We start from the raw sequence: 60,948 nt of genomic DNA, 5'->3' as shown, positions 1-60,948 counted from the left end.
TGGAAATAGCAGCCTGTTCCTGGTCAGGGCAGCTCTGGAGTGGACACCTTTTTATTTTTGGTGCCTGTTCTGGGCCTTGAACTTGGAGCTTGGGGGCTGTCCCTGACTTTTTGCTGCAGGATAGCGCTCTATCACTTTGAGCCACAGCCCCACTTCTGGCTTTTGGTGGTTAATTGGAGAAAAAGTTTCATAGGCTTTCTTGCCTAGGCTGGCTTTGAACCACGAGCCTCAGATCTCAGCCTGAGTAGCTAGGATTACAAGCGTGAGCCACATTTTCAATGCTCTCTTTCCTTTTATTGAGATAAGCACGGGTAGAAGCCATGCTCAGGAAAAAATGTCAGCTCAACCTAATTTGCTGACAGCCACAGGTCTGTGATCAAGAATAAAATGCACAACCAAAATGAAGAGGGACAAGTGCCCAGGCCCTGAGTGGAAGTCTGATGACTGACAAAAAAAAGGCAACCTCAAGGCCGGGCGCTGGTGGCTCACGCCTGTAATCCTAGCTACTCAGGAGGCTGAGATCTGAGGATCGTGGTTCAAAGCCAGCCCGGGCAGGAGAGACCGTGAGACTCCTATCTCCAATAAACCACCAGAAAACCGGAAGTGGCGCTGTAGCTCAAGTGGTAGAGCGCTCGCCTTGAGCTGAAGAGCTGAGGGACAGCGCCCAGGCCCAGAGTTCAAGCCCCACGACCGACAAAAAAAAAAAAAAAAAAAAGGCAACCTCATATTTATTACATTGTCCTGAACTGCCACTTCAGGGACCTCTCTACACCTGCCCATCTTGGAGCAGTGAAGAGGAAACGACTCCACCTTTCACACTAGGTAGAGCAACTGAGGTTTCAAGAACATTCTGGGCAGAGCAGCACTATAGTAATGGCCAAGCAGAGCTCACCTCTAGGTATCAACTTGATACAACAGAAAGCAACTCTCTGAAAACCTGCAAATAAGTGACTGTATCTCTTAACTCAGTAATTTCTTAATTCATGGTAACGTTAAGTATTTGATTTCCCAAATTAATGCAAGTGTAATGTATTGAGATGTACACTATGACTTTTGACCTGTTTTATCATTTTTCATGTTTGTAAATACCAGTGATTTTATCACACACATGCAGCGACAGCAGCAGCAGCCTTGGGTGGAACATTTGCCACACGTCTGAGAGATCTAATGAATCTAGACTTACCCACATTTACAAACCAATAAGCATGTCACTAACAAGCTAAAAAGAAAAAAATCTGGATCCAACAAGGAAGCAGCAGACAGGGATTTTTTTGTTGTTGTTGGTCGTGGGGCTTGAACTCTGGGCCTGGATGCTGTCCCTGCGCTCTTCAGCTCAAGGCGAGTGCGCTACTGCTTCTGGTTTTCTGGTGGTTTATTGGAGATAAGAGTCTCATGGACTTTCCTGCCCGGGCTGGCTTTGAACCGTGATCCTCAGATCTCAGCCTCCTCAGTAGCTACGGTTATAGGCGTGAGCCACCGGCGCCTGGCCTCCACAGGGATTTTTGTTTAAAGGCGTCCATTCCCATTGCCATGCCCTCCCCCAGTAATCATCTTCATGCAATACCTTGACGTATTCTAAAAAAGGAAGAAAAAGTCCTTTCATATTTCATGATCGGTTTAATCAGGTAATTCCAGGGCAGTAAAATCATTAAAACAAATTCTTATGATACCATCTGATATGTCCAATTACATGGATATGGTGTAACAAAAACAGTTACAAATTTCTATATGCGTATTTACATTATATACTCAGTACTATCAAGCTGGTTAACTATAGGATACATGACATGAGTTAAACAATTTCTCACTGCTCATTAGAAAGCAAGCATCAGGTTTTTCACAGAGTAATGTACAAACGAGGCACTTTCGAGTGGAGGGAACAGAAAGCGGACGCCACCACACACGTTTCCACGTGCACATCTGTAATACAAAGGCTTTCCAAGTTCTTGAAAAACCTCCAAACTCACAACTTATGCAATGTAAGCTCCCAGGAACATGGCTAATATTTTCAGTGTACCAAAGCATATGCGAGTTTTTATAACCACTTGGCTGCTAGGCAAACTATGTTAAAGCACTTGCTGTTCCTTTTGGTTTATATAAATCACTTCCCATAGTGTCTCTTAAAAAAAAGGAAGACAGCTCTTAAAAATGGTTCACCATAAAACACCTTAAGGTGATTGACAGACTTAAAGTACAGCAATAATGCAAATTTCTAGTGCTTTCCCCTTATACTTAGAAGAGTAGAGAAGTAAGAATCTGTTCTTTTCAGGTAACTAAAGTGTTCACAATTTTTATGTAGAAACTGTTGCATCATGTGCAGGACGTACCTTTGCAACAATGAAAAACTAATCTTAAACACACATTTTTCAAAGTGTAACCAGAAAACTTAAATTTCAGCATGAGAAACACATCCTTAAAGTTCTTTATCTGTCCAGAGGAGAGTGTGTGCTTTCCTGCACTCTGGAGACTGGATACACTCATCAGGGAGGAAGAAGAGAATACAGGACTTACCCAAGATGGCACTGAACACGCGAGGTCAAAGTGCATTTGCATTACTGTAAAAGCTCATTTTAGGCACTGCTGAACAACCAATGAAAATAGGTAGTTTCAAGTTTTACCCTTTAAATCCCAGGTCCCACCCCACCATCTCAGAAACATACACAACTCTTAAAAGTTTTCGTGATAAGACACGAGTGTCTGTGTGTTGTTGTTTTTTTATTTTAAATCTCCCTGACTGGCAATGGGAAGAAAAGTAAGTATATACCATTTTGGTAATGGCTTTTGCTCTATAAAAAATGCCTCAATATACTCATTAGGTTTGATTGCCAGTTCCAAGTATCAATAAATGTTCTAGAACAGGATGTATAAGAAAAAAGTGCTTAAAATTTTTCAGCCACCAACAAGACGCCAAAGAGGAAAGCATCCTTTTCCACTTGCTTTAAGCCTTCCTGGGAGGAGGGACCCCACCCTCCCGGAACTCTGGGCCCCGTGGGGGAACACCCTCACCCCCACCCCACCCATGCCAGGCCACCTCCCTGTCCTGCTCCCCAAGCTGACCAGTAGGGGGTGCTGGGGCCCCATGTGCGTTTCCTCCCCAAGACAAACAATGCCCCTGGACAGCAGGAGCAGGGGAAAACCTCCCGGAAAGATCAATTCTCAGCGACACCCCTGTGGCACTCTTCTTGGTCGTGCCAGTCAGATGACTTCATTTTCAATTTTCACTTGTACTTTCACTGTTTTATTTTTTGATCCCTTTGCTTACAAAAGATTCAGACAGAAAAGTCTTGAGGAAACGCCAAATGGCAGCGCCAAATCTGTACAAAGGAGAAAATGTTCCTGAATCTAGTATACACACATCCAAGACGCAGAGAGCTCAGCTTTCCATTTGTTTTCCCTTAGGATTTCTCATTTACTCAAGAGAAAAGTTCCATGGGCAGATTCATACATTATATCATCAGTTAGTTTTCTAGGCTGATGTGAAAATCGGGTATGTTAAAGATCAAGATCCAAGGTGAAATAAAAACAATTTTTATCACCGTAGTTTTTAATGAAGAAAGTCATTTTAAATTGTAAAGGAAAAAAAATGGGAATGGGACAGCAGAAATCTTAGCAGCACAGTGGTTAAACAAATTGAAAATATTAATGCACAAACATTAAAATATTAAAGCATATATGTTTTATATAAAGTACAGTACAGAACCAGGAGTGCACTATATTGATTAGTGCTTGATAGAAGAAACGATTAGCTTTGTTCTCCTCAAAGTGTCTACACAGCTCCTCCTGCAGGATTTCCCCACACGGCCAGCAAGCTTTTCTCTTAGTTATTCACAACTTGTTCCAATCTGAATCATAAACTTCCACTTATAACTATGGATATTCATTCACAAGGAAAACCGGTATTTCCGTCTCACCAATGAAGAGGAATTTTGAAAGTTTACAGTCTATTCTAGGACACCAACTTTTAGTTGAAAACTTCAGGAATGAAGATCACTGGGTGTAGCAGCGTTCAAATATATAAACAGTAAAAATAAGACATAAAACTGCTGCTACGATGTGTCCTGTTTGAGATTTAGTTCATCCAATTGATTTTTAGTACAAAACTAGAAATAACCTCTTCTTCATAACATCTATAGTTATCAATATATTTTTCTTCTTTTCAATGTGAAATAATACTCCAAGATGATCTATATACACAATGTTGTCAGTTCAAGCTGTCATATAAATATAAACGCTTTCTTAAAAAAAAGTATTTTACAGACAGATAGTGTTATATACATTGTTCTTGATCAGGGCAAAAGGAGGAAGCAAACACAAGCTTAAGTGTGGTATGGACACTGAATGGTATCTAAATGACATTTAAAAAGCTGCATAGAAAATGAGCTTCCAATTGGTAGTGTGATTTTCATTTCTATCACCTCTGAAACTTTAAGCCATTAAAAAAAAGGCACACCTCTCAACTTGATCTCTCTAAGGCGATATTCTGAAAGAATCCCTTACTTGGGACTTGGGTAGAGTTTTAATGTAACAGTTTGAAGAAGGAGAAAAAAACACAACACAACAGGCAATTTGACCTCAGGGTATTTGAAATGGTTTGTTGAACTACGTATTCTATCTACTTGCAAATTAAATGTCCAGTAACACAAATGTTTTGCCAAAGAAATAAAATTTGTATGTATCGGCGATTCCATTCACAACACTGGATTAAATACTTTCTTGGGATAGTTTAGCACACATCTTAACACAAATTAAATTTGCCTTTGGCCAGTTTAAATAAAACGAAAATGCCATTTATATCAATGAGCATACTTCTTACGGTAGGCTGTGAGGACTGAGTTGAGTGGAGCAGCCGCTGGAGGCCACAGAGAGAAAGCGGTCCCACAGGCGACCACTGCTGGTCCACGCGCTACCTTGTCTAACACAGCATCTCCTGAAGGAGGAAACTGAGAAAACAACTTGCTGGTTGAAAACCACAAAAAACCCAAACAACTAAAAACAAAAAAACCCTCACCTTTTCCTGTTTATTCAGTCTCTTTATATAAAAATAAGTGTTACGTCCCATCAGAACATTAGACAATTGCATCTGTGCTTTAAAAAAAAGTTGGTCACTCAAGGCGATGAGAATATTTTTAAGGATTTTAGATTACCAGAATGTACAGATATAACTCAATATAAATTGTAGCCAAAGAGAAATGATGAAAATATCCAATCCTTTATATGGAATAAAAATGTTATTAACTAAATGAGTTAAATATTCAAAATATATGGAATGTGACAGTAGATATGTATCTACTCCAGAACTAGGAAGGGCAAGAAAAGTTTAATATGTAATAATTCGTACCTTACATTTAGTTAAATATAAACATTTGTTATTTTATACATAAAACTGCTCTCAAAAAACAACGAATGATTTAGTTGCACTTGTTTAACTTCCTGTAATTTCCAAGTGTTAACTTTTCTTAGATGAAATCAACTGTCTCTAGCACTGTTTAGTTTGTGTCCTAATGAATTCGAACCTTTACAAGTTCTGTCACCTAATGCATAAATACACAAAAATGCCAAAAAGCAATCCCTTTTAGTCGGATCATATTTTATGCTGACTTTTTAGTAGCCAATAACCAGAAATGTTTTCCTTCAGCAAATACTCTGCACCTGTAACAAAACAAGCCATGCGCCCAAGGGGAAAGTTAGGCACGGCCAGTGTCTGTAAAATACCTAGAACCGACGAGTTCCGCTTCCCCGCGAGCGGCCCACGGACGCCAGGCAAGTGTGTATGGTGCTTGCCGAAAGCTTCCCAAATCCAAGTAAGCTAATTCCTGGAAACAAAGATTTTAAGCTCAGCCGGGCCCAGGCTCGCTTCATCCAGCAGCCTTGTGCTTCCCACCACAGCAGCCACACGCCTCACCACAGCGATGGCACATTCTCAAAGGGACATAGCAGCACATACACGGGACAAGGAAAGACAGCGCTACCAGGGCTAACCATCGCAAGCAGAACTTGTCATCGCTCATGTCACACGAGCAGGGGTCAGAAAAATCTCCCTCCGAGTCTGACATACAGTGGTATAGCATGCTCTCTGCACAGAGCATGCAACTAACTTGATAGATGCATCTCTTTACGGGATCCGGAGCATCCTGGCACCCCCCCCTGCCGTTCTCTTCATGATTAAACCTTTCCTGGCAGTAGACGCAGCGAGAACGCTCACCGTCCTCTTTCCTTCGCTTTGACTTCTTAAATTTTAATGAGGAAGGCTGTGTCTTAAATACCACAGAGTCTTTGAGTGAATTTAACTTAGTCTCATCCCCACAAGAGTAGAGATAGTCTGTTTTTTTACTGTCTGGCTTAGAAAACTGCACATTGGCCTCAGCATCGTCTCTCTCCAGGTCACTTTTCCACATGTCAGGGTGCCTGTAGTCCGCATACCGACGGATTAAGATATCTCGAGGGTTTATTCTCACAATCTCATCCTCATCTTGAAAGCTGACATGTCTGATTGATTTCAAAGGAACCTAAAAAGCAAAGTGATGGAACTCCAGTAAACACCCACACAGTACAATTATGACGGTGAGTTCTACGTGTCAATCTGGCAGAGGGACACTGCTCAGGTTATTTTTTCAGAGTCTTCGGGATGATTTTGTATTTGGGGGTGGGACTAACATGTTAGCTCAGGGGCTATGAGAAGAAGCACAGAACCTTCCATGGTGGACCTGATCCAAGTGATCTCCCCAGAACAAGACAGAGCTCTGCCCGCGGGCATGAGTCTGGAGGCCCAGGCTCAAGGCTTACCCTGCAGATTCTGGATTTACACTCTGCTATGGCACGGCCAACTCCTGAGAAGAACACTTTTGCTTCACATGGCTCGGGTCCAGGTGGAAGAGAGCTACTTTCTTCTGGAGGCCGTGTGCAGGGAGCACTCCTTTCCCCTGCCTTGTCCCGTCTCGGGACAGGACTGCACGTGTTGGGTCCTGTTTCCTTCCTTGCAGAAACCGACCCCTTGTTTCTGTAGTCACATCTCCTAACACCAACACCCTGCTTCCCTCTCACCAGAGTGATTACACATTTTGCACACCTGAATAGTCCAAAGTAATTCTACCTAAAGATCCTTACTTCTGTCACCAGTCTTTTTTTACTTCATTAGCACATTTATGGACTTCAAGGATTCCTCCAACCTAAATACTTCCGGAGGATCATCAGATTTATTTTTAGTCTACTACACTTTTTGGTCCATAAATTCTGCTCCTAAGAATTAAAATAAGCCAGGCGCGAGTGGCTCACACCTGTAATCCTAGCTATTCAGGAGGCTAGGAGCTGAGGATGATGGTTCAAAGCCAGCCATGGCAGTAAATTCAGTGAAACTCTTATCTCCAATTAACCATTAGAAAACTGGTAGTGGTGCTATGTCTCAAAGTGATAGAGTGCTTCCCTTGAGCTTGAAGAGCTCAGGGACAGCACCACCCAGGACTTAGAGTTCACGCCCCACGACCAGCAAACAAACAACAAAAACATTAAAATAGAAGAACTCTTTTCTATGCAACTTATAGGTTCTGTTTCTCCAGAGAATTAGGACAAATACACAGTTTGGTGCCAAGAAGAAGAATGCCACTATAATTGCCGCCTTAATACATGAATGTGGCACTGGAATGGGGCTTAGAGGCCAGGTCTGAGGCAGGGGCAAATGGATGGAGTCCAGGAATGAATAACAATAGACATTCCCTTCGATTATATCTAGTGATAAATATAGACTTCAAAAAGAAGTTAAATGGCGCCAGGCACCAGTAGCTCACACCTGTAATCCTGGCTCACACAGTAATCACAGCTACTCAGGAGGCTAAGACTGGAGGAGTGCAGGTCAAAGCTGGCCTGAGCAGGAAAGTCTGTGAGATGCTTATCTCTAAGCACAGAAAACAGAAAAAGCTGGAAGTGGTGCTGTGGCTCAAGAGGCAGAACGCTAGCCTAGAGTAAAAGGAGCTCAGGAGTAAAAACAGCACCCAGGCCCAGAGTTCAAGCCCAGGACTGGCCAAAAAACAAAACAAAGCCCACAAAAGAAGTTAGATGGAGTTTAAGTAACATGGTTTAAAAGTACTAGTATTGTTCAACTATATAGACAATTACATGTTTGGAAATCTTCACCTTTGTGTTGATGAGCTACATTCCGTATCAGAAGACAAATCAGTATTACTTACCCTGTTCTGGGACTTAAGGCTTCCACATTCCTTAGATATTTGCCGTTGTACATATTCCATACTTCTGCTCTGAATATCTAGTCCTGGTTGGCCAAATGTTATCTAAAATATAAACAATGTCTACATTAAGTGACATATACTGAGTTTCTTACTTTTAATCATACGAGGTGCACATTCCAAAACTTCACTATCTACTGATTGTGAAGGTTTTTCAAAAATGGTTTTTATAAGCAGTCTGGAGGGTCCTTAGAAAGCTAAAGATTGACCTCCCTTACGACCCAGTCATACCACTTCTAGGCATCTACCCTGAACAACAGGAACCAATATACAAGGACACGTGCACCTCCATGTTTATTGCAGCACTGTTCACAATAGCTAGGATATGGAAACAACCCAGATGCCCCACCACAGATGAATGGATCCAAAAATTGTGGTATCTATACACAATGGAATATTATGCAGCCATTAGAAATGACAAAATAATGGCATTTGCAGGGAAATGGATGGAGCTAGAAGGAACCATGTTGAGCGAGGTAAGCCAAGAGCAAAGAGACAAACGTACATGGTCTCCCTGATTAAGTGGATGATAAATCCAAAATGTTAGGTGATACGACAAAACTAACAGGACTTAAGAAACAAAGAACTCCCACTCATCTGGTCGAACCACTACTAAATATTCCCATGCTGCTGATCACATGTATGGTGTATAACATGTGAACACCGTTACGTGTTATAGACTATGATAGACAATTTGCTCCAGGAAAGTTAGAATGAACTTGTGACTTTAAATGAGCGTCATTATTCCACAATACTGTGAAATTCGGGAAATTATGTAATCACTTAATCACAATCAAAAAAAAAAAAAGAACCTCGGGGAAAGTAGGGAGGGAAGGGATGGTAGGGGGAAAACATTGGGGGGGGGTAACAATGCTCAATAGGAAGTGTACTCATTACCTCACTCATGTAATTGTAACCCTTGGTATAGTATCTTTACAATAAAAAAAAGTTAAAAAAAATGGTTTTTATAAAAAGCATGGAGCAGGGCGCTGGTGGCTCAAGCCTGTAATCCTAGCTACTCAGGAGGCTGAGATCTGAGGATCACGGTTCAAAGCCAGCCAGGGCAGGAAAGTCTGTGAGACTCTCATCTCCAATTAACCACCAGAAAACCAAAAGTGGTACAGTGGCTCAAGTGGTAGAGTGCTTATTTTGAGCTGAAGAGCTGAGGGACAGTGCCCAGGCCCAGAGTTCAAGCCCCATGACCGGACCCAAAAAAGAAAAAAGCATGGAGTCATTTCCTCCCTCATTTTATTTTTCGGGGAAAGAAATAATTTAGATAGATCTTAAACACTTAAGATTTACCAAGTATTATGCAGCCAAGACAGTAGAAGCAATCCAAGTACCTATGATTTTATAAATGAAATGTAGTAATCAGGAAGAAAAACCTTCCACACAGGGCTAACAGAAGATTCTTCAACCACAAAGAGGAGGGAGCACGGACCGGGTGGGTCAGTGGCCGCGGGCGGGCGTGAGGCCACTGACCCTCGCAGCACACAGGGAGTGATGAAATGCTCTGGAATGCAATAGCGAGGACAGCTGCAAGGTCCCCAAGTCAGTTCTAAGAAGGTGATCCTGGAGCTGTGCGGTGGCCTCCAGGATTTGAGACCAGAGGCTCACAGAGCTAACACAGCCGGGGCTACACAGTATACGTGTGTGTGGATATGAGAACTACACCTTTTAAAAACCCTAAGGAAGCAGCTGCTGGTGGCGCTCGCCTGTCATCCTACCTACTCAGGAGGCTGAGATCGTCTGAGGATCGTGGTTCAAAGCCAGCCGGGCAGGAAAGGCCTCAAGACTCTTATCTCCAATAAACCACCAGAAAACTGGAAGTGGTGCTCAAAAGGTAGAATGCTAGCCTTGATCTGATGAGCTAAGAGTCAGCATCCAGGCCCAGAGTTCAAGCCCCACAACGGAAAATACAAAAAACAAACCATAATGACATCTACTACTTTGACCAGATAACTAAAATGTGGAATATTACCTATATTCTTTGTGTGGCATGAAGGTTTAGCATCTGTACCTAAATGATTCAATTTGGTAATGACATGTGTTTTTCTAAAAAAAAAAAGTCTAGCTTTCCCTGATACACCCTTAAATGAAGAAAATGTTGCCAAGTGCATTTCCCATTTATGGCTTTGCCACCATAAAATTTCAAGTCAAATTTAAGGTCTACGTGGTGCGGCCACACAGGCGTTCATGGTCCTCCTCTGTTGCCACACTCTGGATTGGACCCCCTGACAATCATTTTCTTCCAGCGTCCTTGCCATCTGTGGCCGTTTATTTGATTTGGCAAAGGGGAGAGGGTGCAATGCCTTCCTCTAATGTATGCAGTCCCACATGTGGCCACTGGTGAAAACACCTTCTCACCTGACTGCCTTGGCTTTGCAAGTACGCCCTCCTGGCGCTCAGGTCTTCAAGGGGAGACGGTCTCACACTGGAGCTTCTGTAGGGGTCACTGGTGACAACCGTCTCTTGTGGAAAAAGGTGATCTTTCACCAGAGAACTACAAGTGTCTTCTTCAGTTGCCTAATGGAAACAACCATCAACTTTAATTACTTATCAGACAAAAAGTCCAACAAAATAAGGTACTTAAGGGGGCATCAATGTCTATAACCTAGGCAGCAAAGTCTGTGAGACTCTTAGTTCAAAAAAACTGGAAGTGGAGCTGCAACTCAAGTGGTAGAGCACTAGCCTTGAGCAAAAGGCTGGGAAACAGTGTCCTGGCCCTGAGTTCATGTTCGTTCATACACACACACACACACACACGCACACACGCACACACGCACACACACGCACACTCTCCTACCTGAATGTTTAGCAAGTATACATCACCACCAGTGACACCATAAATAACAATCCCTAAGCTCAAGTGTACGTGACTAGGGAACCATGCCAACAGAAAACAGCAGGGAAGACAGAAAACCAACTTTATAAGCAGAATTGACTTCCATGTTGAAAATAACTTAGGAAGAAATGGAAGGCCACTATGCCACATAGCTATCTCAACAAATAATTTCAGGAGTGTTGATATGTACCTGTAATCCTAGCAACAAGGACTTGGAGAAAGGAAGATCTCAGTACAAGGCCAGCCCGATAACAACAACAAAACAAGACCCTAAGAGATAACTAAGATGGAAAGAGATAGGGCATGGCTCAAGTAATGTAGCACCTACCGAGGGTATGAGAGCCCTCATTCAAACCCCAGTGACAGCTCCCCGAAAAACACTGCTTTTAGATGCTTAAAATGGTTAGCAACAAAGTAAATGTTTTCAAAAGTTCTCATGCATTTTACTAAGATTGCTTTTAGCACTATTCTTTTTTTTTGGTGGGTCATGGTGCTTGAACTCTGGGCCTGGGCGCTGTCCCTCAGCTCTTCAGCTCAAGGCGAGCACTCTACTGCTTGAGCCACAGCATCACTTCCGGTTTTCTAGTGGTTTATTGGAGATAAGAGTCTCATGGACTTTCCTGCCCGGGATGGTTTTGAACCTCGATCCTCAGATCTCAGCCTCCTGAGTAGCTAGGATTACAGGCATGAGCCACCGACACCCGGCTTGATTCTTAAAGTGTTACTGCTGAATTTACCTACTATAACTAGAATAACCCAAGTCACCACAATCAAACACTGGGTTACATCACTGTACTGGGTTTGCTTAGATTTTTCTTCCTTCCTATTTTGTTCTTTGGAGACGGAGTCTAGCTAATGCATTCCAGGTTGTATGTAGCTCAGGACCTTGAACTCAAGATCCTTCTACTGGGCTGGGAAGGTAGCTCAGTGGTAGAGTGCTTGCCTTGCATGCATGAGGCCCTGGGTTCGATTCCTCAGCACCACATAAGCAAAAAAAGCCAAAAGTGGCACTGTGGCTCATATGGTAGAGCGCTAGCCTTGAGCTGAAGAGTTGAGGGACAGCGCCCAGGCCCAGAGTTCAGGCCCCATGACTGGCCAAAAAAAAAAAAAAAGATCCTTCTACTAAATTAGAAGAATGGTTGTAAGCCACTAAATCTGGCCTCTGTCTTCTTTCTTCTCTTCCCTTCCCTGTCTGATATTACAAGGTCAGCTGACTATTCCATGAAAAGTCTTGCAAGCAATTATATCCTGTATCTTTGTCCTGCTGTTATTTATGAAAATTAAGTAAAATCAAACCAGAAGACTAGCAAAATGAAACACTACCAAATAAGGAGTGACTATTCACAGTATACAAAACTCTGTACAAACTGAATTTTAACCAAAGAACAACTGAAAGAACTGTCAATGTGATCCAGCACGGTGGCTCACACCTGTAATCCTAGCTACTCAAAAGGCTGAGACCTGCAGGACTGTGATGTAAGGTCAGTCTAGACAGAAGTTCTTTAGACTTATCTCCAAATAACTAGAGCAAGAAGCAGGGCTGGAGGGCTGGTCCAAGTAGTAGAATACCAGCCTACCTAGAAACCGAGAAGTACTGAATTCAAACCCCAGTACTACAAAAACAAAACAAAAACAATTTTAAAAAGTGCAAAGAGGGGCTGGGAAGATGGCTCAGTGGTAGAGTGCTTGCCTTGATGCATGAGGCCCTGGGTTCAACTCCTCAGCACCACATAAGCAGAAAAACCCAGAAGTGGCACTGTGGTTCTAGTGGTAGAGCACTATGCCTTGAGCTGAAGAGCTGAGGGACAGTGCCCAGGCCCAGCACGCAGGCCCCATGACCGACCAAAAAAAAAAAAAAAAAAAAAAGTGCAAAGATATGAGTATTTAAGGATATAGAAAATATAGCTATATATTTACGTTTGTGTATAGGGGGAAACAGATTATGAGGAAACCACCAAACCATTTGTTTTACAAGTACTGCTCAGTATATGACAAGCACATTTGTAAACAATGCATTTTTCAATGGTTGCCTAACAGGGGTATGTTTTAAAACTATCCCTGTTATCCTGCTCTTAGCTAGTTTATGAAGTTCCTTATCTTTAATCCAATAATATATACACACATAAATATACACCAAATCCACACATAAATATTTTCAAATATCTCTGTCTCTGATATATACCACTACAAATTCACTAGTTCAACAGGCAGTGAATGTTTCCATATGGTTTTTTTTTTTTTTTTGGGTCCGGTTATGGGGCCTGAACTCTGGGCCTGGGCGCTGTCCCTCAGCTCTTCAGCTCAAGGCTAGCACTCTACCACTTGAGCCATAGTGCCATTTCCGGCTTTTTTCTTATGTGGTGCTGAGGAATTGAACCCAGGGCCTCAGGCATGCAAGGGAAGCGTTCTACCACTGAGCCACCTTCCCAGCCCCCTCCATATGTTTTTTTTTAAAAAAAAAATACATGGTGACAACTGCTTTGTAGACAAATATATACTAATTTGCATTTTCTCAGCAGGGCATCAACCTGTCATTTTCAGATAGACATAGCACGGACAAGAAGCATTTTAAAAATCTTTGATCATGTGGTAACTAAAACTACTAGTTTACCTTGATTTATACAGCCTGTGGGTCACCAGTGAACTAAATGCAAAGGTGTCCACATGCGTATCAGCATGCTGCCTTCCTCTTCTGTGACCTTCCCTTTTATTCCCCCCTGGGGAAGGGTGTTCCTGGGGTTAACTTCATTCTGCCTTGGAAGTGTGGTGCCCCGCACCATCAAGTGCCCCAGAGGTAGCTGGAGCTGTGTTCCAGATGTGTCGCTCCTTTACCACAGCACATGTGGAGTGAGGGAGGAGGCTGAGGGCTGCTGGAATGGCACTGCCGCGGTCCCCTCGGCCTGCCCCGCAGAGTGCAGCTCCACAGCCTGTAATCTAATTCCTCAGTTTACAAGTTGTTTATTTATGAAGCCTAATGACTTCCCGAGATTCGTCCTGTTTAGAAATTCCTTTCAAGCCACACTACTTACTTGTAAGTCATCTTCTGTCCCTTCAGTTTCGTTTTTCGATGGTGGGCACCCTAGGAAACAGATCAAAGTTAAGCACACAAATTTTAGGCCTTAGATTTTAATATTCCTCACCATCTTGTGAAAGTGAGGCACAGGGCATCAGACAAGGTTCCTATACCAGAACCACAGCTCAAGAATCTTAGGATTCAAGCCAGGCGCTAGTAGCTTACATCTGTAATTCTACTCAACAGGCTGAGATCTGAGGATCAAGGTTCAAAGTAGACAATTCAAGAGACTTTATCTCCAGTTAACCAGCAAAAAGGCTAAAGTGTAGCTGTGGTAAGTGGTACCAGTTTTGGGGTTTTTTTGTCGGTGTGAGGCCTGAACTCTGGGCCTGGGTACTGTCCCTCAGCTCTTCAGCTCAAGGCTAACATTCTACCACTTGAGCCACAGCGCCACTTTGGTTTTTTCCAGCTTATGTGGTGCTGAGGAATGGAACCCAGGGCCTCATGCTTGCAAGGCAAGCGCTCTACCACTGAGCCACCTTCCCAGCCCCGTGGTACCAGTCTTAAGTGAAAAAGTCAAGCAAGAGTACAAGGCCCTGACTTCAAGCGCCGGTAGTATAGTATGCACACATACACATTAACCCCTAGGATTCATGCCCATTTGTCTATCTTTTTTTTTTTTCAAATTCAAGTTAATTTAATCGTTTGAGCATACTACAATTCTCTACCGCTTCTGGACTTCCTTGGAGCTTTTGGAAGGTGTGGATGCCTGGTGTGGGGCGGGGCAGGGCAGTCCCTCCACCTCCACAGTCTCCGGCCAGACACCCCCACAGGAGCCTCACTAAAGAGACTGTTCCTCCTCCTGACATTTTGTGAAAAATCTCCCAAGTTAAAAACCAAAGACCACTTGTTTACCAAGTATCACGCTTACAAAGTAGCTAAAAGCCCCACAACCACCAAAAACAAAAACAAAAAAACAAAGTAGCTAAAAGAAATTATTCAGCAGTTTCATGTACTATCAAAACATTTGTACTAAGCATTTCCACATTTTTAACTATGATTTATTTTACAAGTTGTTCATTTCTTAATTTTCCTATAAAATGCGATCTGGAAAAATAAAGCATAATGCATCCCACTCAACTTTGCTGCCTTCCTCCTTCCCTTCTTTCTTCACAGGGTCTCATATGGAGCCTGGGTGGACCTCAAATTCACAATCTATCTGCCTTAATCTCCCAAATACTGGGATTACAGATAAGCACCACCATGCCTGGCTAAAAAACTTTGACTCGTTACTTTATATATAAAGTTAGTGCTACTTATATAAACATACTTTCTTCATTAGAAAGAAATCAAAGCTCAGCTGTTTCTCCCTTTATAGAAATAGTGATTTCTGGGATGGGAAGGTGGCTCAGTGGTAGAGCGCTTGCCTTGCATGCCTGAGGCCCTGAGTTCGATTCCTCAGCACCACATAAGCAAAAAGCAAAAAGCCGGAAGTGGTGCTGTGGCTCAAGTGGTAGAGCGCTAGCCTTGAGCTGAAGAGCTGAGGGACAGCGCCCGGGCCCAGAGTTCAGGCCCCACGACCGGACACCGTCCCCCCCAAAAAAAGAAATTGGTTATTTCTTTTTGCCTAAATAAGCATTAGGCCAGTCTTATCTGAAAATAAACTTCCTCCATCTAGACTCTAGATGCCTTAGGATTGGTCAGATTTATAAAGGAACAGGTGAGCAAGTAGTTTTGTCAGTGAATAGGTAGTGTCCACACAATTTGCACATTCTAAGTTTCTGTCTAATCCTGGAGGAGGAAGTGGAGGAGGCAGCGGCGTGACTGATGTAACAGCACACACCTCACTGGGACTTGATGACGCTACCTTCATGTCTCCTCTGCTTCAGACTCTGAGCTACTCAGTTGCAGGTTCCTGGCAGATGCTTCATGATGACACATGCAAGCGGTGTAGACTGACTGTGATTTGAGAAATACAAAGTGGGCTAAGAGCTCACAACTTAGCTTTACTCACTGTGAGCTTTCGAAGTCTGGCCACTAACACGAAAGCTGACTTTTTAAAATTGCTGTGGGTCAACATTTAAGAAAGGTAGCTTTTAATTAATATACATATATATTAATGTATCTATATATGTAAGACTATTCAAACATTTTATTTATTTATTTATTTATTTATTTTCGGCAGTCCTGGGGCTTGAACTTGGGGCCTGGACGCTGTTCCTAAGCCTCTTTTGCTCAAAGCTGGCACTCTACCACTTCAGCCAAAGTGCCACTTCCAGCCTTTTCTGTTTATGTGGTACTGAGGAATTGAACCCAGGGCTTTGTGCAGGCTAGGCAAACACTCTACCACTAAACCACATTCCTAGCCCTTCAAAAAGTATTTTTGAAAACTCCTACCTTGAGAAATATCCTCTATAGCTCTCCGAATGCCTCTATCAAAAGCTCTAGCATCAGCAGGACTTTGAAAGGTGAGGCCGAACTTCTTGTCATCGATCTTCCAGTGGTGAAATGTGGGAGTGACCTTATTATAAATGAGGTCTTTTTTAAGCATACATTCCAAAACCACCTGCCAAAAGTCAAATGCTGAAGTTAATATACATAAATCAAAATCATCTCATAAAAATAGTCATGAGTATCTAAAAAATAAATTTATTAATACAAAAGTCTTAATCTACTTCACAATGCCACACATTAAAATGATTTAAGATGTGGTCACATGCAAGTTGTGAACATAATGTTTATCACATTGTCATTTCAAAAATGCACACTTCTACTGCACACAATATTTCTAAGAAAAATAGAGGGGGGAGGGGAATCTGGTAATAAACATTTTATTTCCTCACTCCCTGCTTCCCCAAAACCCTTCCACCTTGTAATCCTAGCTACTCAGGAGGCTGAGATTTGAGGATCATGGTTTTAAGCCATCCTAGACAGCAAATTCTGTGAGACTCTTATCTCCAATTAACCACCAAAAAGCCAAAATAGAGCTGTGGCTCAAGTGGCAGACCATTGGCCTTGAACAACAACTACAAAAAGCTATAAAAGACAGTGTTCAGGCCCTGAGTTCAAGCCCTAGGATTGGCATGCATGTGCACATGTGCATGTATACACATGTATACCATACATACACATACATACATAATCAAGCTAAAGATAAACCATCAATGAACACCACAAGCGATGGCAATGCCAGTGGCTGGTGCCACATCGTCACCCGTCAGGAGGTGGGCAGCCATTATGTATGGAGAGATTCTCTGCACAGGCAGGAAGAGGAGGAGCTTGGATGATAAATTCAGACACCCAAGACTCAAAGGTTTATTGTGAAGACTCTCATTTGATTTAAAAAAAAAAACAAAAAACCCACCAAGGCCAGGCACTGGTGGCTCATGCACACCTGTAAATCCTAGCTACTCAGGAGGCTCAAATATGAGGATCAAGGTTCAAAGCCAGATCTAACTACCAGAAAACCAGAAGTGGCTCTGTGGCTCAAGTGGTAGAGCACTCACCTGGAGTTGAAGAGCTTGGACAGCACCCACGCCCAGAGTTCAAGACCCACAACCGACAAAAAAAAAAAAAAAGCTTCAACTCCAGCATTTTTCCTTTATCTAAAACTAATTTTGGAGTAATAATTTAGAGGGAGAAAAAAAAAGCAAGAAAACTATGATCATTAAACAACTAAATCTTAAAATATGTTCTAATTATCTTGAGAATTACAGAGCAAAATTCTCATCATAAAATTACCATAATGTTTGCCCAAAGCCTTTAAAACAGACCAAACAAGTCGTGTAAGTACATTATTGTTCTGTTGTTTTACTAATAATTTGAGGGAATAAAATTAAATATACAATTTTAACCTAATAGGTATCTTATTATAGTTCCCTTTACATGTAGTTAATAATTAAACATTTGCAAATGGTGCTAAAAAGTAGTATGGTTGGTAACTAAAAATAAACTGAAAAATTTTTTACTGATATCTTTCTGAATATGAGTGTGTGAGTGTATGTGCGTGTGCGCATGCGCGTGTGTGTGTATGAGCGTGTGCACACGTGCGTGTGTGTGTGTGCATGTGTGCGCACCTGCACAGGCTACTCAGAGCCTTAAGCTCTCCCCCTAGCCTTTTCCACTCAAGGCTGGCACTTTGCCATCAAGAAACTCCTCCACTTTTGGCTTTTTTCTGGTTAAATGGAGATAAGGGTCTCATCACAGATGCTTCTGCCTGGCTGGTATAATAACCCATGGCACAAGCAGGAAATGCTGAGATAACCAAACCATGCTCACACAAAGGAATGCAACAAATGAGAAACTTCCTTCACTTAACAAAGGTTAAGAACTTTATGTTCATAAATTTAAAAATTTCAAAGAAATGAAGCAACAATTTGAAATCATAGATTACTCAAACTCAGCTAAGATGAAAGAGATCATTTGAATAGTTTTATAAAAATCAAAGAAACTGCTGGGCACTAGTGACTGGTGCCTTTAATCATAGCTACTCATGAGGTTGAGATCGGAGAGGAGGGGAGGGGAAGAGAGAGAGAGACAGAGAGGAGAGGGAGAGAGGGAGACGGAGACAGAGACAGAGACAGATGGACTAAATCTGATCACAGACTAGTCTGACAACCTCTGATCCTTTAGGAAAATTGGGAGAAAGGGAAGCAGGGTGCAACTGGTCATACACATTTCTTCATTTGCCCTAAACCGAAAAGCAGCACTCGGCACAAGTGTACATTAACATCAGATCCAGAAAAACTGTCTTTAACAGCTGCCAAAAGGTAACTAGAGAGTCATCGGCAAAAGTAATTCTCAGCGATAACTCAGTCAACATAACTTTCAACTTTCAGCACTTAGTCGTTCATTACCATTTTGTCCCTGAGTCGCTCTCCCCGGATGAAGAGGCCGGCGCAGCCGTTCTCCTCGGGACGGGGGGCTCTGAAGACAGTGACGCTGCTCAGCCCGCTCCCTCCGAGTGGCAGCCACCCGCCGCTTGAGTCATCCCGGGTCATCACCACGGCTCGCACACGTGCGTAACTATTGCTGGAAAGACGCAGAGACTCCAGTCAGCTCTTCCACAGACACAAACCAGACGCGTGGCCAATCCCCCTTGAGAAAACAAAGGCCGTGGAGACTGGTGCCTCCACGCCCTCCCTCCACAACAGTCCTCACCCGGGCCTTACTTCATTAGCCGTTCAAGATGACCTAGTAACAGAAGATGTCAGAACCTAGCTTCAGCTCATCACCTCCACAGGCAACACACATCCGATCTGAACAAGGACCTAGGGGAGCAGCACCAGAACGATGTAGGTCCCCATCAAACTTGTCCATATGTCCATCTGTTGCAGCATAACAACCAGACAAATCACAGCTGTATTTCAGCATGTAATTGTCTCTAAATTTACAAAGCTATGGAGTATATTATAAACAAAATGCGCTTAAGCTCATAGTCCACATTTTTTATTTCTTGTAGCAACTGGAAGCCTAAATTATTTACATAAAATATATGAAAACAAATGTTTATCAATCACAAATGGACCTGCAGGATCTTTTCATACCTTCTTTTGGCAGACTTCTTTTGGTGCCGAACCTGAGACTTGAACTCGGGTCCTGTGGCACTGCCGCTAAGCTTTTGTGCTCAAGAGCTTTTGTGCTCTAATACTTGAGACACTGCTCCACTTCAGCCCTTTTCTGGGTAGTTAACTGAAGATAGGAATCTCACACTTTCCTAGCTGGGCTGGGTTTGAACTGCAATCCTCACATCTCCATCTTCTGAGTAGCTAGGATTATAGGTATGAGCCACCAGCACCCAGTCTTAGACAATATTCAAATTCAAAAGTGGTACTCACTAGACATTATGTTGAAAATGAACTATATAACTTGTGGGTGGGGACAAGAGGGAAAAACTGGGAGACAGTGAGGGAAGGGGTAACACTGTCCAAAAAGAAATGTACTTTTTATCTGACTTAGGTAACTATAACCCCCCCCATATCACTTTTATTATAATAAAAATATTTACAAAAGCCAATTTCTCACTTTGTTTGTAAATCACTTCCCAGTATTGACAATGATTCTTAACATAGAACCTAAGCTATGTGTTTAATGTTTTAAATGTTCTACATGTCTGACACCTAAGCACTTTAAACAATTTGTAATAAGGCCCTAAGAGTAGTACACTGTGCTGCCCTCTTAGGAAATTGTGCTGAATATAACTTAAACTCCTCAGGGTACGAGTATCACCTGAGGCCCTACATAACAGTTCGGGGCCTCCTGATGTCTTTTAACTTGTTTAACATCTTTTAACTTGGTTCTTGTCACCATGCTTGTCTGAGAGGCTTCCTAGTGGTTTAAAATTTTTGTATGTGTAATTTACTGAGGTATACTTTACATGCAATAACAGGAATTGATCTTAAATTCAAAAAAAAAAAATTTTTTTTTTGGTCACGGGGCTTGAACTCAAGGCTGGGGCACTATCCCTGGGCTCTTTGGCTCAAGTCTAGTGCTCTATCACTTTGAGCCACAGCTCCATTCCTTAAAAAAAAAATTCTAGAATACATACATCTATTGTTACAGTCCAAGTGTTTGTGTCAAAAGTTACTGAAATCCTAACTGCCCAAGTAAGAGTCTTTAGGAAATATGGCTTTTCTTATGGCTTCATAAGAAAAATCACATGGTTGGGTTAGTGACCTTGGAAGCGAGCCCAAAAGGCCACCTTGTCCTCCACCATGTGGTGGCACAGCAGCAGGACACCATGCATGGACCAGAACGTGGGCCTTAGCCACACAAGCAAGCCTGCGTACTTGACAGACACCATGCATGGCCTAGAACGTGGGTCTTCACCACACAAGCAAACCTGCTTACTTCACAGACACCATGCATGGACTAGAATGTGGGCCTTAGCCACACAAGCAAGCCTGCGTACTTCACAGACACCATGCATGGACCAGAACGTGGGCCTTAGCCACACAAGCAAACCTGCTTACTTCACAGACACCATGCATGGCCTAGAACGTGGGCCTTCACCACACAAGCAAACCTGCTTACTTCACAGACACCATGCATGGCCTAGAACGTGGGCCTTAACCACACAAGCAAGCCTGTGTACTTCACAGACACCATGCATGGACTAGAACGTGGGCCTTAGCCACACAAGCAAGCCTGCGTACTTCACAGACACCATGCATGGACTAGAACGTGGGCCTTAGCCACACAAGCATACCTGCTTACTTCACAGATTTTTGCTCTCTTAATAATATAATTTTATGATTACTTTGTAGGATACTGTTATTATACTGAACTACAAAGAAAATGTTACCTGGACAAATCTAATAATAGAACTATCTACACATGATTACAGAGCAAACTGTTCTCAAGACTAAAAATTCTTAATCTCAAGTGGAAGGGGTGTGAATCCCCAAAGCTATACTCAAACGTGAGTTTTAAGGCTATGTATGTACTATGTTTGGAGAGGATGGAGCACACCTTCAATCACAATTTAATGTCACCAATGATTTATTTCCCTGAACCACCAACTTACAGGAAACAGACAAGCTGACTTTCATTGGTTGACTCTTCCTCAGATGGGTTTCCTAGATCTGGGTATATTTCCAATTCATTGCTAGTCATCTACAACACCCTGGCTAAATTGTTAATAAATTTCTTAATAAATTATTTCCTTCATCTTTTCTCCTTTCTGTAATATATCTAGCCAACACTTTGATTTTACGCAAAACTATCATAACACAAATTTCTATCATTTTAAAGCACTAAGTTGGTAGTGATATATCCCACCAGTGACAGAAAACTAATAGAAAACACAACAGAAAACCTCCAAGCTAGGGGCTGGGAAGGTGGCTCAGTGATAGAGCACTTGCCTTGCATGCATGAGGCCCTGAGTTCGATTCCTCAGCACCACATAAGCAAAAAGAAAAAAGCCGGAAGTGGCGCTGTGGCTCAAGTGGTAGAGTGCTAGTCTTGAGCCGAAGAGCTGAGGGACAGTGTCCGGGCCCAGAGTTCAGCCCCCACGACCGGATCCAAAAGAACAAAAACAAAAACAAAAAAAGAAAACCTCCAGGCTACGAAAGCCATCTACAAAACAGGTGACAAAGGTAACACTACCTGCTCTCTAGTTCTAGCTACAACAGACAAAACACCTCCCTCACACATAAAACATCCTTAAATCCTGTAAATATCTTTCCTAGCCACAAGATATTTGAAGCAAACAATGACCATCCAAATGCTAATACAGTTATTCAGAAGGTAACCATATGACAACTTATTATCCAGTCACTCAACTTTCAGACATTAATATGCCACATATATAAACAAAATGGAAAGTAGAGACCAAAGGTGTAAGTAACACCTAATGGGAATATAGAAGATGACTAACGTTCACTTTTGTTTTGAGACAGTCTTGTTATGCAGCCCAGGTTGACCTGGAAGTTGGGATCCTCCTGTTTCAGCTTCCTGAGTGCTGGGATTGCAAGCAGGAGCTGGCACGCTTGGCTTAGTATTCTTTTTCTTTTCTTTCTTTCTTTTTTTTTTTTTTTTGCTGGTCATGGAGCTTGAACTCTGGGCTGGGCACTGTCCTGAGCTCTTCAGCTCAAGGCTAGCACTCTACCATTTGAGCTATAGCACCCACTTCCAGCTTTTTCTGTGTATGTGGTGCTGAGGAATCAAACCCAGGGCCTCATGCATGCAAGGCAAGCACTCTACCCTTGAGCCACCTTCCCAGCCTGGCTTAGTATTCTTACTTGATGTAAGTTTTAACAGAATACACCCCATGGAGGAAGCATGACCCACAAATACTGTACTTAGGGTACCAGGTTTCAAAGGTGATGGAGCATCAGCAGAAGAGAGGAAGGAACGCAGCCTGAACACCAGTATTCTACTTCAATAGATGAGGGAACAGGCAACGCTTTTCTCAGGAAGAACACTTTGCTGGACTGGCCCCAGCAAAGCAGGCATTTCTTTATCTGACTGGTGAGGAAATGAAGGACTGAGTCTGATTACAAAGACATAAGTCTAGCCAGAGCCAGTGGTTCATGCCTATAATAGCAGCCCATGTCTGTAATCATAGCTGAGAGAGACTGAGATCTGAGGATCAAGGTTAGAAACCAGCAAGCAGAGATCAATCTGAGATTCTTACCTGCAATTAACCAGCAAGGAGCTAGAAGTAGAGAGTGGCTCAAGTGGTAGAGCACCAGGTCTTGAGGGAGTAAAAAGCTAATAAATGGCATAAAGCCAAGTTCAAGCCCCAGTATGTGTACAGACACACACAGGCACACGCACACACACACAGATAAAAGTCTAAATCGTTTTGCTATTAGTAACTTCAGACACGGGTATAAATATTTTCCACACAGTCATCAATGCAAACCAATACACAATATTCTGCGTATTACAAGCTACATCTCCAAGATTCCTAAGGTAATCCCTCTAATTAAGAGTTATGATTAAACTCCCCCACCTCATTTTGCTGGCCTACAAAATGGGCAAAATACCTATGCATCACAGTTCATGAGAAGTACGTGTGGATACACATGTAAAGTGGTTAGCATTGTGACTGACTCAGTTAGGTGCCCAATAAATGTTATGACTTTGAAGCTAAATCATTTGTGTAATAAACTCAGGAGACAGCCACCATCCCAGAACTTAGAAATTATTAACAAACACTAAGAATCAAGTTGTCAGCTAAGTCTCCCACAAACTGCTCACATGGTGACAGCACTCACTCAAATCCAACCAAGACACAGCATCTGCATGGTCTCACAAGAGGAGGAGGAGGACCAGACCTAAAGGATGAATGAGCATCTATGGTCTCCCAAAAGGAAGAGGAAGGGGAGGGGAGGGGAGGAGGAGCAGGAGGAGCAGAAGGGGAAGGAGAAGGAGGAGGGAGAGGAGGAAGAAGAGAAGAATTATGAGGAGGAGGAGGAGCAGGAGCAAGAGGAGGAGCAGGAGGAGAGGGGAGGGGAGGGGAGGGGAGGGGGATGACAATGACTACGATGACTACTAAACTTAAAGGATAAATGAGGTGTTTGCAAACCACCCTTTTCCAAATGTCATTCGAACGGACAGTATCATCAGCCTGTCAAAAGCTGGGTTTGGACCCTGGCTTTCCAATGCCAGGACTGTTTCTTCCTCGTGACCCCTATCGGCAGTGACACTAGTTTCATAGTGAAGCTCTCTGAATCTAGGTCAGAAAACCAGCTTATAAGAGAGAATCCAAGGAGGAGGCAACAATGCTTGATAAGAAATGTACTCATTACCTTGCTCATGTAATTGTAACCCCTCTGTCAGCCTGGTGCCTGTGACTCACCCTTGTAATACTGCTACTTAGGAGGCTAAGACCTGGAGAATTACAGTTCAAAGTCAGCCCAAGCATAAAGTCAGTGAGACTCTATCTCCAATGAAGCAGTAAAAAAGCCAGACTGGAAGAGTGGCTCAAGTGGTAGAGTGACAGCCGTGAGCCCTGAGCAGGGCGGGAGGCCTGAGAGCTCAAGCTGTAGCACAGGGAGGGGCAAGCAAAGGACATTTACTGTCAACAAAACAGCCACATACAAAAGAAAGCGATAAAAACCAACAGGACCAAATAGGAAAGCTTAAAAAACAACCTTACAGAAGGCAATCCCTAAGATCTAGAGGACCCAAGAGCTAAGTTCAACTACACACTAAATACCTTTACAAGCAAAACACCATGAAAAACCAAGTACAGACATGCAGCAAATAGGGTAAGAGTTGAGCACACCTTGGTTTTCTATTATTGCTAAAACAAATACTAACTTAGTAGCTTCAGATACAAAAGCTCGGTGAATGGAGGTCCGAAGAATTCCACTGGCCTAGTAATCAAAAGCGGCAGCGTCGATGCTGCTCTCTTTTCGAGGAGCTCTGAAGAGGCACCACGGCCTCCTCCTTCCTTCACACCCAGGATCCCTGCCTCCTCTGAGCCTCTGGAGTCACGTCTCTGGGCCCACAGTTCCATGGTCAGGAAAGGTTCACTCAACCTCCTTGAAATACTCCTGCATTTTGGTACGGACCACTTCTCCACATCAAAGCCCTCCAATATGTACAAGTTCTAAGACTGGGGCCTGGGCATCTTTGGGACGAATAGAAAATGAGGGCACATTATTCTAATACACACACACCTTTACACACACACACACACACACACACACACACACACACACTCACAAAGCAACAACAAAAATTAATAGTCTCTTGCCAGGCGCCGGTGGCTCACACCTGTAATCCTAGCTACTTAGGAGGCTGAGATCTGAGGATCATGGTTCAAAGCCAGACTGGGCAGGAAAGGCCATGAGACTCTTATGTCCAATAAACCACTCCTAAACCAGAAGTGGCGCTGTGGCTCAAATGGTAGAATACTCACCTTGAGCTGAAGAACTGAGGGACAGCACCCAGGCCCAGAGTTCAAGCCCCATGACCAACCAAAAAAGAAAAGAAAAAAATTGATATTCTCTTAATTCCAAAATCAGTAAAGGGGGTGGGGGGTGGGTTAGTGAGATAAAGAACCCAGAGCAAACACTGGCAAAGTTTATGCACAAAATTCAAAGAAAATATAAATGATATAGTTCCTCTATGATCACAGCTTAAAGGGAAGCACTATTTAAGCGGTATATAGAGTGAAAGTAGCCTAAATAAGAAAAGGACACTAGTTAAAATCATGAACCACCTACACAGCAAGATAGGATGGAGTCAGGACAGAAACAAGAAAGTCCGGGGCTGGGAAGGTGGCTCAGTGGTAGAGCGCTTGCCTTGCATGCCTGAGGCCCTGGGTTCAATTCCTCAGCACCACATAAGCAAAAAGAAAAAAAGCCGGAAGTGGCGCTGTGGCTCCAAGTGGTAAGCGCTAGCCTTGAGCTGAAGAGCTGAGGGACAGCGCCCAGGCCCAGAGTTCAGGCCCCACAACCGGACCAAAAAAAAAAAAAAAAAGAAACAAGAAAGCCCTTCTTCCACTGTTGAATGAACAGATCTCCAAGATGTAGTCATTCTTCTCACAAGGTCACAGAATGTTCAGAATGTCCCTGTGCTGGGGAGAGCAGACACAAACGCTTGCCTACGAACACAGTTTTTACACAATCAAACTGACAACGGGACTGTCAGTGAGAGGAAATGGAATAGGAGTATAAGTAAATCTGTTCAACATTCTTTTATGTTTTTAAATTCTGTGCAACATGTGTGCATTATCCGCTCAAACATCTATTCCCTGACATACAGAGTCTCTAAGGGCTATGTATTCAAAATAGCACTTGCCTTTGTGACCGTTAAGTATATATGCCATTGTACAGCACAAGACACTCTCCAGTGGCATATAGCCAGCCAGTCTCCTTCCCCTGATATGAACACCGTACTCCTCTTCAACTTGAAAGAACCAACTATACTCCTGCCCCTGCCTACTGCTTTATAGTAAGTATCCAAAGTAGCACCAACTAGCTCAAATGTAGCTTGGAAGCCCAATCCTTTCCACGTTCTTCTACAGATTAGCCCACAGCTCACATCAATATGCATTTAAAGCTGCTGAGCACTGTGGAAATTAGAGCACAGAGCAAACCAGGTTTCGCCTGAAGAAAGGCAGGATACTGTCTGCTGGATAAGTAAAAAGCAGACAAACCCTTAAGAGAGGAGATGTGAACTCAGGAAGTGGGCAGCAAGAGAAGGCGCTGCAGGGTGTTCTGTGCTGGACCTTGGTTTCGAGGATGTCCTTGAGGAGGTCCCATGGTGACACAAGAAGCCTAACTGTCACCCTTTCACAGGAGCCCCAGCTTACCAGATTCCCACAGACTCCAGAGTGAAAACAAATAATCTGTATTTGAAATTCATTATACAATTTTATTTTTTTACTCTTTAGGAAGTCCTGTGACTAGACTGGGTAATTTAGAAATGTTTCCCCTGCGTAAGGTATGAGTGGAAGGCTCAGGTAATTGATACGTTATGGCTAGCTATGATTAGTAATTCTGATTTAAGGCAAGAGGTAGACAGCTATTTTTCTGATTTAGGTGAAATATATGCTATCTTCATGTGTGTTGATATTTAATTACATTGGAAAGTCCTATGAACCAGCTGGAAAGAAGGCACAGGAACCCACTAATCCTTATTTCTGTGTCTTTAGCAAAATTCTACAGCCATGGTCTTTTCTTCACTACCACTGAATGACAGCTGTGGGTTTATGGATTGGATGAAGTAAAGTCTAGCTGCATGGGACACACAGAGCCTCTCCATTCTGGAGGAAGCAGGTGGCTCTCCTGAGAGGGTAATACAGTATGAACATTTGGAATGGCTTTCACTAAAGAAGCCAGCACTTCAGTACAAGTATTTGGCCTAACTTGTGTTATATACTTGTGTGTATATAACATCCTGGCCACACTGGCAGGACAGTGAGAACAGGGGGAGGATGTCAGTTCCTTGAGGATTTATGCAGCACCTGAGGCAGCAGTGAAGGTATGAAGAGAGTGGAAGGGACCTGGTGAACTGGCAGACTAACTCCCCAACAGACCAACTCTACAGAGCGTCCACACAAGAAGCTTGACTTCTACAAGTAAAACCCACCAACAGGTCGGTACTCTGATATGGCCAGCTCTTGGGTGTCTCAGCAGTGCCTCCACAACACAGGCATTCAGTAGCCACTTGACACAGTGAATCAAAAATAACCAGGTAAATCAGCCTGACGATGTTTAGTGCCCGTAGAAATGCCATCACCAGGTGGCTCTGAAGAGAGTCAACAACGAAGAATACTTCAGGAGTCAACATTTAGAATTCTTTAGGCGGCTACACAACAGTTACACAGTTAACAATTGTGCATTCTGGAGAAGACAGTTTACAGCCATCCTCTGAAAGGGCCACACTAGTTTAGAAGAGTGTAGGCAACTGAATAGCTAATCTTTGCAATTTCAACATAAACTGGTTCCATTTTCATTGAAAACTGAATGCTCTACCTTAGTACTGTCAAACAGAAACACAATACAAGCCACATGTTAGTTTAAAATGTTTTAGTTATTACATTGAGGTAAAAAGAACAAGTATGAAGCACAGCTCTGAGGGCCTATTCCCTTCAAAGTATCATGGAAGACTGAGTAGCCAGAATCCACTTCCTTAGAACTCAGAAAGCAGGAAAGGTCTACAGAGAGCAAGCAAATGCTGAATGACGAAGAGGCACCTTGTCCATCGCCTGAATGCACACTCTCTCCTGGGTCTTCTGTCTTTAAGATGGGCTCCACGTGTGCAAGCAAGGGTCTTACTCTTGGGTCCATGGAAGCAGAATACACTCAAACACCTTGTCTGATCTGTTCTAACTTGTCCAGAAGGAATGATAAGGACTAATATGCGGTACTTATATTTCTCAAACACACTACAAGGCAAGCAAGATGCTGTGCAGTGACTGGAGTAGGGGCTGACATGTAAACACAGAAGGCCTGGGAGGAAAGCTGGCAGAAAGGGTTCTTCAGGACTCAGGAAGATCAAACCAACTGCACAGACCCGGGGGGGGGGGGGGGGCTGGAGGACCACATACATTCCTGCACAGAACACATGTTCCTTCACAGAGACCCCAGACCCCACGCCCTCCCTGTGTCATCTCTGCCTGCTCTCAACCCAGTAGAAGTTGGATACAAAGGGTGGAAGGCAGAACTGTAAATGGCCCAGCCACAAACGGAAGAAGTGCCACTGTAGTCCAGACAATTTGAAAAAGCTGTGACAGTTTTTCTTTCTTTTCTGTTTTTAAGTTCCTGGTATTCAAAGAAACAACTATAAAATCACAGAATGATCACATGCGAAAAGACAGAGAGCTTCAAGACTCACACTTCTGGATTTCAAAACTACTACAAAGTTTCAACAGCCAAACACTGAGGTAGGTAAGAATAGTGTGTGAAAAATTATCCCTTGGATTTTTGTTTTGGAGGAGGTCCTCTCTCCCTTCCTCTCCTCCCTCCCTCCCTTCCTCCCTCCCTCCCTCCTTCCTTCCTTCTTTCCTTCCTTCCTTTTCTTCCTTCCTGAACTCTGGGCCTGGGCACTGTCCCTCAGCTCTTCAGCTCAAGACTAGCGCTCTGCCACTTGAGCCACAGTGTCGCTTCCAGTTTTCTGAGTCCTTTACTGGAGATAAGATTCTCAAGAGCTTTCCTGTTCAGGCTGGCTTTGAACCTGTGATCCTCAGATCTCAGCCTCCTGATTACTAGGATTACAGATGTGAGCCACCAGTGCCCAGCTTGTTTTTTCTTTCTTTTTGACAGCTATTGCTCTGCACAGCCCAGGCTGACCCTGAACAATGCTCTCCCACGTAGAGAACCCCACTCCGCACCGGTCTACTTATTTCATTTTTTGACAAGGCATTGCTGCTCTTTTGTATGTGCCTGTATGCATGCACGTGTGAGTGTGAGCACACAGGTCTTAGGGCTTGAATTCAGGACTTAGGTATTATCCTAGAGCTTTTTTACTCAAGGCTTGAGCCACAGTACCACTTCTGGGTTTCTGGTGGTTAAATGGAGATAAAAGTCTCATGAGCTGTCTGCCTGGGCTGGCTTCAAATCATCCTCAGATCTCAGCCTGCTGAGAAGTGCGAGCAACCAGCACCCAGCTAAGCACCCTGTTCTTAATATGCTGACAATGAACTATACAATTTGTGGGTAGGGACAAGAGGAAAAAACCGGTAGAGTGAGGGAAGGGGTGACACTGTCCAAAAAGAAATGTGGAATGTACTCATTACTTTTGTAACTGTAACTACTCTATACATCACCTTTATAATAATAAAAAAAAAATAAAGAGTATTGCTGACAGGCAGAAAAAAAATCTATTAGCAAGTTACCTTTAAAATAAAACGGATTGTAGTAGAATGTTCTGAAACAGTTTAGAGACAAAAAGCTGACAGAATACCAGATCTGGCAGCCAATGTGTGATAGTGCAGAGCAGGTTTTAAGAATGGGAACTCTGAATTAAACCTTGCACAGGACAGTCTAGCATTGGCTAATGAGCCAAAAAACATAGCAATTCGGGGCTGGGAAGGTGGCTCAGTGATAGAGTGCTTGCCTTGCATGCATGAGGCCCTGGGTTCGATTCCTCAGCACCACATATACAAAAAGAAAAAAGCCGGAAGTGGCGCTGTAGCTCAAGTGGTAGAGCGCTAGCCTTGAGCTGAAGAGCTGAAGGACAGTGCCCAGGCCCAGAGTTCAGGCCTCACGACTGGACCCCCCCAAAAAAAAAAAAAAAAAACATAGCAATTCCTCTGGGAATGCAAACAAAGACACTCCATCCTGGTAACATCCTTCCAGTTAGCCTAAAATAACAGAGTACGATTTAGTTTTGTAGCTAATTTTTCTTAGAGCAAGATATCCTTAACCTCTCAATTTTTCCATACCCAATTACACCAATACTAAGTCACAGGTAAGGATTCAAATAAAATTCTGAGGTTGAAAGTCTCATTCCAGGGCTGGGTACAGCATAAGGCCCCAGATTCTGTCCTCAGCACCACATGAAAACGAACAACCAAAAAAAGGCATGCTCTTTTTTTTTTTTTTGGTCAGTCATGGGGCTTGAACTCTGGGCCTGGGTGCTGTCCCTCAGCTCTTCAGCTCAAGGCAAGCGCTCCACCACTTGAGCCACAGCGCCACTTCTGGTTTTCTGGTGGTTTACTGGAGATAAGAGTTTCACGGACTTTCCTGCCCGGGCTGGCTTTGAACCATAATCCTCAGATCTCAGCCTCCTGAGTAGCCAGGATTACAGGTGTGAGCCACCAGAGCCCGGCTAGCCCAGGTTCTTTGAACTTTATCACTGACATAATCAAAACAAATGCATTGATAATAAATTATATAAAAATAGCGTCTACCTCCAAGTATTCAGTCAGAAATAAATTATTTTATCTCATGCTTCAGGATTCCAAGCTGCAGGATTTCTCTAGTGTAAGCTGTGAAGGAAGTTCTCGGGCTCTCCATGACTCTTGCATGTGTGCACAAACACATGCCCGCCCGCCCGCCCACAGGTGGACAAGTTTGCATGTGCCGTGTGGCAAGCAGTGACCTCTTCTATCAACCGGCCTTAAGTGTGCTCTCAGACTACAACCAAAATGGCCTGCTAAACAAAACCAACCTCATTCTAAAACTGACCCTGTTTAAGGGCTCCTCATGGCTCAGAAACCCCCAGAACTTGTAGGTTCATGAGTTATCTGCAAACCTAAAAGAGTTTTAGTCACCCAATGAAAAGGCCTGAAAGGGAAGAAGGGATGATTCCCCAAAGAAGCGTAGGCTGACCTTCACAAAGAGTCCTAGTTTGTTTGATAGAGTCAAGCTAACAGATGGTCATTACTTTAATTACTGTAAACATACACTTCCTTTTAAGCGCATGGCACATCGTGAAGATGGAAAATACACATATGGTATTCTTGCATAAGCTGGAAGATCGCTCATGACAAGAAAAAATGAGTTAAGAATAAGGAGCAATGTACAACTTCTGTGCAGGGGACACAACCAAGTTGGTACCTAAAAACAATTACATTGAAAAACAAGATCTTGGACTCTGCAGAGGCAAACAGAAAGGCAGCTGGGGAGAGGCTATCTGAATGCACATCCTATGCTAATAATGAAGCCCAAGAATGCAGCAGCGTCTTCACAGACAAGAGCGATAACACAGAATCCTGGATCTATTCTTCTGAACAGAACTCAGGCAGAACAAATAATACAAAAGGTAAAGGTGTACAGAAAAAGGCAGGAGTTAACGATACCCACACTAAGATTATAATGCTGAAAACAAGTCAGGCAGACCTGCAGGATACTGAAAAGTAGCAGCTCTCCACAGGTGTGTGCTTAGATCTTAATTCTCCAAAAGCTATGTAATTCAAGGCATGGTGGCAAGCTTATGACATCACTGGGAGATAGTGGGCGTTCAGGAAGTGGGGCCTAATGGCCAGTTAGGTCACTGCAGATGTGCCCTTGAAGGGGGCATGGAGACCACAGTCCCTTCCCCTCTTCATCGCCTGGCCACCACGAGCTCCCCATTATGGGCCCAAAGCAACAGGCCCAAGCAATCACAAGCTGGAACCTCTGAAACTCTTACGGCAAAAGACAAATCTTTCCTCCTTAACAAGTTGTTTTTAATGGATTGTAATGTCTGGAATAAAGGTTGTTTTTATTTTTGTTTTTGCTTTCTGTTCCAGTCCTAAGACTTGAATTCAGGGCCTGGGTGCTGTTCTTGAGCTTCTGTGTTCAAGGCACTCTACCACTTGAACCATAACTCTACCTCTAACTTTTCTGGTGCTTATTTGGAGATTATTTGGAGTGTCACAGACTTTCCTGCCTAGGTTGACTTTGAACTACGCTCCTCAGCTCTCACTCAGCTTTCTGAGTAGCTACGATCACAAACATGAGCCCAGCTGGAAGGTGTTATTACTCATTTTCAACAAAGAATGAATAGGATAATCTACTCCCCTTCCCAGACAGCCAGTGCTGCCATAGCAGATAGTTTGCTGTCCTTCACTGTTTTGTATATTAACTCCCACACCAAGCCCTAGGTAAGCTCAAACATTGTTTTGTTCTTTAAATACATCTTTAAACGAAAGGAGTGCCAGGCAGCAAATAACCACCAAAGAAAACATCCGCTGAGAAACATTTCAACGGGAGGGGGGTGGGGGGTGGTTCCTAGTAGCTTTCATAGCGTACGGTAAGCATCCATCGTATCTGAAGGAGGGGCAGCAGCAGGCTGCAGAGATCAAAACAAGACAGTACTTAATACAGTGCAGGAAAGAACAGGCAGGCAGGTTTCTTATGTGTGGGTAGTAAGACACGTGTCTTAACACATGCAATCAAATGTGTTTATTATACAACCAATCCCTAAGTCCCACAAATGTCTCTATCCACGTTTCTGAAGGCAAAGTCCAAGAAGATGTTTAAAAAAGGAATTCCTGTATGAAGTGAAACTGAGGTAGAATATAGTCCGAAAGCCACAAGAATGAGTGCAAAAAATGCTGAAATATATACAAACATTTAATGTGTAACCCTAGGAAGGCCCCTCAAATCTCCGCAGAACAGCAGTATTCACAGGAAGTCTACTAGAAAGAAATTACAATTTAATTAATTAATTTATTTATTTTTGGTCCGGTCGTGGGGCCTGAACTCTGGGCCTGGAGCTGTCCCTCAGCTCTTCAGCTCAAGGCTAGCGCTCTACCACTTGAGCCACAGCACCACTTCTGGCTTTTTTCTTTTTTCTTATGTGGTGCTGAGTAACTGAACCCAGGGCCTCAGGCATGCAAGGCAAGTGCTCTACCACTGAGCCACCTTCCCAGCCCCAAGAAATTACAATTTTAATCTGCTAAGCTACAATTATCTAATTATTAAGAGAAATATTTCTAACAGGGGCAAAAAAATAAACTCCTAACAATGTTAGAAATGATGTTCTAGCCATAGATCTAGCTCTAACTTCACAAAGGTAGAAAATATCTGGGTAGATAAAATCATGAGGACATTAGAAGACAAACTGAAAACCTGGGGGAAACGTACTTGGTAAAGACCAGTATCCTAATACAAAAATAAAAAATTTTAAAATTAGTGTTAAAAGGATATAGAAGTAAACAGGAGAAGATGGAAAGGAATCTACAGAGAAAGGTACAGGTTATCCAATCTCACTAGTAATCAATGAATTCAAATCACAATAGTGAGATACTTACCTGGTAACTAGTAAGGCCTTAAAAGTCTAATAGTATTAGAACAGTGTAGCCCTCCACAGTGCTGACTGGAATGGGAACTGCTATGATGTGTCTCGATCACAGTTTGACAAATTTAAATTTCTTCTTTCTTTTATTTTTGTTGGTCGTGGGGCTTGAACTCTGGGCCTAGGCGCTGTCACTCAGCTCTGCAGCTCAAGGCTAGCACTCTACCACTTGGCCACAGTACCACTTCCGGTTTCCTGAGTGGTTTATTGGAGATAACCTGCCCAGGCTGGCTTTGAACTGTGATCCTCAGATCTCAGCCTCCTGAGTAGCTAGGACTACAGGCGTGAGCCACCAGTGCCCAGCCCAAATTTAAATTTTAGTGCATGGAATTATCCATGTAACAATGCTACCTTTTTTTATTCAAACTGGGAGATTCTTGAACAGTATATGACACTTTTGCTCACTGGCTAGCATTCTGCCACCTCAGCCATACCTCCAACCTCTTAATTCTTAAGGAACAGAGTCACTTGGCTCCTGGCACACGCTTGTAATCCTAGCTACTCAGGGGGCTGAGTGAGATCTGAGGATCACAGTTCAAAGCCAGCCCAGGCAGGAAAGCCCACGACTCTTATGTCTAATTAACTACCCAAAGGCTGAAAGTGAAGGTATGGCTCAAGCGCTGGATTGCCATCTGTAAGCAAAAAAGCTCAGGACAGCTCTCAGGCTTTAGACCAAGCCCTGGGACTGGCACATGTACACATGCACACACACACAAAGAGACAAGAAAGTATACTCCCAGACTCCTGCAAACACACACACACACACACACACACACACGTTTCCTGTAGTAAAAAAAACAAAACAAAACAAAAAACCTACAACAGTAGGAACCTGCTCATGATTAGTAAGAAACTAAAAGCAAATTTTCCTTAAGTACTAAAATGGAAATCTTAAATAGTCTGACAAAGTAAAGGAAAAAAAAACAGACTTCAAAACAACATGACCCAGGTACTGGTGGCTCCTGTCTGTCATCCTAGCTACTCAGGAGGCTGCGATGCAAGGATCCTGATTTGAAGCCACCTCAGGTAGGAAAATCGATGAGACTCTCATCTCCAATTATCCACCAGAAAAGTAGAAGTAGAGCTGTGGCTCATAGTGGTAGAGTACTAGTCTTGGGGGGGGGGGGGGGGGGGGGGCTCAAGGGCAGTGCCCAGGCCCTGAGTTCAAGCCCCATTACCAATTAAAAACAACAAACAAAAAAACTTTGAAATAGTATGACCTCCAGTCTGGGGAGAACATAATATGACTTAAAAATATTAATCTGAAAAAAAATATTAATCTGGCCAGTCACCGGTGGCTCACATCTGTAATCCTAGTTACTCAGGAGGCTGAGATCTGAGGATCACGATTCAAAACCAGCCTGGGCAGAAAAGTCCATGAGACTCTGATCTCCAATAAACCATTAGAAAACCAGGAGTGGCACTGTGGCTCAAGAGGTAGAGTGCTCGCCTTGAGCTGAAGAGCTGAGGGACAGCGCCCAGGCCCAGTATTCAATCCCCCACAACTGACAAAAAAAAAAAAAATATATATATATATACATATATATACACATACATATATTAATCTGGAAGGATGGAAGGCACACCTGTAATCTCAGCACTAGGGAGACAAAAGCAGAAAAAAGTGAGTTGGAGGTCAGTCTGGGCTATACAGCAAACCCTGTTTTTAAAGGCAACCAAGAAGAAATTTAAAATATGAAAAATAAAACAAAGCAACACAAGCCCTAATGAACACTTAATGGTAACCACGCAACAGTAAACTTTTACCTAGACACTAATCCATCTTAGGTGTTTAAACACAGGTTTACTTTAGACAATAACCTTCTACACACTGGCACCTGTCACTACGTCCAGTTTTTACTGGTTGGGATGGGAGTCTGCTAACTTTTGCCCTGATTGACACTCTCAATCTTTTCCTCCATGTGGCTGGGATTATAGGTTTGAGAGAACTGCACCTGACACCTCAATGGCTACTTTCTGTGCTAATACAATCAGCCCTGCGTTAGAAGAGCTCATTGAAATGGGAATCAATTTGACATTTAGGTGTGTCAGAAATTACAAGTGAGCACAAACCGAACATGTGCTTTCCTTGATAGCAAAGGACAATGGGGAGGAATCAAGATTTTTTTCTTGATTACCCACAAATCTCAAATTCGTATATTTCTCTACGGCTATATTTTTTGTTTTATTTCTAAACAAAAATGTGCATCTTCAGAGGGTAAACTTTAAAAATAAACAAAGCGGTATATTAAGTGTGTAGAAGTGAGAAGGCATGGGCCAGGAACGCCAAGGACGGACGCTGTAACATGACACACCACGCCGCACTCCTCTGGAAGAGATCCACACTGACAACCAACCTTCTTGACTGTTGGAAACAGCTCAGCTTTCCAAGATGCCTGTCTACTATCAAGATAAAATTCGCAAGTTCTCTTGCAGAGATCCCTTAATGCCCATCTACTTTTCTAGTTTTACTCACAGGAACTAGAGTCTAAGCTTGTTTCCACCATATGAAAAAACAAACAAACATAGTTTTGACTCTTTGAGGGCATAATTTCCACTTTCAATCTTCTGAGAGCTCCTTCTGACCTGTGCCTCCAGCAAGTCCTTATCTGAGTCTGTCTCCGCCCACTGCCACGATCCGTGTGTTGGGAAAGAATAAGCCACCACCCTCAGATGAGTGCGCTGGGTGATAAGCCCCCTGCCGTATTCTCATACTACACCTACTCCTTAATGAAGGTCAACAGAGTTTGTCTGTCTCAGCCACTAGACCAAACCTTCAGAGATCACTGCCAATGCTTGAGGGGGATTGAGAAGGAGATACTTTTTATTTCAGACAAGGCCCAGGCAGAGAAACAGTCAAAGTAACCTAAAAGTGAGTTTTGTGCCAGTCAAACTTGCAAACCATCTTGCCCTGCCCCTAGGTGATCTGGAGGTGAACTTAGTCATTGTACCACTACACTGCCCAGCGGCATTCCCACACACCATGTCTGAACATGTCATACACTAGAACATGGTATGTAACAAAAGGCACTACCACAAACACATGTGCTTGTGATGAGGTGAGTGTGGACTTCCTCCATGAGCGCCTCCACCTTCAGTTCCTGGGGCCTCCCACCTGCTCCTCACCCTCGGCTGGCTCCCACCAGCTGCACCCTGGCGGTGAGGTGAGCCCATTACTCCTGAAACAAGTTCACAGTCTAAGTAATTCTTTCCCTTGTGAGATACCTCATTAGTACAGAATCATTTTATATCATTTGGCTTTGCAAACACATGTTTTTGATTATAAGAGAAAATGCAGTTTGTTGGTTTATATACTCTTATTAACTTTGGGTCCACTGCTTAATCAAATGCCTTAAATTATCCCCAAGCTGAAATCACATCATTTTTCATAATCTAGATCTGACAGCCTAACTCAATTGTATAAAGCAACTGTGTAACTCCTACAAAAATGACCAAAGAGTGTGTGTGTGTGTGTGTGTGTGTGTGTATGCATACATGCCAATCCTGGAGCTCAAGCTCAGAGCCTGGGGGCACCATTCCTGGACTTTTTGGTTGAGGATAGCATTCTACCACTTGAACCACAGCTCTACTTCCGGCTTTTTAGTGGCTAATTGAAGATAAGAGTCTCAAGGACTTTCCTACTGGGGCTGGCTTCAGATCACCATCCTCAAATCTCAGCCACCTAAAATAGCTAAGGATTATTTGGGACAAAAGTGGCAAATTATGGTTAATTTTGGATAAGGACACAAATCACTTATTGTCGTATCTTCTCTTATTAAAATTTTCTACAAATTAATCTATTTATAAAGCCCTTCTGGACACAATGCCACTGTAATGTTTGGGGCAAATTATTTTATAATTCCAATGTGTATTTTTCACCTATAAAAATAGAGATCCTATTTAAAACCCACATTTTCTTTAATTCTATGAAACACATGAGGTAAGTAATTTACCCTAAGTAGTCTCCCAAAGTTGTAGGGCATGTATTATTACTCTTACTTAGAGCTAATTCTACAGCATTTTCAATGAATTACTAGTTCTATTCCTACCACTAATAAGATCAACCATTGAAGCCTTTAGTACTTCGTATGTATAGACACAGTTCAATGATTTATGTAAGATTATCCTTAATAATCGATATACTCTATAATCACAATAACCTTCCAAAATAGGCACTACTATTATCTTCCTATTACGGACAAGGAAACTAAGGATTACAAAAAAGTAGGTGGTGGTCCTACCTGGAACTTGACACTAGGCAGAAGGAACTCAACATTCCTTGGGCAGAGTATTTCATAGGCTGTGATGAGCACATGTCTGCAAGGTGAGCAGGGGGCAGAGGTGGGAGGTTGAAGGCAGCATGGGTTTGATAGATAGATAGATACAGATACATAGATATAGATATATGTAGCAAGGTGGGGTCTAGCACAAAACCACATATATCCTCTTCGGACTGAGATGCCAATTTACAGCCGATTAACATCACACTAAGGAAACAAGAAATGTTCTGTCCTGTATCTACTCCTAAAGCAGAACTCTAGTAAACAACCTGAACTGCAGAGCCACAGCCATGACCTCCAGCCACATACTGGAAACTTGATGTATATTTAAAGTACAAGAATTCGTGTAGAATATTTGTTCACTTACCAACACTCAAAGAACTATCCAAGACAGAGAAAACAAACATACTTTGTATGCAACTGCATGCCAATCTAATGCTGATGGACACAGGAAGTAGTTCTAGTTTCTTTTCTTTTTTTTTTTTGTCAGTCGTGGGGCTTGAACTCTGGGCTTGGGCGCTGTCCCTGTGCTCTTTAGCTCAAGGTGAGCTCTCTACTGCTTGAGCCACAGCACCACTCCAGTTTTCTAGTGGTTTATTGGAGATAAGAGTCTCATGGACTTTCTTGCCTGGGCTGGCTTTGAACCACGATCCTCAGATCTCAGCCTCCTGAGTAGCTAGGATTACAGGTGTGAAGCCACCGGCACCTGGCTAGTAGTTCTAATTTCTAAGTGTTCTAATTTTTGTCTTGAGATCTGCTTTCATTACTACTAATGACTACACAGTTCTACCATATCCCATTTCATACAGGTTTTCAGTTTTACATTTGCTACGACAGAGTTCTGTATTCTTGCCATTGATATTCCCTTAAAACAACACCAATGCCGTCATTCCATCTATTCAGAAGGTAAGGCAGGAGGACTGGGAATTTGGGGCCAGCCTAGACAAAGTTAAAGTTAGCAAGACTCCATCCAAACACAAGATAGAAAACATGCCCCATCCCTCTACCACTTTAGTAGTAGACCCCCTGTCTACATGTGTGAAGAGTACCAAGTACCATTTAAAACAAAATAAAAACTTCAATGCAGAAGCATAAATATAAGCCTTGTGAACAGTATTATCTGTGATGGAATACAGACTATCACAGAAACCTGTGCTCAACAAGAAGTAGCCTAGTATTGGGAGCACAAAAACATGTCCTTCTCTGTATTTGTACATGCTGGTCACTAAGACTTCACAGAAGACTGTCTCATTAAAAACATAAAATGACTCCAAGATAAGATTATTTAAAAATAAACAACACCAAGTTTTATGAATCAGATATGCTGAGAAGGAATAAGGATTAAAATGTATGAGCCAGTTGGGCATGGTGGCTCATGCCTATAGCCTGGTCAGTGAAGTTCATGACACTCTTATCTCCAATTAACCACCACGAAGCAGGAAGTAGATCTGTGGTTCAAGTGGTAGACTGGTAGCCTTGAGCAGAAAAGCTCAGGGACAATGGCACCAAGAGAGAGAGCGAGCGAGCGAGCGAGAGAGAGACAGACAGAGAGAGAGAGAGAGAGAGAGACAGAGCCAGAGACGGGGGAGGAGAGAGGGAGGGGAAGAAAGGAAGGAGGAGACAGAGAGACAGAGAGACAGGCCAAACAGGTGTGGAAACTCCAGCATTTAAGAGGCTAGCCAGTATGAGCTACATAGCAAGTCTGAGACCAATCTGGGTTAAAAAACAAATGAGCTTTATAACGTTTAAATTGAAATATATGTTTTCTAGCAAGTTAATAATCCTTAAAAGAAAAAAGTAATCCCACCCTTAGGCTACATGAAAATGAGCACTGATTATTTCATGAGCATACCCCTGTTCTTCTAAAGAACCAGAAGTTCTTTTTAACATTCCCTTATCACTAATCAAAAACTGTTAAGGAGGGAGGTCACATTTACTTAACAGCCCGCTGAAGCAGGGACATATTATCCTAGCTTTACAGATGGAGAATCAAATACAAAGACAGGTTATGCAATCTGTCCAAGTCTTTTGGTATGTGTTCGTGTGGGTTTTGTTTTTTGAGACAGGCTATGCAGCCCAGGCTGTCCTGGAATTCCTTATACAGTCTAGGCTGTCCTTGAACTTATTATCTTCCTTCTTGCCTCTGTCTCTCAAGTGCTGGGATTCCAGCCCTGCTCCACCATGCCCAGCAGTGTGGTTCTTTCTTAACACATACTATCTACTAATGGGTTTCATAGCTATAATTTCAAGGTATGGTAACTATAAATACTGTTTTACTGAGCATCAACTCTGCCAAGAGAAAAGGTTTGTACTTTTCTATTGGTATTATGGGATGAACTGTGCCCCTTAAAAATATACATTTTGAAGCCGAACCCCTAGCACCTTAGAATGTACTTAGAATGTTACCTTACCAGCAAGTTGGTCCTGCCAGCACTTGCCTCCAGAATGATGAGACAAGGCATTTCTGTTGTCAAATGCCAATGCCTAGCTGCTACAGCACCAAAGAATGAACACAGGTGCTGTCACAGATACACCTAAAATAGCTAGGGTTTGTGAGTACTGCCTTCTACCGTAAACACTAACACATTTTAAACATTAGTACAAATAAAATGTCATTTTCTTCCCACTCAAGTCAACAAAAACTCTATCTACAGTCATTTAACACCTGGACTGACAACCCTGTTAAGATTTTAAGAAAAATCCACTGCATTTTCATTCTAAGTATTACCAAAACAGAAACACACAGATTTGTGAAGACTTTTAGTTCTATACTGCTGAGCTGCAGCTGTGACAAACTTGTCATTAATAGTGAACTAAATCTAAATATCAAAGGATAATAAAACTGTGTAAACTTCTTAAAGGGATTAAATGTGTTAGATGAATGTGATTTGGACAAACGACTCAGATTTACTTGTGGTATTTCTTTTTTTTTTTGTTTTGGGTCCAGTCGTGGGACCTGAACTCTGGGCGTGGGCGCTGTCCCTCAGCTCTTCAGCTCAAGGCTAGCACTCTACCACTTGAGCCACAGCGCCACTTCTGGCTTTTTTTCTTTTTGTTTATGTGCTGAGGAATCGAACCCAGGGCCTCATGCATGCAAGGCAAGCACTCTACCACTGAGCCACCTTCCCAGCCCCTACTTGCAGTATTTCTTGGTCATTCATTAAGTAAAGCATGAAGTCTGGCAGAGTGTTAGTATGTTCCTTAAAGAACTACTCCAATGGTGGCCTTTTGCTCACAGACATCTAATCCATGGACAGAGGCCATACTCAAAAGTTGTCCAGTTTTAATGACCTTCACACCACAAGCAGAAAGGCATGGCAATATACAACTGTCCCAGCTACCTGGGAAGCTAAGGCAGGATCAAATAAATGCCCTGGATTTGAGACCAGCTTGACATAGAATTTGGGATCCTATCTCAAAACAAACAACCAAGAAAGGAGAAAGGGCTACTAACCCCAACATTAAAAAAAAAAAAAAAACCATAGAATTACATATTCTGGTTATTCAAAATTCATGTTTTAACTTTATCATCCTAGGAAACACTATTGGAAGGTTTTCATTTGCTTAATTATGTCAAAAAATAGCAATATTTAAAACTAACAAAATGGGGGCTGGGAAGGTGGCTCAGGGGTAGAGTGCTTGCCTTGCATGCATGAGGCCCTGGGTTCGATTCCTCAGCACCGCATAAGCAGAAAAGGCCGAAAGTGGCACTGTGGCTCAAGTGGTAGAGCGCTAGCCTTGAGCTGAAGAGCTGAGGGACAGCGCCCAGGCCCAGAGTTCAGGCCCCATGATCATACCCCCCCCCAAAAAAAAAAACCTAACAAAATGGTTGGGTGCCAGTGGCTCAACTCCTATAATCCCAGCTACTCAGGAGGCTGAGATCTAAGGGTCGCAGTGCAAAGCCAGCCTGGGCAGTTAAGTCTATGAGACTATTTTTTTGTCAATCGTAGGACTTGAACTCAGACTGGGCCCTGTCCCTGAGCTCTTTTGTTCAAGGCTAGCACTCTACCACTTTGAACCACAGCTCTACCTCTGGGTTTTGACTGGTTAACTGGAGGTAAGAGTCTCACTAAGACTTTTCTGCCCAGGCTGACTTTGAACCCAGATCTCAGCTTGAGACTGTTGTCTCCAATTAACCACTAGAAAGAAAACTGGAGGTGGAGCTGTGACCCAAAGTGGTAGAGCATTAGCTCTGAGCTATAAAAGTTCAGATAGTACCCAGGCCACCTTGAGTTCAAGCCCCATGACTGACAAATTAAATAAATAAATTTTACAAAATGTACTGACTGGCACAATGTCAACCACTGTATTACTTCAGAAGAGATAAGGACCCATAATGATGCTTAGTTCAAGAGGTCTGATAATAAGCAAGCTAAGGCTTAGAGACCAAGGCCTACAAAGGCCTTCACTTGTTCAGGATTTGTCCAGAATTAAGAAGAAAATGTGTCTCCAAGTCTCAAATTTAATGCTCCTTGACTATACCATACTGTATAAAAGATAACTAAGAATTAAATATACACAAACGGTTTAGGAATGCTCACTTTAATCCTATTTGTAATGTTTTTAAAAAGTCCTACCTCCCAAAATTATTTTGCCACCCAGCACTTTTAAACACAGGAACAAGATTTCATTTTCCATATTCAAAATTAAGAAGGGAGGGGGAAACATGAACTTGTGTGGACAGCTGAACATCAGTGGCTCATAAAGAAGAAGAGACTGATCAGGAAAGGGTCACAGGAACAGAATCCATTATTTCCGGCTGTTTGACCTTTGAGCTGTACAGTAGAAGAACCATGTTATCAAGAAGTGTGTGTGTGTGTGTGTGTGTGTGTGTGTGTGTGTTGACATAGAAAGTTCAGGACTTAGCAGTTTGTATCTCTGCCTGTTTATTATTTTTAAGTTGTTTTGGTCTTCTACAGATTTTCTGTATGTAATGCCAACTGTGAGGAACTGGGTAGGGATAAAGAAGAAGAGACTGATCAGGAAAGGGTCACAGGAACAGAATCCATTATTTCCGGCTGTGGCTGGTAACTGAGAAATGCCTGACTGGAAAGGGTGAGGATCATTGATGACTGGGAAGTCTTACCACATGTAGGGAAGGCTTTGTCAAAAAGTCCACTTTTCTTCAGCCTTCAGTAGGAACTGGAACTGCATTCAAGTAAAACTACCGATCTAAAAGTATCTTATTTACCCTATGCAAGAGTAGTTTACTTTATATGTAAAACAATCTCTAAAGTGAATAAATAATAATTTGTCTGCATTGCTACTAGATTACAAGAAAATGACATTTTGGTATCTGGTCATACCTGTCTTTTTGATGTAGGTGATACAGCATGCTCATTTGTTTGCTTTTTCACTTTGTGCCAAGCACCATGGCATATGTTTTACTCAACTATTACATAGTTTATATATGCATAAGCATTTTCAGTAGAATGGAATTGCAGTACTACAGTGATACATTGTGAGTATTACCATGGCATTAAATATTCTTCCAAAACTACATTATTTTTATTGTATGATAGACCTTAGCTTTTATCAGTATACTATTGTACTTCTATTTTTTAACATTTGATTCTGAGGTTTTGAACATTTGATCCTGCGGTTGCTTTAAAAAAAAATGAAACCTATTTTTCCTTAAGACAAGCTAGTAATGGCATTTTTAAAAAAGATGAACGTATTTTTATTTGCCTTCCTCAAAAGAAAAATTCAGTATATGGTAGTGTTTGGGCTTTGAAATGCTTGGGCTTTTTTTTATTTTTTGGTGCCAGCCCTGGTGCTTGAACTCAGGATCTGAGTGCTATCCCTGAGGGTTTTTGGTTGTTGTTTGTTTTTTGGTCAGTTTCGGGGCTTGAACTCTGGGCCTGGGCATTATCCCTCAGCTCAAGACTAGCACTCTACCATTTGAGTCAAGACTCTACTGTCAGTTTTTTTTTTGTAGTTTTTTTTTTTTGTAGTTTATTGGAGGTAAGGATGTTAGGAACTTTCCTGCCTGGGCTGGCTTCCTGTAGCAGTCCTCAGATCTCAGCCTCCTGGGTAGCTAGGATTATGGGCATGAGCCACTGATGTTCAGCTGTCCACACAAGTTCATGTTTCCCCCTCCCTTCTTAATTTTGAATATGGAAAATGAAATCTTGTTCCTGTGTTTAAAAGTGCTGGGTGGCAAAATAATTTTGGGAGGTAGGACTTTTTAAAAACATTACAAATAGGATTAAAGTGAGCATTCCTAAACCGTTTGTGTATATTTAATTCTTAGTTATCTTTTATACAGTATGGTATAGTCAAGGAGCATTAAATTTGAGACTTGGAGACACATTTTCTTCTTAATTCTGGACAAATCCTGAACAAGTGAAGGCCTTTGTAGGCCTTGGTCTCTAAGCCTTAGCTTGCTTATTATCAGACCTCTTGAACTAAGCATCATTATGGGTCCTTATCTCTTCTGAAGTAATACAGTGGTTGACATTGTGCCAGTCAGTACATTTTGTAAAATTTATTTATTTAATTTGTCAGTCATGGGGCTTGAACTCAAGGTGGCCTGGGTACTATCTGAACTTTTATAGCTCAGAGCTAATGCTCTACCACTTTGGGTCACAGCTCCACCTCCAGTTTTCTTTCTAGTGGTTAATTGGAGACAACAGTCTCAAGCTGAGATCTGGGTTCAAAGTCAGCCTGGGCAGAAAAGTCTTAGTGAGACTCTTACCTCCAGTTAACCAGTCAAAACCCAGAGGTAGAGCTGTGGTTCAAAGTGGTAGAGTGCTAGCCTTGAACAAAAGAGCTCAGGGACAGGGCCCAGTCTGAGTTCAAGTCCTACGATTGACAAAAAAATAGTCTCATAGACTTAACTGCCCAGGCTGGCTTTGCACTGCGACCCTTAGATCTCAGCCTCCTGAGTAGCTGGGATTATAGGAGTTGAGCCACTGGCACCCAACCATTTTGTTAGGTTTTTTTTTTTTGGGGGGGGTATGATCATGGGGCCTGAACTCTGGGCCTGGGCGCTGTCCCTCAGCTCTTCAGCTCAAGGCTAGCGCTCTACCACTTGAGCCACAGTGCCACTTTCGGCCTTTTCTGCTTATGCGGTGCTGAGGAATCGAACCCAGGGCCTCATGCATGCAAGGCAAGCACTCTACCCCTGAGCCACCTTCCCAGCCCCCATTTTGTTAGTTTTAAATATTGCTATTTTTTGACATAATTAAGCAAATGAAAACCTTCCAATAGTGTTTCCTAGGATGATAAAGTTAAAACATGAATTTTGAATAACCAGAATATGTAATTCTATGGTTTTTTTTTTTTTTTAATGTTGGGGTTAGTAGCCCTTTCTCCTTTCTTGGTTGTTTGTTTTGAGATAGGATCCCAAATTCTATGTCAAGCTGGTCTCAAATCCAGGGCATTTATTTGATCCTGCCTTAGCTTCCAAGGTAGCTGGGACAGTTGTATATTGCCATGCCTTTCTGCTTGTGGTGTGAAGGTCATAATATAATACAGGAGGGAGGAAGGACAGGGTGGAGTATGGACAGTCTAGTGTAAACAAGAAAGGGATCTGAGGAAAAATGATCACTTGCAGGGAAGTTGTTTGGGGAGAGATCATTTCAGGCAGGCCAGAATAGTGTTTCAAAAACACAATTCAAGACTGTCAAGTTTTAAGCCAGAAAGAAGATGGAAATGAAGCTAAAGCAGGTGAGCAGTCATTTAGCTCATATTTACATAGACTGATTGAATTCTAAACAATTTTTATGCACCTACATCTATATAAACAGTATTTAATGTTACACAGATTTCTAGTTTCCATTCATTTCTAGTATACTTTCCAACTCTACACATACACACAAATATATATAAACACATTCACCAAATATTTATACATATACATTCATGGTGTACAGATGTAAATATATAGTCGCACACATCCTTGGACTAACCCATCATAGGTTACACTTTCAATGAGGCACTAAACGATACGATAAAAATCTGCTTTTGATTTATAGTTCTAACCCAGATTACACCATATCAAGTTTATCACAATTGACCTAACTCTAATTAACCTAGTTCTAAAACTTAATATAATCCCAATTTGCTATCAGAAAGGCTGTTTCTGGATAATGTCAGCTAGTAAGTAAAATGCTTAATATTTCAGCTATTTCCTTTCTTCAAGTGCTTTGGTCAAACTGGCTGAGAACACATACCGCTATATTCATTCAATAACAAAGCACAGAGACATTTCCTCATTATGTAATATGCCTTTAATAGTTTAAATTCTATTTAACATTGTCCTCATAATCTGACTGGAAGTGAAACATCTTTGTGCACCTAATTAAAATAAAGTTCAAAAAAAATCTATTTAAAAGGCTAACCCAACATGCATAATAAATATGGTAGATTTATCTAATGAGAACCTCTGAGGCATGAAACTATTTCTGTAAAATAAAAAAATCACATGTAGCTTAGTTCCTGTACATATGAAACAAAGAATTTTTCTAGATAGAGTGCATTTATTTGGCTGCTATTTGAAAAGCAAGCCTTAAGCAAGGAGCGGAAACAGTATGGATTTCATCCTATTCTAATCCTTTTATCTCATTTGGTCTGTCATTGTTTAAGATAAAGCTTTACACATCCTCTAACGTTAAAAAAAAAAAAAACCACCTAGGACTAACATAGAACTTTAAATTCAAATAAATTCAAACGAGGCTTCTAAAGGCCTTACTGATTTTCCAAATGCAACCTAGAAAAAAATTAACGTTTTTCCCCAATAGATTATTATAGTGATTTGCAATTTTTTTGTAAGTGAAAAAGAAGCGATGCAATGGTAGAAAGTCTACTGAAATCAGATCCTTATGAACTGTGGCTAAAAAAAAAAAGATAAAAATGAAAATATGTCTAAGACTCAAATAGAATCCCTATCATTGGTATAAAAACTATTCCAAGAGCTATGGGCTCCTGCCTTACAACACTTGTTTCTTGCATATGATTATAAATAATAAATTTCATTCTCAAAGTACATGGCTATAAACAATAAACTTCCTTTTCCTGTATTACAGACGAGACATAAATTATCAGATTAAAAGCTGCTCTCCAAAGAACTCACTCTTGGTGGCTTGGCTAGTGCTCGAGCAAGGTCGGCTGGAGGAAACCTGCTTGCCAGAGGAACACATCAGCTTCGAACGGAACAGGTTTATAAAAATGGAAGGGTTTGGGGGTATCGTTCTTACCAAAGCCCGGAGTATTGCGGGCTCCTGGGGATCGCCCCGCGGCGGCCCGGCCACGGGAGCTCTCTCACGTTCTGAAACCGCGATACCGCACCGGTATCCCCGCGCCCGGAACCCGCATTTCAGTTCATTCACCATTCACGGCAAGCACGGAAAACAACCTGCTTCCGGCGTCCGTGTTTCCAGAGCAGCAACAGCGAGCAGAGGGCGAAGGAACACCGCTTCGAATCTGAGCCCGGCAGGCCCCCCTTCCCACGCCCGAACTAGATCTTCACGTTCCGATCGCAGTCGGCCGGCCGAGGGGGGCCGGAGGCTGAGCCGCGGCCGCAGCCTCCCCCGCCCCGGCGCCCGCCCGCCCGCGCCCCGCGCCGCCCGCCCGCCTGCAGGTCGGCTCCGCGGAAGGCGGCAGGCGGCGAGCTGCACTGTGAATGGACAGCCAGGTATTTTATGAATGGAGGCGGTCACGTGATCCCAGCACCTCCCCGCACTGATATTTCCCACATAACTGTGTCAACATTCTGAGAACAGGGTGTTGTTTGTGTGCGTGCGCTGTGCGTTCGGGTTTCATCTCAAACTGGGAGTTCTTCTCGCTCCCGGGGCTCCAAGGCCGCCTGCGGACGGACGGATGGACGGACCGACGGACAGGCCCGGGAGGCCGCGCTCGCAAGATCCTCCCAGGCCGGCCGAGGTGATGGATGTTTAATTATGTTTTTATGAATGAAGAGTGTGCTATGCAAATGAGGGCGATTCACAAAAAGCGAGAACATGGCGGCCACCGGCGCTGCCCGGCCCCGCGCCGCCTCGCCCGCTCGCCCGCGGCGCGGCCCGCCCGGCCTCCCTGGACGGCGGCCGTCCCCGAAGACGGCCCGTCCGGAGGAACGCGCCGCAGCCTCGCCGGGCCGCTCGGAACTCGAACCCCAGGGCGCCAGCCGTCGGCACCGCGCCGCGACTCCCCCGTTCCCGCGTCCGGAGGGGCCCGCGGGCAGGCCCGGCCCCGACCCCAGCGCCCGAGCTGCGGCCGAGTCACCGACGCGCTCGGCGACCTCCAGCCGGCCAGAGCCGCCTACAGGGTGTTTCCGTTCCGGAGCCGGCGCGGGGAACCCGAGTTCTGCGCCCGCGGGGAGCGGGAGCCCCGCGAGCGCCGCGCGGACCGGACGGCGGCTCGGCCCCCCGCCCTCCGGGGTGGCCTTGACCCGCGCGTTTCCTGAACGCCGTGTCCCCCGCGCACCCAGAGGTCCACGCCGGAGGGGGAGGGGACGCAGGCGCAACCCCGACCCCGCGTCGCCCAGCGCAGGGATGGGGACGGAGGGCGCCCCGGCCCGCGCCCGCCGCCGGGCGGGGGGCTCGCCAGGTGCGGCGGGAGGAGGGTGCGCTCGCGGGCGGGGCCCGGGCAGCCTCGGCCGGCTGCCCCCCGACGCCTCGCCTCCGTCCCGGAGCCCCGCCGGCGGCGATGCCCTCCCCGGCAGGAAGGGGCGACGCGCAAGGGCGGAGCGGGCCCGCGGCCGCCGAGTAAAATGTCCCCCTCCACCGTCCCCCCCCAAAAGCAGGCACCGGAGCCCGCCGGGCGCCCAGCGGCCCGGGGCCGGGCGCCAGGCCGGGCGGCGCGGAGGGGAAGGCGCGGGCGCTCGCTTACTCGTTGTCAGAAGTCGCCGTCTCCTCGCTCATCTTTCCTCACCGCGATCCGGTCTGGCGATGGAGGAGCGACGGCAGGCGGGGCGGCGGCAGCAGCGGCACCGGGGGGCGGCAGGCGGCGGCCGGGGGGGCGCAGGGGCAGCGGCCCAGCGGCTTCACCATGTTGGACGCCTCGCCCGTAGCGACGCCCCCCGCGCCGGGGACCCCGGCCACCCCCGCAGGGGGGAGACGGCGGCCACCGCGGCCGTGGCGACCCCGGCGAGCCTCACTCCTGTGCCCCAGCGCAGCGCCCGGCCGCGGGGTCCCGGGCTGGCACGGCCGGCGGGGGGGAAGGGGGCGGCGGGCGGCGCGGCCTCAGGGGCGCGGCGGGCGGGCGGCGGGGATGCGCGCGGCGGGGGCCGCCGGGCGGGCGCCGAGCCCAGGCTGCGGGCGGCGGGGGGCGCAGCCCGCCATCCCCGGGTCGCTCGGCCCTGAGGCCCCGCGGATTCCTCCGGACGCGCTCGAGGCCGGGCGGGACTCGGCGGCGGACGGGCGCCGGGGAGGGGGGCGCCGGGGGTCCCGGGAGCCGCGGAGAGGAGCGCAGCGCCGGGAGCGGCCGCAGGCCCCGCCAGCCGAGCCCAGCCGCAGCTCCGAGGGCAGCGCCTGTCGCCGCCGAGGGGAGCCGCGAGGGGGGCGGCGGAAGCGCTCGCGCCGCCCGCTCCTTCCGCCGCCCGAGCCGGGGGCGCCGGGGAGCGGGACGCGAAGTAGTCCCCGCGCCGCCTCGGGGACGCGGGCCTGGGCCGGGGGCGCGCGGGCACGGACGGGGCAGCGCGGGGCGGCTGCGAGGGCTGAGGGCGGGCGGGCTCGGAGCGGCGGCGCCCCTTCCCCCGGCGGGTCCCGGCCGGGCCAAGTCGTGGGCTGCACCGCAAGTTTCGGGAAAGTAGTCCCCTCCTCCTCCTCCGCTTCCCAGGCCGCCGGCGGCCCGGGCGGAGGGATACGCGGCGCGCTCGCGCGTGAGTGCGTGCGCGCGCAGCCGGCTGGGCTGGCCGCCAGGGGGCGGGGCGGGGCGGGGGCGGGCCCGCGGGCGCCGCGCGGGGTCGCATTGTTGCTGCGCGCGGCTCGGCGTGGAAGGTCCGGGCGGCCCGGACCTGCAGGCCGCGGAGGAAAGTCTGTCCTGCGTGTGCGCGCGTGCGCTGCTCGGCCGGGCCGGGCCTGGCGCGGCGGGCCGGCGTTGCAGCGGGCGCTCCCCTGCGGGCCCTCGTCCGCGCGGCGGGGGTGGGCCGGGGGCCGGGCCGGCCGAGCAGTTACTTTCCCCACCTCGCCGCCCCGCGCGGCGCTCGCCCGGGAAAGCGGCGCTGCTTGTTAATGGAGAGCGGCTTCCATTGAAGCCCGGTGGGCGTGTTTCGTGAATGTGGCGCAGCCGGAGCACAGGAAATCACTCCCGCCGCCCGCGCGGTTGCATAACTCGCGCGCCGCGGACGCCGGGCGGGCGGCGGGGCGCGCGGCTGTCACGTTGGCACGGTTCGAGGTCAGCGTGTGCGCCCAGCGCCCCGGCGGGGAGCCCCGCGCGGCCCGGCCGCCCGCGGGCTCGCAGGTGTCCGCAGGCCGCTGCCCCGGCGGCGCCAGCCCCGCGCACACGCACCTCTTCCGGACTGGGGATAACCGCGGAGCCCGTGTCCGGGGCGAGCGGCTTCCGTTCGGAGCTGCCACCGCACGGGTGAGGAGAGGAGCGCAGGGGGCCGAGCGCTGGGGATCCAGGTTCTCAGCCAACCCGGGCCTCTGGGAGACCCTCGTGCTCACTGGACCGCCCCAAAGCCAAAAGTGGAGCTGTGGTTCAGGCGGCAGAGCACCAGTCACGGGACCGTGGCCAGAGCCTGAGCTCTAGTAACTTACTTGACAAATAGCCATCCCTCATCCCGCAGCAGCAGCCTTGCCTTTAGGAGTAGGGACACGGCGAGGGCGGGAGATGGGAAAGCTGTCCTGTGCCCGGCAATGGCCTGGCCACTCGCTCACACAGGGCTTCCCAACAGCCCAGGTGAAAGTTTCACAAGTTACGCCAAAGCCCTTGGCTGAGACTTAGGACTAAACCACTCAGTCTCTCTGGTGGTCTCTTAGGGTACTTCTTTGCCCATTTGAAGTGTGCTTGTACTTCTTACCTCTTACCCAGTTACACATGATCTCTGCACTCCACTACCCCTCTCCTCCTGGGGCTTGAACTCAGGGCCTGGGTCCCATCCTTGAGCTCCTTTTGCTCAAGGCTAGCACTCTACCACTTGAGCCACAGCTCCACTTCTGGCTTTTGGTGGAGTAATTTATTGGAGATAAGAGGCCCACGGACTTTCCTGCCCAGGCTGGCTTTGAACCTCCATCCTCAGGCCTCAGCCTCCTGAGATGGCTGGTGTGAACCACCACAGCCGGCATGTATGATCTTACTAACTTTGTTTTTAATTGCCCTTACCTGGATAGAGATCTGAATCAGAAATGATTCTACAGGATCTATAGGATCAGGGTCCTTGCAGAAATCATGTAGTTTACCTTTAAATCAGCAGCTGCTCCAAACTGCAGGGGCCTTCCCTGACCTAAGGTAAGGTATAAGCGATGTGACACACAGAGGCAGTGTGGAAGACGTTCGTTGTGGGACTCCTGTTTGAGCAAGTATTTTAAAACTGGAAACAATTGGGGGATTTTTACTTCTTCACCGGAAATCGGATGAAAATAAAGAACTTTTTAAAATATTGGTTTGTGGCATTAGAAAATCTTTATCTTCAGAGCTGCACACTGAAAGATTAACAATATCACCCACATGATAGCTGAGATCCTCTTCCAACAAGCTGGTGTGACGTGGTGGGCTGAGCACATGAAGAGCCGGAGACGGGCTGTGGATAGATGATGGCCACACATTTTTCAGTATTTTATCATTTTAAATCTTCAACAATACTTTGAATCCTTCCTTCCTTCCTTCCTTCCTTCTGTCCTTCCATCTTTCTGTTTGTATTTCATACTGTGGATCGTGCTCAGTAGGACTGCATTGAGGTGGGCATGAGTGCCCCCTCTGTCAGGACAGTGCTTTTGCAGCCCCGGGTAGGAGTCTCCAGGGCTCACAGGGCTAGCAAGTCTCTGGCAGCTGGCCGGGGCTTTGCCAGGCACCACTTTCTCCAGACTGCTCATTCTCTGGTAATCCTCTTCCTTGGGAACGCAAGAGTTTGTCGTCTCAACTTCATTTTTAATTGTTTTGATGAAGGTGATGGACAGAGGGTTACAGTTACATGAAGTCAGGTAAAGAGTACATTTGATTTTTGGACAGTGTCACCCCTTCCCCTGCTCTCTCCCAGTTTTTCCCTCCCGTCCCTAACCACTAGTTGCATAGCTCATTTTCAGGAGTGTCCACTAAGCACCATGGCTGCATTTTTTCACCCTTTACCCCTTCATTTCTGCACCTCTCCTACAACTCACTCCCCAACACACATAAACACAGAACAAAAAGAAAGGAAAACAAAAACAGCAAAAAAAAAAGAAGAAGCCAGGCGCTGGTGGCTCACGCCTGTAATCCTAGCTACTCAGGAGGCTGAGATCTGAGGATCGCGGTTCAAAGCCAGCCCCGGCAGGAGAGACCGAGAGACTCCTATCTCCAATAAACGACCAGAAAACTGGAAGTGGCGCTGTGGCTCAAGTGGTAGAGCGCTCGCCTTGAGCTGAAGAGCTGAGAGACAGCGCCCAGGCCCAGAGTTCAAGCCCCACGACCGACAAAAAAAAAAAAAGAAGAAGAAGAGAGAAACCTCTTGTTTTCATTTTCTGGAGCTCATTTCAATAAATATTTTGTATGATCAGATCTCAACTTCTTTCATAGTTTTTTTTTTTTTTTGCTTGCTAGTTAATGTTTTGTGAGTTTGTTTGTTCCCGTAGTTGAACTTGAAGGGACTTGAAGGACAGAGGCTGTGTGTCATATTTTTGGTGTTCTCTTTAGCAGTACTTTAAAATAACAAAGTGTTTAGGTGAGATACTATGTTAACATCTTCCCTATGCAGAAATCCAACAGCTGCGTTGCTGCAGGGCTGCTGGAGGCTGGGGTCACTGTGGCTCCCGAGCTGCCGTGCGTGGGCCTCCATTGCACATGCATGGTGTCCTGCACTAGCTCTCAGCAGACACTTGTGCACTTAGAAAGCCAGGACAGGAGTCAGCCAGGCCCACACGCAAAGGTTCTTGTAATACATAAAACACAAGTGTGCGTTTCCATTTTAAAAATTACCCTTTGCATTATTCCTCAGCAGATGCTATGAAATTTGTGTCTCTTGAAATTAGTCATTAAAGGACCGTCTTGGGGCTGGGAAGGTGGCTCCGTGGTAGAGCCGCTTGCCTTGCATGCCTGAGGCCCTGGGTTCGATTCCCCAGCACCACATAAGCAAAAAGAAAAAAGCCGGAAGTGGCGCTGTGGCTCAAGTGGTAGAGCACTAGCCTTGAGCTGAAGAGCTGAGGGACAGCACCCAGGCCCAGAGTTCAGGCCCCAGGACCGGACCCAAAAAAATAAAAAATAAAAAAACAAAGGACCGTCTTCATGCTGTACTGTACTTTTTGTTTAATACAGTTTCTCTCCGTGTGTGTGTATGTGCATGTGTGTGTGTAAAACCACTTTCTTGGCTAATGAGCCCAGCCTCTCAGTGGAATTTCTAAAAGGTAACCAAGCTTCTAAATAGTTTCCTGGCCTCTGGCATCTCTCTGTTTCTCTATCCCCAGTTTCCATGTTCTTCCAAACTAATATAAAGTATAAAGGATAAGTATGCTATTTTCCTTTCCCCCCTAAGGACTGCAATTGTTGGTCTGGTAGTATCCGGTGAGTGTGAAATCCGTTTACTTTTAAGGCTATAACTGCCTTCCACAGGAAGTTTCCACAAGATTACCACGCGTCTGTGATTTCCTCTATACTCAGTGTAATCTTCATTGGAAGAGTGCTTATCAGGCCCTCGATACCAAATAAAGCACCCCTTCCTTGCCAGCAGGCTCCCAAGTGGCTTTCCCATGCTCTTTTTAAACATTATGTCCCACTACAACAAACATGAAGGATTGAGCTATGCATCGCACGAGATTTCTAAGGTGAGGGGCATGCAATACAAATATAGTACAACAAAAGATTCCACAGTTCTGGGATTTTTGCTTTATGGCTTTGCTTCCCTTTTAGTGAGTAATAATTAACCAAGTATAAGACTTTAATGTAGTCAGGAGCTTACCTTCTTTCCTAACACTCTTGCCCAGTAATTATTATTACCCATTCCCAACTGATAAACATGGGAAGTGGAGACCAGAGAAGTTAGATTCTAGGGGGTTCCACAGTAGTAAAGGGTAGCTAGAGCTGAAACCTGAAGCAGCAGCATCTTCAAAAGCCTCTGTGTGTGTGTGTGTGTGTGTGTGTGTGTGTGTGTGTGTGTGTGTGTGTGTGTGTGTGTGTGTGTGTGTGTGTGTGTTTCAGTATTTTATATCATATTGCAAACAGTTGTCTAGATGGGATATTTCTCCTCCTCCTCCTCCTTTTCCTCCTCCTCCTCCTCCTCCTCCTCCTCCTCCTCCTCCTCCTCCTCCTTCTCCTTCTCTTCCTCCTCCTTTTGATTTTGTCAGTCACAGTGCTTGAACTTAGGATCTGGGTACTGTCCCTAAGCTTTTGTAAAACACTAAGGCTAGCACTCTACCACTTGAGCCAGAGTGCCACTTCTGGTTTTCTGATGATTAAGTGGAGATAAGAATCTCATGGACTTCCTGCCCAGGCTGGCTTCAAACCACGATCCTTAGGTCTCAGCCTCCTGATTAGCTAGGATGATGGATGAGAGCCACTAGGCAGCTGGCTATTTAAGAGTCATTATTCCTTCTGATGGTGATGAGCAGGAGCATCCTACTTTTAGATAAAGACTAGGTTAAATTTTTTGTTATCTGCTGCCTTCCAGGAACCTCAAGCATCTAAGTTCCTTTATGCTATCAGTTCTCACAGTGGGGTCTGGATCTCTTCCGTAAGTTAGAAGATAAATCTAGAGTCTGGATGGCAGGACTCCTCTCAGAAGACAACAGCAGGTGGGTTCTTCGGGTGCTTCTAGCAGATGTGGCTGGCCATAAGTGCTCAGGAACTGCAGACAACTGGTGGCTGATACATTTGGACGTCTCTCCTGTCACAGGAAGCACTTTCCAGATGCTTCAGTGTGTACTTGTGCTGCTATGAATAATTCAGGTAGCTATCTTGTCATTTTGTGGCCATGTGACAATGGTTACACTCTCAAATATGTTATTATTGGCTTGAACTACAGTACTGGGATTCCCTCTTCTGCTCTCTGATTATCTATTCAGCACCATCCACCAAAGGTAAAAGAGAGGATAATTTCATAATTAAAGTCTTTAATGAACCCACAGGAGATGCCTAGCATGGGAAGCACAAGTTCATTGATTTGTGTTATTTTAAAAAGGCTGCAAGTGCTCTTGTTTAGTATCGTAACTCTTCACTTCTCGGAGTGACAAAGACTCACCCCAGAAACCTGTTGGCAAGGCAGGCTCTTAATTGGAGGTGTGCAAGTGTGAAGTGCTGAGTTTAAACCCCATGCCAACAAAAGAGAGGGGAGGGGATGGGGAAGGGAAGAGAGAGGGGGAGGAAGAATTGTCAGAGTATAGAGCACTGCAGCAGGAATGTCAGTGTTTGAGATAGGAGGATTTTGTTTTGTCATTTCTTTTGGGTAAACATGTTATCCTTTTGGTTTTGGTGTCTCTGTAGCTATACTATCAGACACTGGAGACTAAAGAAAAGGCTGTTGCAGGCCCAGGATGTGGCTCCAAGTGGGAGAGTGCCTGCTGAGCAAGCTCTGAGTTCAACTCACTAAGAAAACAAAAGCACACTATTACAATAGTCTAGCTAGGAGGAAAAATGATGGAAGTAGTACTCATTAGGCTAGAGAGAAGATGCTTGTAAATACATGTATATGGTAGAATCCATCGTGTGTGTGTGTGTGTGTGTGTGTGTGTGTGTGTGTGTGTACGACAGTACTGGGGTTTGAACTAAGGGCCTGGATACTGTCCCTAAGCTTTTTCACTCAAGGCTGGAATGCCTCCACTTGAGCCACAGCTCCATTTCTAGCCTTTTGGTTGTTAACTAGAGATAAGAATCTCACATTTTTCTGCCTGGGCTAGCTTTAAACTGCAATCCTCAGATTTTAGCCTCTTGAGTGGCTAGGATTACAGTCATAAGCCACCAGCACCCAGTTTAACATCTACCTTAGATGCAAGGAGCAGTCTTGCTGGCATCTCCAAACGGGTCTGTGTTGGAATCCTAGAGTATTATTTTATGATTATATGCATTTGGGTGAGAAAGTTAGAATGCCCACCAATAAGGGAAAAAATCCCATGTTTAAGATTGCAAACTTAAGATGTCCCTTGGGCTGACCTCTGACTTCTGGTGAAACCTGAAACTGGAAAGAGGGGTCTGTGTTCTCCTTAAGTTTGAAACTCTGAGCAGACACTGGCTTTCCTTCACACCAGAGAATGTCACGCCACCTTCAGCTGGAAAGCTCCTTATCAAAAGGCCTGAAAACACTTCACACTCTTACTGCCTCCTGGGTTGGAGCCAATCTTTGTTTATTTCAAGTTTCCTTCCTCTATTGAATGTCACAGACTTCCTTCTGGGTCCTTTGCCAAGGAATGCCACGTCCTTTTGAACAGTCTCTTTGCCCTTCTCACTGAACTTGCCTATTTTCAACACATCTCCTGATTGTCTCTATGAAGCTTTTCAGAACAAACTGCTCTCTGCAATCTTCCATGCTCCAATCCAGTCTCCATTTTAGAAATAGAGCTACTTTCTTCCTTTCTTTTCTTTTCTTCTCCTTCCTTCCTTCCTTCTTTCTTTCTTTCTAGTCCTAGGGTTTGAACTCAGGACCTTGCACTTGAAAGGCACAACAACTCTAGCTCTCCTTTTACTTTTCAATTTCCTTGACAATCCTGAGAAATGTATCTCATTTATTTCCAACAATGATCATTTCTTGGGCTTGCCTTTTCTTACGTTCCTCACCTTTACTTCCGGTATTTTTAAAAAAACCAAAGTACTCAGTACATGACATAAGGACTTGGATCATTCTAGACTTTATTAGTGACAAGTATTTGGTTTTAAAGGATCAATAAGTTTGCAGAAGGTGTCTGTAGTAGGAGAATTAATTCATTGAGATCTTCTTTACATTGAATTTCAGATTCAGCAGTGGAGATGACTGGCCGCTGTTGATTTCAGGAAGCCTGTGGGCTCAGGAAGACGTAGCTTGGTAACGTCCACGGCGGGGTGAATGCTGGGACACCTGTCCACGGCTGATTTCGCTTCACTTATAACAAAGAACGAGCAATAAGTCATTGCGCAGAGTTATTATGAAAAACAAACAAGAGCCAGGGAGTGAAAAAAATCCTTGAAACTGATCAAGGAGAATGTGCTAGAAAAATGCGGATGGCTTTATGTACATAGCTTCAACTTCCCAAGGTCCAGTTGTACCCTTTTCTCTAACAGTGGGGTCAGATCACTGAGGATGAAACCCGATGCATGTACATGTAACCCCTCTGTCTATCACCTCTATAATGTCAATAAAGTAAATTCTGAAAAAAGGAAAAGGAAGCAATGGAAAAAGAAGCCCTTAGAACGAGGCCCTGCCTGCACCCCCCCCCCCCCCCGCCACCCCTCCGCCACCAGCCACCGCATGTAGGGAGAGAACACAGGTGGGGGACGGAGCTTGTTTGCTATTACAGAGTAGAGGGCAGATGCTGGTGTAGTCCACATGGACGTTTTCAATGATATTTTCTAGCAGTTATTTATCTAGTACCAAAATGCTCTGAGAAAGTAGCCTTGTACATGATGCACTTTGGTTTGATTCCCAGCTCCAGAACCGACAGCAGTGGTCTTTTGGGTTTGCTCTGAGTGTCCAAGGCCCCCTCAGCTTATCCATTGCACAGCCCTTTGCTCTGGACCTTCCATCTCTCTTTTCTCTCTGAATACACATAAAAATTTTACTCGGGGTATATGTTTTTGGGTCTTTATTCTAAAAAAGTTCTTAGTAGAAGTGTTGGATAACTTTCTTCCTCCCTCCCCCTGCTCTTTCTTTTGAACTCAGGACCTTCCAATCCCTCTGCCACTGGTGCTGCAGCCCATTTCTTTTCCCTTTGGCTTCTTTTCTTCTCAGGTAAAGATCTCCACTTGCCTGGGTTGGCCTTGAGTCACAATCCTTCTGTCTGGGCTTACAGATGTGTACCACAGTACCCTGTCTCCTAGCATATGTTCTGAAAATTGAATTAAGAAACCAGGAGCCTTACCTTCTAAGATATCTTTTTATCTTCCTAAGACATCTAATGGAGAACTCTGAACAATGTCAAAGCAGAAATTGCCTTTTGCTTCCCAGAAATTTGAAGGAAGATTACTATGTGTAATTCAAAGCAAGAAATCTAAAAGTCAGAAATAATATCAAGTTGGAGATATAGTAAAGTTGACAGTTTACATGATATTTGCATACATTCAGAAATTCCTGAGCGAAAAATAATATATACACATATACCTGCATATACACACATAAAAAGTAGTTTTAATGTTCATTAAAAAAAATTAAATGGCCGCCTGTGGTGAAGCATGCTGGTAATCAATGAGGAGGATGAAACAGGATCTCGTGTTCGAGACCGGCCTGGGCTATACTTTGCCAGGCACCGGTGGCTCACGCCTGTATCCATCCTAGCTACTCAGGAGGCTAAAATCTGAAGATTGTGGTTCAAAGCCAGCCCAGGGGGAAAAGTCCCTCTGAGACTCTTACCTCCAATTAACTACTCAAAACTCAGAATTGGCTCTGTGGCTCAAGTGGTAGAGTGCTAGCCTTGAGCACAAACAGACTGAGGGACAGTGCCTAGGCCCTGAGTTCCAGCCCCATAACCAACAGCAAAAAAAAAAAAAATTAAATGATTCCTGTCAAAAGTTGGAATTCAACTAGGTGCTGGTGGCTCATGCTTGTAATCATACCTACTCAGGATGCTGAGCTCTGGAAGATTGAGGTTTGAAGCCAGTCCAGGAAGAAGAGTCCTATCACCAATTAACTAACAAAATGCCAGATTAGAGACATAGCTCAAGTAGTAGAGCATCAGCCTTGATCTAACGAGTTTAAGCCTCAGTACAGGCACACACACACACACACACACAATTTCATACCCTTTTCTATATATTTATATACACATAATAAGGAAAAATTTGCATAATACTCTGACACTATTTTTTAGCATGCTGTAGTCAATTTTTATATTAGAGTTCATTCTTTAAAGTGATTAAATGACACTTTGTGATGTGGGTATATTAGCTGGTTCTATTTATCTGTGCCTGTCTGTAAGTGGAGAGACATGAGTCATTGATTGTTTCTAGGTTTTATTTTTTCTGTTAGAAATGATGTATCTATAAAGATCCTTGTACATTTGTCTTTGAGTTTAACAGCAAAGATGTCTCTCAGAAAGATAGAAAGATTTATATAAATGATATGATATGATGAGGTAAAAGAAAATGAGCATTTTGAATAATCAAAGATAATGCCCAACAAGCCTCCAAAATCATAGCTTTTTTTTTTTAAAGAAAAAGAAAAAGGAAAAGGGCTGGGAAGGTGGCTCAGTGGTAGAGCACTTGCCTTGTATGCATGAGGCTCTAGGTTTGATTCCTCAGCACCACATAAGCAGAGAAAGTCGGAAGTGGCACTGTGGCTCAAGTGGTAGAGCGCTAGCCTTGAGCTGAAGAGCTGAGGGACAGCGCCCAGGCCCAGAGTTCAGGCCCATGACCGACGGAAGCAAGCAAGCAAGCAAGCAAGAAAGAAAGGAAAAAAACAGGAAAACCCCAGTTTCTTTATCACAGTAGTGTATGGTGGGCCTTTCCCTTTTCTCTATGCTCTACAGAAAAGATATTAGTAATCTTTTTAGCTGCCTTATTAATGTGATACCTTGCGAAACTGACATCTTATTGTTTCATGTTGTTCTTCCCTAACTTCTAGTTTTAATGTCACTAATATTTCTTTCTTAACGAATCCCTTTATTCACCTCCTCCTCACTAATTTCTTCGCCTCAGTTTTTTTCTTCTTTTTTGGAACCAGTACTAGTACCACTTGAACTCACAGCCTCACGCTCTTCTTGGCCTTTTTCACTCAAGCCTGGCACTCTACCAGTTGAGCCACAGCGCCACTTCCAGCTTTTTGGTTAATTGGATATGAAAGGTCTCCTGGGCTTCCTTCTGCCTGGGCTGGTTTTCAGCTCTGACCCTCAGATCTCAGCCTCCTGTGTCACTAGGATTGCAGACATGAGCCACCGCAGACCCCACCCCAGCTACTTAGCTCGAGCTTTAGCTACTGTTGTGTAATCACTGTGACTTAGAGAAAATACTCACTTGGATTTTATTTCAGTTTATCTCCCCACCCTTTCAAACAACTTCTCCTGACCTTCTCCTAGTAGAAACTAAAGTATGTTGTTTACATTCAATGCACATTATTCACAGTCTCCACTTACTTCATTTCATGAAAATCTAACAGAGGGGTGAGAAGAAAAGACACATCCTCCCCCGCCCCCAGTAGATAATACCAATATACCTATTTGATTCATTTTTTTTAGGCCTGCTTCAGTGTCTTTATTGCCTGGGATTATACTTTAATGCACACTTTCTTCTGATAGCAGAACATGTTCATAATAGGTTTATGGAAAGGATGCTGGGCCCAGCGTGTCTGCACTGCCCTGAGTTCCCTTGACGACCAGAGTCGGCTCTGCCCACATGGGACCTGGAAGACAGAGCATGTGAAAATGTGCGCTTCCGAGAAGCAGTCTGCAGTCCCCACAGCCAGAGGCCGGGTGGATGTTCCTGGAAACAAGCACTCAGGAGTGCTACTTTTAGCCATAGAAGCAGCTCAGATCTGATGCACGAGGAGGCAGGGCCCAGTGCGGTGCCTTTTCTAAATCTCTTGAATGAGCTACTGCTGGAAGGTGCTGCCTGAGCTCCAAGCAGAACTGTGGCCTCCACACAACACAGGCCTGGTGTCTTTCTATCATCAGGTAAGCCCAAAACGGGGCCAGAGTGCTG

The 60,948-nt window shown here is 44.6% G+C and overlaps 1 protein-coding gene across 1 annotated transcript; it reads right to left on the bottom strand.

Annotated features, from left to right (window-relative positions):
* Nucleotides 1–1,601: 1,601 nt before the first annotated feature.
* Spred1 (sprouty related EVH1 domain containing 1) lies at nucleotides 1,602–49,009 on the bottom strand. The gene is made up of 7 exons (XM_042687635.1): nucleotides 48,895–49,009; nucleotides 18,952–19,126; nucleotides 16,493–16,661; nucleotides 14,112–14,161; nucleotides 10,605–10,763; nucleotides 8,181–8,282; nucleotides 1,602–6,506 (listed from the first exon to the last, which is right to left on the bottom strand). The coding sequence occupies exons 1-7, from the start codon at nucleotides 48,924–48,926 to the stop codon at nucleotides 5,856–5,858; spliced, it is 1,338 nt and encodes a 445-aa protein (XP_042543569.1). The 5' UTR covers nucleotides 48,927–49,009; the 3' UTR covers nucleotides 1,602–5,855.
* Between the last annotated feature and the right edge of the window lie 11,939 nt (nucleotides 49,010–60,948).

The sequence above is a fragment of the Dipodomys spectabilis genome, unplaced genomic scaffold (genome assembly GCF_019054845.1).
Source record: "Dipodomys spectabilis isolate Male_0828 unplaced genomic scaffold, ASM1905484v1 ptg000108l, whole genome shotgun sequence".
Classification (NCBI taxonomy): Eukaryota; Metazoa; Chordata; class Mammalia; order Rodentia; family Heteromyidae; genus Dipodomys; species Dipodomys spectabilis.
The sequence above is the reverse complement of the archived record's forward strand: the minus strand, read 5'-3'. Positions and strand labels throughout refer to the sequence as shown.

Coding starts and splice junctions, on each gene's coding strand:
- Spred1 (XM_042687635.1), bottom strand. CDS start 48,926: ATGAGCGAGGAGACGGCGACTTCTGACAACGA. Junction 14,162..16,492: donor TATAGAGGATATTTCTCAAG/GTAGGAGTTTTC, acceptor TCTGTTTCCTAG/GGTGCCCACCATCGAAAAAC. Junction 8,283..10,604: donor TGCAAAGCCAAGGCAGTCAG/GTGAGAAGGTGT, acceptor TTTATATTTTAG/ATAACATTTGGCCAACCAGG.